Consider the following 62,179-nt stretch of genomic DNA (forward strand, 5'->3'; position numbering starts at 1 on the left):
CACACACACACACACACACACATATATAAGCCCATATCATCACCTAAAACACAGCGCAAATATTTTTTTGCACTAAAGGTGATTCAACGATGCTCCAAAGCAGGCACTAAATCATTTTTTGTTTTTGAATTTTTTTTTGACATGGGACGCTCAGCCGCGAATCTGACCTTGTTCAACCCTTCACCCGTTTGATGATACAGGTTTTCATTATATATGATAAAAATAAAGTGCCAGAGTACCTACCCCCACCTAATAGAAGCTTTAGATTTTCAAATTTCTTAAACTTCTTTTATCTAGATATGATCTATAAGTATTATTTAGTAGAAAACAAGTTTTGGATTGTATAATTATAGCATACATGTATGTTTTTTAAGATTTTTAAAAATCAACAACTCACAATATATCAAAATTTCATGACTTAAAAAATCCTATTTTTATGTCCAAAAAACATGATCCAAAGCATAATTCCTATCAAATAAACTATGCTGAGTACATCCCTAAGGTTTAACTGAAAAGATACCACCTACATCCATGATTTCTAGTATGTGGGAGCAGGCACTCTCAAAGCAATATATATATACATATATATATATATACATATATATATATATATATATAGAGAGAGAGAGAGAGAGAGACTACTAATGAAGGTACAAAACTAGTGAGCTAGAAATCACAAGTACAAATTGTTTCATAAGGATCAAGCCTCGGATAATGCTTTTTTGAAGTAAAATGTGATTTTTTTAGTTATAAAATTTTGGCACACCATTGATTTTTAAACCCCTTTAAAAAACTTAATAAATTGCCATAATCACATGATTCAAAACAAGTTTCCAAATAAAATAACCATGTAGATTACATCCGTAACATTTGATCAACAAAAATTAAAAATGTTTGAAAAGAAAAGCAATTTCTACTCATTAGTTATGTACCTTCATTAGTAGCCAATATTAACCCATATATATATATATATAATCTTCAAACTCTCGGGTGGATGTTTTTGCATCGCAGAATCAGCAATGCAAAAAAACAAATCGCACATTTTGGACCTTTTGGCAATGCATCAATGATCACTGCTTAAAAGGTCAAAAACCAGATGTGCGATATGCGGCCGTGCTTCCATTTTGTTTGGTTGTTTCAGCCATTTGAAAATACTCAAGATTATATATATATATATATATATATATATATATATATATATATATATATATATATATATATATATATATAGTCTGGCATAACCTCGAATAGGGCTATCATCAAACCCCCATCGAACAACGGCTGGCCACCCGAATAAAAATACAAGAAATATTGATTACCTCACAATTAAAAAGACCATCGCGTTTCTTAAAATCCATAAAATACACGCATTTCATGGATACATTGTTTAGACACCAGTTACCTTGGCCCAGCCATTCAAATATATAGTAAGAAATATCATGAAAGAATCAGTCGTAGTAGTGATATTTCATTACAGTTTATCATCTCTCTCTCTCAATGTCAAATTGACCTTCAGAACAAGGTTTCCTATTGACATAACAAATTTCATCTCTAGAACAGTCGTCGTAGAATTACTTGGGAATCCTATTGAAGAGCAGTGGCCCAAAAAAGAACCACGCCAGTCTCTTATCATTTCGTGTCATCCAATTCAGGCACTTTTGACAAGGGATGTGTGATCAGACCTTTATTTTCGATCGTTATTTCAATCATCAAAAGTCGGCTGTCCCCAAACAATTATTATCATTACAGAATCCATGGATATGGTACGTACCGCAAAGGCACAGAATGAGTTGTTTCCAAAACTGATCAAATTGATGAATGGCTTCTGAAAATTTTCATCTGTTGCCAAGTCTTTCATTTCTCCTTGACGTCACCTCTGTAGCCCACCTCTTTCCGATATCAGTTTGGAATTTCCCTGAAATGAAAAATATTATTAGCAATCAAGAAAGTGTATAACTATATCCAAATTAACACAGAGAAATAGGAAGTAACAAACCATTCCAATCAGCAAAAAGAACAAAATTACCTGCAGTGGAAAGGAAAAACTCATCCAAGACCTTGCCATGCTCTGCATCAAAATATAACGAAGCAAAACAAAGCATGAGTGGATGAAATCACATTGAAAGTAATAACAGTCGGCATGCATTCAACATCAACCATAACACTATTTTCACAAGAATAAAATTATGTAGTTAATAGTGAAGCCATTTTTAGAGAAAAGAAATTGTGACACTTGACTTCTATCAAGAGATTGTTCTTTCGGTCTTTTCTTACAGCATGTATGACTGGACCTCAAGATCAAGTGCATCAAGTTGGTTGTGCTATAATGAACCTAAAAATAAGCCCTATGAGCTTGTTTGAGTAGTTTCGACACGCAGCTACTACATGCAGTTTTAGATATTCATCCTAACCCTCAAGACTAGGGCTGGCAAAAGAGCCGAGCGAGCCAAGCTTTGGGCTGTTCAGGCTCGGCTCATTAAGGGTACATCCCAACTCGAGCTCAGCTTGTGAGGAAACCAGCTCATTAAGGGTACACCCCAGCTTGAGTTCGGCTCCCGAGCCGAGTTCGAGCTTGTTATGAGGCGATCACGAAATGACTCGTTTTCTTTGAAAATTATTTAAAGTGTTTTTAAAGCTTGATAATATACAAAATATATATAATATATATGAAATACATATAATATATATAATAAATGTACAGAACACATATAATATGTGTATTATATATAACATATAATACATGTATAAATATATATGTAAAACGAGCCAAACCAAGCCGAGTTTGCCATGTTCGTGCTCGTAAATAAGGAGGCGCATAGCTCGGCTAGCCGAGCTCAATTTCTGAGCTGAGCCGGACGGCGAGCTACTCATCTGGTTTCCCAGCCGTACTCAAGATGCAAGTATCTTTTTCTCCACTAATGCAGCATCTTCTTGCTCTTGCCCAGTCCATCAGACTGATAGCAAGTGAACTGGCACACAGCATGACCCTAATATGATCGATGTTCTTTCATTAATATCAGCCTTTAGTTGTGCATGTTGTCAGTATGAAACTAACAGATTTAGGAGAAGAGGATAAACTATTGTCATTAGCATAGTCAAAGAAAGGTCAAGAAATAGTTTATATGCAATTGCTCAAGTATTAGAAAATAACCCGAGCTAACACCACAAGGATGAAATAAATGCATACAAAAACCCAACACCAAGTAACGTGGCATTTTGAATATATCATACTTCTAGAGGTTTTTAAAACAAAAAGAGGGGAAAATATAATGATACTTTCTGAAAAAAATGAATTGTATATTGTGAAAAGGATTGTATAATCTTCCTATACATTTTGCAGTTTTTTTCTTCAATTTGTTTAATGTGAATGAACAAAAATGTGGCCCTCTTCCTAATAGATTAATGGTTAACGCCAAGATAGGAAATCCAAATTATAAAAAATTTCATAGAAGTCACAATTGCTGAATTTGCGCCCTGCAAACCTGTTCCAGTATGCCAATAAATCGCAAATATGGTCCAAGTAATAAACGTGCAGGTTCCTTGAGATCCAAATTCCCAACACCTAACACGTGCATCTTATTTACTTTTGGTTCCAATTCAACAAAATACTCATTCACCCATACATTTGCAGTTGTTTATAGCTGATTCTCCTTTTCATTCGGTTTGATGTCTTTTACCACATTAAAATGTGACATTTTACAACTGTGAACAGTGAACACCAAAACTATGAAGTACATGAAATAAGTAGTAACCCTTTCCATCGACTTCTTTGTTTGCTTTCTACTGCATAAAGTTTGAGAAATAAAACTTTCCCTGAAACAGCAGCATTCAATCAATAACTACAGCAGTACTCACAATATGGAATTGGCCAGAAGGTTAAACTCACAACATAAAGATGCAAAAATTGTTTTATCAAATATTACCTTGAGATATAGAAAAATTGACTAACAAAACTTGTTCATGCAAGAATTTGAAACCCATATATGAGCAGCAAAGTAATGCATTAGTACTTTAGAAAAATGGAAAAACAGACGAAACAAGTATACCACAATATTACAAGAAAGAAACGACAATGAAAAAAACCCTACAATAATGGACAATAGATGTACACTAGTATGGATGGAAAGAAAATAATTGTTTTTTGTATGTTTCCAAGAAAAGAAAAAACAGGTACCTAGAATGGATAAGAGAACAGGGCATAATGGATAAGAGCAGAACAGGGCATACATAATACAGAATAGATGCACCGAATCAGCGAACATTCTTCCAGAAGAGTTCAGGCTTAGAAAGTTTTAACCATCTATTACCCAATGTTTTATATTTCCATATGTTTCAATTTTTCACAGCAATAAACTTTATTTTTTCAAAAAAACTATGCATTACTTTGACTGTCAAAGCTAGAGACATAATGTCCTCAGATAGTTACAATTATAGAGAAATTAGTATAGCATTACTTTGTTTCAGCATTACACCGAAAACTCAAATAAACAGGTAACTAACTGAAGTCAACTAACAAGTCAGTTCTTAAGAACTAAGAATTGTCATAAGAATTCAGAGAAATACCAGCCTCATATTCCAATGCTTGCAGAATCATTTCCACCTGCAAGTAAATAGAATGACTGCCTTGTCAGGTTCAACATTTACAAAACAAAAAAGTCACATACGCATGTGCACACACACTCACACATAGTTTTACTTTGGTATTCTAAAGGGAACTGTACTCTGTAGTAGCCCCATTGATTCTCTAATATTTCCATTGAATGTTTTGAGGATAACTACAGATGCTTTTTAGAGGAAAACATGAATTAGGTTTTGATCCGTATGTAAATTTTTCAAGGAATCTATAAGTCAATGGCCACGATTCACCAAAGTTTCACAGCAAAAAAAAAAAAAATATATATATATATATATATATATATATATATACACCAAAAGAATCAGACACCATAGAATGTTTGTTGCCAAAAAAAGCATGGCAAACACGCTTAAAGATCTGATTTACCAAATAATGCCGGTGAGTCTGCGACCAGTGCTTTCTACTAGAGAAGTCATGCATTTGATACTGTGCACCCATCTGATGCTAAGAGTCATATCAAAGCTCGTGCAGCAAAGAATGGACATGAGACTATTACCTTGAGATTCATGTTTTAATGCAATCAGAAATATTTGTGGATAGAACATAACTGGCAGAAAATAACCAAGCAATAAATTTTTAGGCCCAGTTTGGGTGACGGGCATAACCTGGTTTTTGGCATACCTGGTTTTGCCAAAAAACAGCTTTCTAAAGACTGTTTGGGTGACAAAAACCTGGTTTTCAGGTTTTCGGTCACCAAAAATCTAAAAATAAATAAAAAATAATAATAAAGGAAAAAATGAAACTGGCCCGTTCAATAAAGGTGACACCAAACGGGTCAATTTCTGACTGATGGCCCAGCCAGAACATGGACAGCTAGCCCAAAAACTAAAAAAGATAGCTAAAAAAAGAACTGTGGCTCGCCATTCCTTGGCTGGTGGCTGGCCGGAAAACAACCGGCCATGCCAAAACATTAAAAAAATGTGAAAAAAATATAAACATGGCTGGCCAGCCAGCCATGAAAATGAGGGAAAAAACCAGTTTCTGGCCATTTTTCAGCCAATCACCAGCAGGAAAATGGCTGAACACAACGAGAGTGGGGGAGGGGTTAAGAGAAAAAGGGAAGAAAGTGGTGGAGAACAGGCCCACCCCCAATAAACCAAGTTGGAAAAACAGGAGGGGGGAGGGGTGGGGCTGTTTCGCAAAACTGGGTTAAAGAACCAGTTTTTCCCACAAACCAGGATTACCAAAACCTAGATTGGCAGCATCCAAACAGCCACCAAACCAAGTTTTGTGTCATCCAAACAGTACCTCAGCATCTACAAACTAGCTAAAAGAAACATTTGATTGCCTCCTGTGGTCGAACTTCTGTTATTAGTAATGTAGTGCATATCATAAAATTTGTTCTGCAATTCTGGAAGACTGCTCAAAACACACAAGCATCATACAGTGCATATTTTAGAAACCATTTAAGGTGACACATAATATAAGATGCATTGCTTGCAGGCGAAGAGCATGTGTCAGCCAACGATAATGTTAACAAGGTCTAAGGTGTATGGGTTAGCAACTAATCCCTGTTTGGAAATGCATCAAGGAGAAATTAAAAGGAAACTAAAGAGCCATTTTCATTTCATAGACTATGACACAAACATTTAAAGATTGGGAAAAAAATGGAGAAGACATAATTGCCATCTTTGGCATGAGAACATGTGTATGCATGTGATTATCTAATAGAGAACTTTTTGATGCAGTGCACTTAACTTGCTTGCCTGCTTTACCAGCAATATGTGAGATTGTGCATTATGTTTACAAAATCGGTGTCAAAGTTCACAATTTATTATGAAATGATATTTATAACATAGAACCAGTTTAGCTAATTTATAACTCTATGAAGTAATATGCACAAACTTGTATGTTGGCATAGTTGCAACAAATAAGTAACAAAATACCCTCACGAAAACTTGGAGAAACATATTTCTCAACCACCTCCTTTTGCAGTAAATAAAATATAGCAGTTATAACATGAATAATGTGGGTATCTAGACGGTATTTCACAAAGAAACTAAAAGTATAGCATCCATCATGGTACTAAATAATTTAATTTTTTCAAAAGTTTCCTTGTGAATAGCTCATCTCACAAAGTCATGATGACTAGAAACTAGAACTATAGCACCCATCATGGTACTAAATAGTGTACATTTTTTTCAAAAGTTTCCTTGTGAATAAGCTCATCTCACAAAGTCAAGATGACTAGAAAGCAAAAATGCTGTGAAAATAGGTGACACTTCTCAAATCTAAGTATAATTAAGTGACAACTTAATTGGTGTGCTAAAATGATTTATCACATTCATATAATGTGAGTATAGTTAAGTCAGAACTTAATGAGGGTGCTTAAAACTGATTGATCACATGCATATAATGTGAGTTATGACAAAAAATAAGCTGCAAATACACATTAGCGCACATTGATAACATTCTATTTTGTATCTACAAAAAATGAAGCACTTTAACCAGGAGTTGAAAAAACTCTAAATAAATACAGCAGACTTCAGGTTTCAACAGGACTCACTTTGTCAAAATCTTTTACAAGTTTAGCTTCTATAGAAGAATTGCTCTCATATTCCGTCCAAAGTTCTTTTACCTCATCAGCTGCAGAAAACAGGAGCAAGCATACAACAGTTCAAGAAATGGTAAGAAACTAACTGATGGAAAGCATAGTCTCGTATATAACAAAGTCAGAGAACATAATATACCCCTAGATTGCTCCCCCAGAACTTCACACATGTAAGTTAATGCTTCAAGTTCACGCCTGCTCTTCTCTGCCTTGGGAACACCATCTGATGGTGTGATATCACCAACAATAGCTATTAAGACACAATAACAACAATAACCCATTAACTAGTTTGAATTATCAAAGGATTCTACATGACATCTTTGCCACATATAACATGTGATCCTATTAAAAAAAACTTAACAATTTTCAAGCACTGATTATTCTTGTAGGTGTATGTATTTTTTTTCACATGAAACTATTATCTAAATGGATCGGATGATCAACCACAAATTTAAAATGACTTGTACTAAGAGTGAACAAATGATACAACCATCATGTTTCTTCCCGATCTCCAAAAAAGAAAACAAAAAGACCTATGGTCAAGTGAAAAAGGTGCATCGTAAGTACATCTTTTTAATATAACATCAAAAGATTCAAAACGTTGAATTGCCTAGTACTATTGCACAATGTCATTCCTGGCCTCCTCAAAAACTTTATCTTACATATTACATAAGTTTCAGCATTTCTTTAATATCTAAAAGACCAATACTCTTCAGAAACATAGACCCACATGAAAATTCTTGTTGTCTATCCAATCATTACGTGTCACCTCATGTGTTCTTACAATATAACAGTATAATTCAACCTCTTTATTCAGAACCCATGTGCAAATGTTCTGTTATCTTGGATTCTCTAATCTGGAAAGGGAAATAGAAGGGTGATTGTGTTTATCTTGGGGATTTCTTGATTTCTGTGTTTTTAAAAGAAGAGTTTGATAGCTCTCCATGGCTTATTCAGCTGTATATGGTCCAAGAACGAGCTGTAAGAAGAAATTATTCTGTAGAGAAATTGAATTTATAAGCAATAGATGGGCCTCCATCCCATGATGCATCAAAGAAGACTTTCATGCAATTCTGGAAACTAAGAGAAATGCAACTAATCAAAAAATGGTATTTGAAGTATGGGTATGAAAATTTGGTCTGAACGCCAAGAGGACCAACAAAGCAGAGAGAAAGCAAAAGAAGATGCAACCTAAGCCCCAGAGATTCCTTCAATGGTGAGGCCCTAACTGGGTAAGTTAAAAAGATGACTATATATAATAACATGTAATGCACCGAGTAATGGCATCCCAAAAACCAAAATTACATTGTTGCCACCCATAGGTGGTGCCAAATACAAACAATACAAAATACACATGGTTGGAGCTGAAATGGAAGCAGCACTCTAAGATTAATTGGTTGAAAAAGGGTAACAAATGCACTCATTCTTCTATCATGTAGCTTCTGTCCACCAACATGTTAACAGAATCTCATACTTGTTCATAGATGGGAGGCTAGTAGAAGGGCATGAGATCATAACTGTAGCCACTCATTGCTACAAAAAAAAAGATTTAGTGCAGAATTGGATCATGCGAGCTTTTTAATCAGCAGTGGCTACCATTCAGATGCCTTTCTCAATTGAAAATATAAGGAATAAGATGTGAAATGCGGCCTAACATAAAGCTCATAGTCCAGACAGCTTCAGTCTATGAAATTCTACAAATTAGCACAGTAGGAAAATAAGAATATCATTTAGATAATGAATGAATTTCATCAAAATGAAATGGTGCTATAGATTGAACCTATTTCTAATCCCTAAACAAGATGGCACAGACATACTGAGATTTTGACCAATTTCACCTTTGAATAGCATCTTTAGGATGACTTCCAGGATCTTGGCTAACCATTAGAAGTTCTTTATGATAGACTCTTTCCACAAAATCAGAAAGAAATCACTTTATGGAGGAGAATATGAGAATGTGGAATAATTGTCATGAAAGCCATCCACCCATGAAAAAAGGGCAATGCTCCTAAGGTTTAAGGAGATCTTTCATTCAGTGAACTGGGATGTCCTGCTTTAATCTATGGATAAGATGGGTCTGGAGACAAATGGTCCAATGGATAAAATGCATTCTTTCCTCAGTGTGATTATTGATCTCCATTAATAGTAAATCAGACGAGTATCTTCCAATGTCCAAGGGGATGACTGAAAAAAACCACCCTTCCCTTTACATTTTAATTTGATTGGTGAGGTATTTATCAAGCTGATTAACTTGATTCTGGATTGTGCACTCTTGAAAGCTGTCACATGGGTACTCCATTTTGACTGCCGTGTCATATCCCTTAATATACTAGTTACATTGAAAACTTCATAAAAATGGCCATATCCCCATATGTTCAGCCGTATCCATGTGACATAGATTGAAAGGAGTTTCCCTTCCAAGTATCGAGATACTAATACATATTACTGTAAAAGTATCTCCACCAAGATACTAGGATCAAGACCTTAATATTCTTGATAATAAACCCACCACGAATGCACAATAAGAACACTTGTGCACAAAGGCACAACTCACAAATATGAAATAACTCACAAATGTACAAAGGCATAAAAACAATGGAATCGATTTATTGAGAACTTGGGCTTTGACTCAAAGCCATGAAAAATACAAAGGGGTGAACCCCCTATTTATAAGAACACATGAGGGGCCTTGGAGGGGCTCCACTCATAGACGTTGGAGCCCCTCCAACGGTCACAAATGTGACCGTTGGAGAGGGCCCAACGTCTATGTTAGTGGGCCCCCCAAGGTACTTTTCATAAAGTAAAACAAAAAACAAAAAATAAAAGAAAAAGAAAAACGAAAATAAATTACAATCACATTCATAAATTGAATGTGTGTAAAATGAAGGAAAAGACTATTCTACCCCTACGGCTAAACAAAAACAGAAATATATATTTTATATATATAATAAGTAGATACATATACATATATATTAATATATGTATATGTATTACTTTATATATATAAAATATATATATATATTACATTGAATGATTAGGTATATAATTTAACACCCCCCCTCAAACCTAGGGCAGGATGACCGAGAGTTTGCTAAGAAGAAAGTTGAAACGCGGAGCACACAAGGCTTTAGTGAAGAAGTCCGCCAATTGATATTCGGACGTGATATATGGAAGGTCAATGATTCCTTTAAGGTACGCTTCCCGAACGTAGTGACAATCCATCTCTATGTGCTTGGTCCGCTCATGAAAAGTGTGATTCTTAGCAATATAAATCGCACTTTTGTTGTCACAGCAAAGCTTAATAGGCCCTTCAATAGTGATTCCCATGTCTTCCAACAACTGATGAATCCAAACAATTTCCATGGTAGTAGTTGCCATGGCACGATATTCCGCTTCAGTTGATGATAGAGACACCTTTTGCTGCTTCTTACATCTCCATGAGATTAATGAGTCACCTAAGAATACACAAAAACCAGTGGTGGAGTGACGGTTATTTGGGTCACCTCCCCAATCAGAGTCAATATAAGCAATTAATCTTAACTCAGAAGAAGAAGACAGAAAAACTCCCTTATTAATAGTGTACTTTAGATATCGTACGACACGTAAGATAGCACCCATGTGAACAGAAGTTGGTGCATGCTGAAACTGACTTGATGTATGCACCGCATGAGAGATATCTGGTCTGGTGATACTTAAATACATCAACGATCCTACAAGTTGCCTGTAGGGAGTAGGATCAGAGAGAGGAACACCATCATCAATCTTCATTTTAGCTCCTACTATAGCAGGAGTTTCACAAATTTTATCATCTGTAATACCTGACCTGTCAATAATCTCAGATGCAAGCTTAGTTTGAGACAAAAAATATCCTCTATGAGAATAAGCTACCTCAATACCCAAAAAGTAAGTTAAGAAGCCTAAGTCAGCCATTTCAAACTTATCCTTTAAAATGGATTTTATGCTTTTAATCCCTTTAGAATCGCTCCCAGTTATAAGCATATCGTCCACATAAAGAAGTAGAATAACAATCCCTGCATTAGATTTTCTAACAAACAAAGCAGTATCAGTAAAGCAGGATGAGAAATTATTTTCTAACATAACGGAGTTAAACCTATCATACCAAGCCTTGGGAGCTTGTTTCAAACCATAGAGTGCTTTCCGAAGACGAAGCACTTTTCCTTTAGGATACTCCATTCCAGGAGGAGCATCCATATATACTTCTTCGTTTAGATCTCCGTTTAAAAAAGCATTCTTAACATCCATCTGATAGATGTTCCATTTATTGATTGAAGCAACGGTTATAAGGCATCGGACGGTGACCATCCGAGCAACGGGGGCAAAAGTCTCCTCATAATCAATCCCATATTTTTTACCATATCCTTTTGCAACTAAGCGGGCCTTATATCTCTCAAGAGACCCATCACTCTTAGTTTTGACTTTAAAGACCCATCTACACCCAATTGCTTTCTTGTCTTTAGGAAGGTCTTGAAACTCCCAGTTTTTTGCTTTCTTTAGAGCTTCAAGTTCATTATTCATAGCGACTATCCATTCCGGGCATTTTCGTGCTTCCTCGAAATCCCTAGGTTCTATGTATGAGTGAATGGCGCTTAGACAAGCTCTATATTTTGGTGAAAAGGACTCATATGAGATGAACCTAGAAGGAGGTCTTCTTGGTCTTTCGGTCCTACGAAGGTTTCCTTCACTTGAAGGGGTAGACTCACTATCATATCTTTCGAGAGCACTTCTAAAAGTATTCTTATCTCTATGAGAGTAGGTTATAGGATCTCTATGTTCTTCATTGATATGTTGATCAGAATGAGTTTCATTATTATTCAAGTCATTTTGATTTGTTTCATCATCACTAGTATCATCATCTTCAGTTAATAAATCAAACAGAAAGGAATAGTCTATATTCTCGTCATTGGTTTCAAGTTTTTCGAAACCACTAACATTTTCCAAAAAACTTACATTTCTGGAAACATAAAGTTTATCACTTTTAACATCATAACAGCGAAAACCTTTATGAGTTTCAGAATAACCAAGAAAGGCACAAGGAATGGCCTTAGGAGAGAGTTTGTCATTTTTATCAGTAAGGACAAAACATTTACATCCAAAAACCCTTAACCTGCTATAATCAGGTTCTTTTTCGTATAATTTTTCAAATGGGAAAATTTTGTTCAAGTTTTTAGATGGGAGTCTGTTTATGAGATAGACAGAAGTAAGGGCGGCCTTTGCCCAAAGTTTCTTTGGAATATTTTGCGAAATGAGCAAAGTTCGTGTTGTTTCAATAATATGTCTATGTTTTCGTTCCGCCAACCCATTTTGTTGGGGAGTTTTAGGACAAGACTTTTGATGGAGAATTCCATAGTTTTCAAGATAATTTTTGAATTCATTGGAAAGATATTCGCCACCCGAATCGATTCTAAGAATTTTTAACTTTCCATTGAATTGATTTAAAACCATCATATGAAATGCTTTAAAAGTTGAGAAAACTTCATGTTTATGTTTAAGAAAATATATCCAACTAAACCTAGTGAAATCGTCCACATAGATAACATAGTATGAGAAACCTCCCTTAGAGATCACCGGAGCCGGACCCCATACATCGGAGTGAACAATTTCAAAAGGTCTTGTTGTAAACATAGATCTTTGAGGAAAAGGGAGACTTTTCATTTTTCCAAGAATACATTCATTACAAACAAAATTTTCATTACAAAGATGCTTAATAAAGGGAAAATAAGAGATTTTAACAATGTTGGGATGACCCAATCTCTTATGCCATACATGAATATCTTTGTTTTGAACAACATTACAAAATTGATCCTTGGGAATTTTAAGAAAATCGATATAGTAGAGGTCGCCTCTCCTAGAGCCTTCCCCAATCAACCTCCCGAACTGGCGATCCTGTATCCAACATTTGTTAGAAGAAAACCTTATATCGCAACCATGGTCCGCGAGTTGAGAGACGGAAAGTAAATTTAAGTTTAATTTGGGTATGAGACGAATTTTTGGGATAAAGAAGTATTGTTTTTCAAAGTTGTCCATTCCTTTAATTTCAAGAGGTGTTTCATCCGCCGTTGAGACAAAAGATGGAAGAAAATTTTTAGAATAATCAGTGAGAAAACAAGGACTTGGAGTCATATGAAATGAGGCACCGGAATCAAGAAGCCAATGACTTACCGAGAGAGGATGAGGATGACATAGCGGCTCCAGAAATGCCTCCTTTGAGAATAGGTTGAAGAGCATCCACAATTTGTTGAAGCGAAAGAGACTCATTTGATGACGAAGGTCGTTCTTCTGATTGGGATGCTAAAGCCGCGACAAGAAATTTCTTCCATTTAGGACAAAGGGGTTTGATATGCCCCGGTTCTTTACAAAAATGACAAGTTAATTTGCTATAGTCTCTCTTCCCATATCGATCATTTCCTCCTTGCCCTTGATTCTTGAAATGTGGAGGTTTATAGGTTTTCAAGTTATTTCCGGATCTTGACACGGCATTAACCCCTTCATAATCACTTTAAGAAGGGGTAGCAAGAATACTCAGATTATTTTTACTAATCCCCATACGTGTTTCCTCACCACTTAACTTGGTGATGACATCTTCAATAGAAGGGGATGTGAAAGCGGATAAGAGAGAGGACCGAATTTGCTCAAATTCGGGTCTAAGACCATTTAAGAAATTAAAAAATCGATCTTCCTCTAGTTGCTTGTGTCTTAATTTAATAGCTTCTCCGCTCCATTTTGGTTCGAGCATAGCAAGCTCGTCCCAAATAGATGATAATTCGAAAAAATATTCCCGAATAGACAAATCATTTTGTTGAAGAGTCAAAGCTTTCTTTTGGAGATAATATTTGTGTGATAGGTCCCTTGAAGTATACATTTTTTCAAGGTATAACCACGCATCGGAAGCCCTTTTAAACTTAATGATGTTAGCATTGATCTTGGTTTCCACGGATGAAAAAATCCAAGATAAGATTTTGAAGTTCTTCATTTCCCACTCATCATGCTTTTTTGAATATTCTTCAAGGGCCTTTTGTCTATTTTCACCCTCAAGGATCTTAATATCCCCTTTCTCTATGATAGAAAGTTTGGGTTCGGGTTCCGATATGGAACCTTGAACGTATCCCCAAAGGCCTTTCCCTTTGATATGTGCTTCCATATTGCCGGCCCAAACATGATAGTTCGAACCACTAAGTTTAAACCCAAGAGAGAAGTGGGAATCTTTTTCACCCATTAGAGAGGTAAGATGATAGAAAATAATGTGTACCTTAAGAGTTTTTCCAACTTTTCTTGACAAAAGTTGCTTCTAAAATATCGCCCGAAGAAGATGATATACTTCAAAACTTCACAAGCTTGAGGGCACGATTACCGAGGTACTTCACAAGTGGCGAGATGCTCTATCCTCCTTCAACGAGGCTCTGATACCATGTAAAAGTATCTCCACCAAGATACTAGGATCAAGACCTTAATATTCTTGATAATAAACCCACCACGAATGCACAATAAGAACACTTGTGCACAAAGGCACAACTCACAAATAACTCACAAATGCGCAAAGGCATAAAAACAATGGAATCGATTTATTGAGAACTTGGGCTTTGACTCAAAGCCATGAAAAATACAAAGGGGTGAACCCCCTATTTATAAGAACACATGAGGGGCCTTGGAGGGGCTCCACTCATAGACGTTGGAGCCCCTCCAACGGTCACAAATGTGACCGTTGGAGAGGGCCCAACGTCTATGTTAGTGGCCCCCCAAGGTACTTTTCATAAAGTAAAACAAAAAACAAAAAATAAAAGAAAAAGAAAAACGAAAATAAATTACAATCACATTCATAAATTGAATGTGCGTAAAATGAAGGAAAAGACTATTCTACCCCTACGGCTAAACAAAAACAGAAATATATATTTTATATATATAATAAGTAGATACATATACATATATATTAATATATGTATATGTATTACTTTATATATATAAAATATATATATTACATTGAATGATTAGGTATATAATTTAACAATTACAGCTAAGCCAATCTAAATGGGAAGCAGATCAAGTCATGCTGAACATGAGTGTTTTTGCTCATGCCGACATTGTGGCCGTCTGTTTGCATTTTGGATGAATGCCACGTGGTTTTGTTGACTTTTTAGCTTTTTAAAATGCAAATTGGATGGCCACGATGTCGGCATGAGCAAAAACACTCATGTCCCGCATGACCTGATCTGCTTGTTAAATTATGTAATCAAATCATGTAATGTTATATATATATTTTATATATATAAGGTAATACATATACATATATTAATATATATATGTATATGTATCTACTTATTATATATATAAAATATATATTTCTATTATTTAGCCATAGGGGTAGTTTAGTCTTTTTCTCATTTTTGCGCGTATTCATTTCTTGAATATGTATTGTATTTTTTTCTTTTTCTTTTTCTTTTTCTTTTTCTTTTTCTTTTTCTTTTTCTTTTTCTCTTTTTTCTTTTTTGTACCCTTTGTACTTTGTACCTTGGGGGGGGGCACCACTAGTCGTTGGGCCCCTCCAACGGTCACATTTGTGACCGTTGGAGGGGCTCTAACGACTATGTGGGAGCCCCTCCAAGGGTCTCTCCAAGCCCTATATAAAGGGTTCTCCTCCATTGTATTTTTTAAGGCTTTGGGATTATAGCCCAAGCTTGTGTTAGTGGAACTAATGACTTTTGGGTTCGTATTTGTGCATTTGTGAGTTTGTGTTGTGCATTGCGTGCACAAGTGTTTCAGTGTTCTTGTTGGGCGTTTGTATACGCATTTATTTCCAAGAATATTGTAATATTGTTCGTAGTATCTTGTTGGAGATACTTTCATATGGTACCAGAGCCTTGTTTGAAGAAGGAGGATCATGCATTTATTCTCTTTTGAAGTGCCTCGAAAAACGTACCTTCAATCTATTGGAGTTTGGAGTGGATCATCTTTTTCGGGCAATATTTTAGAAGCCTCTTTTGTCAAGAAAGAGTTGAAAAGCCTTTAAGGTACGTATTGTTTTCCATAATCTCTCCTCTCTAATGGGTGAAAAAGACTCCCATTTCTCTCTTGGGTTTAAACTCAATGAGTCCAACTATTATGTTTGAGTCGGTAACATGGAAGCTCACATCAAAGGAAAAGGGCTTTGGAGCTATGTCCAAGGCTCGATTCCCGAACCGGAACCCAAGATAACTTCAATAGAAGGAGGAGAGATAAAAATTCTTGAAGGAGATGAAAGAACCAAGGCCCTTGAAGAATATACGAAAAAGCATGAAGAATGAAAAATGAGGAATTTTAAAATCCTCTCTTGGATTTTTTCATCTGTAGAAACGAGAATCAATGCAAATATCATAAAGTTCAATAAGGCAAGCATGGGGATATCTTGAGAAGATGTATATCTCTAAGGATTTATCCCATAAATACTATCTCCAAAAGAGGACGCTAACGCTTCAACAAAGAGAAATGTCTATTAAAGAGTATTTTGCCAAGCTCTCTTGTATTTGAGATGAGCTTACTATGCTCGAACCCAAATGGAGTGGTGAAGCCATAGAGCTTCGTCACAAACAATTGGAAGAAGATAGATTTTTTAATTTTTTGAATGGGCTTAAGCCCGAATTCGAACAAATTTGATCTTCTCTTTTATCTGCTTTTTCTTCTCCTCCTCTTGAAGATGTATTAACTAAGTTAAGTGGGGAAGAAACTCGGATGTGTATAAGCAAGAATACCCCAAGTGTATTAGCCACACCTTCAAATAATGAAGATAATGAAGGTGTAAATACCATTTCAAGACCGGGAAATAACTTAAAGACCTACAAGCTTCCTCGTTTCAAAAACCAAAATCTAAGTGGACAAGGAGGAAGGAGGGACTATAGCAAGCTTACTTGCTACTTTTGTAAGGAACCGGAACACATCAAACCCATGTGTCCAAAGTTAAAAAAGCTTCTTGCCATGGCCACTACATCTCAAGAAGGGCCATCATCTTCAAATGAAGCCCTCTCTCTTCAACAAATCGTAGATGCTCTTCAACCCCTTCTAAAAGGGGCTACTTCCGGTGCAGCCATGTCAACCTCCTCTCCCCTCGGTAAGACTTCTTGGCTTTTGGATTCGTGTGCTTCCTTTCATATGACTCCAAGTTTTAATTCTTTTTCCGAGTATACAAAAAATCTCCTTCCATCCTTTGTTTCAACCGCGGATGGAACGTCTCTTGAAGTAAAAGGAATTGGTAACTTTGAAAAACAAGGGTTCTTTATTTCAAAAATTAGATTTATACTCAAATTAAACTTAAATTTACTTTCCGTTTCTCAACTCTCGGATCATGGGTGTGATATAAAATTCTCATCTAACAAATATTAGATACAGGATCGTCAGTCCGAGAGATTGATTGGGGAAGGCTCTAGGAAAGGTGATCTTTACTATGTCGATTCCCTTCAAGTTCCAAAGAATCATTTTTGTAATGTTGACCAAAAAGATATTAATGTATGGCACAAAAGACTTGGACATCCAAATATTGTAAAAGTTTTCCATTTGCCTTTTGTCAGCAAAAGTGATTTCACTTATAATGATTGTATACTTGGGAAAATGAAAAAATTACCTTTCTTTCAAAGATCTATGGTTACAACTAGACCGTTTGAAATTGTCCATTCTGATGTATGGGGTCCGGCACCAGTTTTATCAAAAGGTAAATTTGCTTATTATGTTATTTTTGTTGACGATTATACGAGATATTGTTGGATTTATTTTCTTAAACACAAATATGAAGTTTTTTCAATTTTTAAAACATATCATATAATGATTAAGAATCAGTTTAATGGGAATCTCAAAAATTTTAGAACTGACTCAGGTGGAGAATACCTTTCAAATGATTTCAAAAACTACCTTGAAAAATATGGTATTCTCCACCAAAGATCTTGTCCAAAAACCCCTCAACAAAATGGGTTAACCGAAAGAAAGCATAGACATATAATAGAGACAACCTGAACTTTGTTGGTCTCTCAAAACATCCCAAAAGGTTTTTGGGTTGAAGCTGCTCTTGCATCTATTTATCTGATAAATCGGCTACCCTCTAAAAACTTGAACAATATCTCGCCTTTTGAAAAACTCTATACTAAAGAACCTGACTATAGTCGATTAAGAATATTTGGTTGTAAATGCTTTGTTCTTACTGATAAGAACGATAAGCTCTCACCTAAAGCGATTCCCTGTGCTTTTCTTGGATATTCTGAAACCCATAAGGGGATTCGTTGTTATGATATCAAGAATGATAAGTTGTATGTCTCCAGAAATGTGAGTTTTCTGAAAAATGTTAATGGTTTTGAAAAAGGAGAATCTTGTGAAGATAACATGAATTATTCTTTCCTATTTGAAATGTTAGCTCATGATGATGACAATGAAGATAGTGATGATGGTTTTACTCCTAATGACATCAACGAAAATGAAGATGGTTCCCCTTCTCTTCCCTTGGTACCTCAACATAGTAATGAAGAAGACTTAAGAGAACCTATAACATATATCCATAGAGATAGAAGTAATTTCAGGAGTGTTATTGAAAAATACAGTGAACCTAGTAGTTTTAGTTCAACAAATGATGATCTACGAAGAACTGAGAGAAGTAGAAGAGTACCCTCTAGGTTTGTCTCATTTGATTCTTTTTCACCCAGATATAGGGTTTGTCTTAGCGCTATTCACTCTACTTTGAACCAAAGAATTTTGAGGAAGCTAAAAAATGTATAGAATGACAAGAAGCTATGCAAAATGAACTCACTGCTCTTAGGAAAGCAGAGACATGAGAATTCCAAACTCTACCTATTGGAAAGAAAACCATAGGTTGTCGTTGGGTATTTAAGATTAAGACTAAGAGCGATGGATCTCTGGAGAGATACAAAGCTCGATTAGTTGCTAAAAGGTATAGTCAAGAGTATGGGATTGACTATGAAGAAACTTTTGCGCCCGTTGCTCGAATGGTAACTGTCTGATGTCGCAGCTCTGCTGCTTCTATCAACAAATGAAACATCTATCAAATGGATGTTAAGAATGTTTTTCTAAATGGTGCTTTAAATGAAGAGGTTTACATGGATGTTCCACCTGGAATGGAGACTCCCAAAGGGAAGGTACTTTGCCTTAGGAAAGCCCTTTATGGCTTAAAACAAGGGCCTAAGGCTTAGTATGATAGGTTTAACTCTGTAATGATAGAAAATGGTTTTTCATCTTGCTTTACTGATATTACTTTATTTGTTAAGAAATCTAATGCAGGTATTGTTATTTTACTTCTATATGTGGATGATATGCTTATAACCGGAAGTGATTCTAAAGGGGTTAAAAGCATAAAATCAATTTTAAAGGATAAGTTTGAAATGTCTGACTTGGGTTTTCTAACTTATTTTTTGGGTATTGAAATAGCTTACTCTCATAGAGGGTATTTTTTTTTCTCAAACTAAGCTTGCGTTTGAGATTATTGACAGGTCAGGTATTACTGATGATAAGGTTTATGAAACTTCTACTATAGTAGGAGCTAAAATGAAGATTGATGATGGTGTTCTTCTCTCTGATCCTACTCCCTGCAGACAACTTGTAGGATCGTTGATGTATCTGAGTATTACAAGACCAGATATCTCACATGCAGTTCATACGGCAAGCCAGTTTCAGCATGCACCAACCTTCGTTCACATGAGTGCTATCTTACGAGTCGTAAGATACATAAAGGGCACTCTAAATAAGGGAGTTTTCTTGTCCTCTTCTCTGATTTAAAATTAATTACATATACTAACTCTGATTGGGGAGGTGACCCAAATAACCATCACTCCACCACTAGTTTTTGTGTGTTCTTAGGAGATTCGCTAGTTTCATGGAAATGTAAGAAGCAACAAAATGTGTCTCTATCATCAACTGAAGTAGAATATCGTGCTATGGCGACTACTACTATGGAAATTGTATGGATCCATCAGTTGCTGGAAGATATGGGGATCACAATAGAAGGCCCAACAAGCTATGTTGTGACAACAAAAGTGCGATTTATATTGCTAAGAATCACACTTTCCATGAGCGGACCAAACACATAGAAATGGATTGTCATTATGTTCATGAGGCGTATCTCAAAGGAGTCATTGACCTTCCATATGTCACATCAGAATATCAGTTGGCGGATTTCTTCACTAAAGCTTTGTGTGCTCCGCGCTTCAACTTCCTTCTTAGCAAACTTTCGGTCATCCTGCCCTAAGTTTGAGGGGGTGTTAAATTATGTAATCAAATCATGTAATGTTATATATATATATATATATATTTTATATATATAAGGTAATACATATACATATATTAATATATATATATATCTACTTATTATATATATAAAATATATATTTCTATTATTTAGTCGTAGGGGTAGTTTAGTCTTTTTCTCATTTTTGCGCATATTCATTTCTTGAATATGTATTGTATTTTTTTCCTTTTTATTTTTCTCTTTTTTCTCTTTTTTCTTTTTTCTACCCTTTGTACTTTGGGGGGGGCACCACTAGTCGTTGGGCCCCTCCAACAGTCACATTTGTGACCGTTGGAGGGGCTCTAACGACTATGTGGGAGCCCCTCCAAGGGTCTCTCCAAGCCCTATATAAAGGGCTCTCCTCCATTGTATTTTTTAAGGCTTTGGGATTATAGCCCAAGCTTGTGTTAGTGGAACTTTGACTTTTGGGTTCGTATTTGTGCATTTGTGAGTTTGTGTTGTGCATTGCGTGCACAAGTGTTTCAAGTGTTCTTGTTGGGCGTTTGTGTATGCATTTATTTCCAAGAATATTGTAATATTGTTCGCAGTATCTTGTTGGAGATACTTTCACACTGCTTCCATCTAAATGCAGTGAACATGGTTCCCCTCTAAAACCTTTGCACTTGCCTCGGTTAAAAATCAACAGATACAAATGTGTAATAGTGGCCTTTAATGCTAATGATAATGCCGACAAACTGTAAGTATTTTCAGCTATAATATCAGCAAGCTTCTAATAGAATTTCTGGGGATATCCCACAAATTTTAGAGCTACATGATGTCCACAATTGAAGATGGAGAACATAACTGGAGGTGCTTTATGGTTTGAAGGACAAACATGTGGTGCCCAGGACTCATTTTGCCTGCCTACTAAATTAGAGGTATTAGATATTAGGAGGATCTCAACTATGAATAAGGATTATCACTAAGTGGTAGTGGCTGCTTTTCAAAGAGAATGGCTGGTATCATCAATCAAAACAAGCATCATATCAATGGTAGAGCTTGGATAATGGCAGCTACGATTGATAATTTATTTTCATTGATGAATAAATTTTGTGCTTCTTAGTGTTGTGTATAATTTAATGTCATATGTTAAATTATGTGTTTTTTAGTGTCTCTTAATGTTGAGTTTGACACAATATGGCAACCTGAGAAGACTGTGTCTGAGGAGGGATCTACACCCACATCGTCTACTAATGTTGGAGCACAACAAGAAATGTCAAAGAAGAAAAACTAGGTAATGGGTCATCCTATATACTATGATTATGTAATCAACTTGACACGTGGATAGAGAGGGAGCCATTGAAGATCATCAATCAAAAGTAGAAGATTGGGAGATTAACCATGCTAAGATTCTTGCATGGTTTATACCAAATTTAGAAAAGCAAATGAAGTTTGATTGTTCATGAAAGGCATGTACACTCAAAAAGATCTTGCAAGACAATATTACTTGCAATAAAATACTAGAACAACCAAGCAAGGAGACATGAATGGACGTGACTTTTTTAGTATCTTATCCCCTCTATGGGATGAATTGTAACTTTTTGAGCCTAAGTGGGTAGCCACCGAAGATGTGGAACTTAGGCCGGAACAAATAGAAAGAGAGCAATTTTTTCAATTTTTATATGGATTATGTCTACAGTTTGAACAAGATCTTCTCTCCTTCATAAAACATCTTTACTTTCTTTAGAAAATGTGGTTGCCGAACTATGCCAAGAAAAAACTCGTCTTGGCATGACTAAAAAAAGAGATGAAGTGTTGATTGTGTCTAGGCCCGACAACAATGTAAGAGCATATAAACCTTCCCAATTTAAGAGGCAAAATGGGTCATGAAACAACTATGAAGAATAAAAATGAGTTGTTTGTCATTTTGTAATGAGTCGGGTCATATTAGACCAGTTTGTCTAAAGTGTTGAGATTAAGAGGTTTTAAGTTTAAGTTTTCTTAAACTAGAGGTTATTTGATATTTAGTGTTTAATGAGGGACTTGTGTGTAATTTCTTTCTTTGGCCTCTCTCTATTTAACATAGAGATTAGCCCTAATCTAACTTAACGAGTTTTCTCATTTTTACTGATGTCTCTCTCTCTCTCTCCTTCTCTCTCTCTTCTGTGGTAGTTTTAAGAACTTCTACATGGTATCAGAGCGGTAGATCTCGGGAGCGTGATCGATCTACACCAACAAAAGGCGAAAAAAAAAGGGTTGGAAACAGGTGTGCACATTTATTTTTTTTATAGATCTGATAACAGATCTGGTGTCTAACTAAGGTCACGACACAGATCTGTCATCAGATCTAAAGGACACGATGATTGTGTGTCATCAAGATCGGGATATGACAGTTTTTTAATAGTGCACAGAAGAAACGAAAAAAAAATTGGCTGTTGTGATTTATATGTCTAGGAGCAGCTGTCGTGATTTCTTGTTTTTTTTTGCTGTCGTGATTTATGTGTCTGGGAGCAGCTGTCGTGATTTTTATTTTCTGTGTGCTCATATTATCTTTGATCGTGAATCTGGGTGTCGAGTTCAACATGGTACTGTTCTTCTCAGATCTCATTTGGTCGTTCGATGTCAGAATATGAATATCAGCAGTCGTGATTCCCTGTTGTGTCGTGATTTTTTTTCAGCCGTAACATGTATGCTGTGAAAACAGCATGTTGCCGTGTGGAAAAATATTTTGTTTGTGGGAATCTTTTATCTACTGTCGTGGGATTTATGTGTTGAGTACAACTGCCTGGTCGTAGTATTGGCTGATGCGTGATTGTGAAACACGCTATTTTCTGTGTCACTTGTAGGTTGTCAAGAATTTATTTCTGATGTGGCAAACTGTGTAGTCGTGGACTTGCCTGATGTGTGATTATAAAATACGTTGTTCAAGTGAGTGAATCTGATTTTTTTTTCAGTTGAAATAGCATTAAATATTCAGTATGGGTGAAACTTCGAAATGTGATTCCAAAATTGAACATATTGGGGAGTATAAGGCTTTTGCAAATCCCTTCTCGTATGGTTCTTCTGTAAGGTTGAATGAAACTAACTATGCCAGGCGGTCCAGAACTTTTATGATGTCGGTATCTGGACATCGTAGAAAACATATTTTGTTGGAAGATGAACCCAATGAAAAGGTGGGAAAATACGTTACTTGGGACGAAGATAATGACATAGTTATGTCATGGATCATGAATAGTGTCGAACCCCATATTGCAGATGGTTTAATTTACTATAATACAGCCAAACAGATGTGGGACAATCTTCGAGATACGTACTCACAAGAGACTAATGTGAGTCGTATCCTGCAAGTCGAACAGGAGATATATAATTTGCAGCAGGGAAATCAGACCTTGGCCCAGTACTATGCATCCGTCAAAGCTGCGTTTGAAAGACTCAATGCTCACAGGCCTCTTTGTTGTTTGAAGCAAAAGGATCATCAAGAACAGACTATGGTTGCTCGGTTTCTTACAGATTTATCTTCAGAATTCTCTGTTGCAAAAGTCCAAATGTTGACTGGATCAGATGTACCTACTCTTGTTGATGCATACAATCGTCTGAGTCGACTTGCGATCTCTCTTCCACAATCTCATCCTGTGACCCAGTCATTTGCTCTAGTTGTCTCCTCTGGTTATAGGCGTGAAAATATTCAGAATATCAGAGGACGAGGTCGTGGGCGAGGTATGGGAGGCAGAGGAAAACTTCAATGTACATTCTGTGGAAAATATGGACATTTAGAAGATCGTTGTTGGGATAAGCATGGTCAGCCAACCTCTTCTTCATCAAAGTCATATGCTCCAAAAGCAAATGTTACTACACTAGATGCAACAAATGTACGTGATAATATCTCTACAAGTGACAGTATCACCCTCAGTCGAGCAGAATATGATGAGCTGATAGCTCTTCGCCCTTCGAGTTCCACCCCTCCTGTAGTCGGTGTTGCCTACTCAACAGGGAATCATCTTCATCTGAATGATAGTAAGTGGATTATTGACTCTGGTGCATCCAGACATTTGTGTGGAAATTCGCTTGTCTTTTCAGATCTAAAGGATATTATTGTTCATCGAGGAGTCTCATTAGTCGATGGGACTTCCTCACCAGTTGCTGGTCAGGGAAATATTTCTATATCCTCCACCTTACAGTTGAAAAATGTTCTTCATGTTAAAATGTACTTCATATATATATATATATATATATTACATCAATACCCGATAGGGGTATTTTTGTAATTTCACATAGTTTTAGAAAACAACTATTTTCGAGTTTTGCTCAAATGTATTTTTCTTTTTTATTTTTTATAATTCTTTTTTGTATTTTTTAGAGACCAAAAGGGGCTCCAACCATAGAGTCGTTGGAGCCCCCAACGGTCACAAATGTGACCGTTGGGGGCTCCCAACGACTCCATGGGAGCCCCCTTTTGGGCTCTCCCTTTGAGGCCTTTTGGCCTTCCTTTCTCTCCTCTCCCTCTTGTATAAATAGGGGTGAACCCCTTGTATATTTTCATTCTTGAGAGCTCTCTCTCTTTTCAATAAGAGGCTTTTTATATTGTTGCCTTCTTAAAGGCTTGTGCTTGTATTTGTCCCTTAGTGGACTTGTGATATTGTCTCTTTTATTCATTGTTGTAAGTGCTTATAAGCACTTTTTACATTTTTGCAATATCTCATTACATGGTATCAGAGCCACTCGATTCTTGAAGGAAAGGTGTGGTTCGTGTATTTCATATTTTGTGTATCTCTTCTCACTTCTTAGAAACATCACGGAGGCGAAGATTGACCTATCCTTCAAGCTCAATGGAAAGAATTACATGATGTGGGCATCGACAATGAAAAATAATCTCAAAGGAAAGAAACTTTGGGGTTTTGTCATGGGTACCGTTCTGGAACCTAAGCTTATGCTCACGAAGAACGAAGGAGGTCAAGAAAAGGCTCTTGAAGGAGATGCTCGCCTCAAGGCCATTGAAAACCATAAAAAAGAAGTGGAAGATTGGGAAAGCAATCACGCGAAAATCCTTGCGTGGTTTATGAACAATGTTGAGCTTAAGGTATGTGCTAATATAGCTAAATTTCGTAGAGCCAATGAGGCTTGGTCCTTTATGAAGGGTATGTATACCCAAAAGGATCTTGCAAGAGCATATGTCTTGCAAGAAAAGATTAGAACCACCAAACAAGGTGATTCTAGCATTCAAGACTATTATAGTGCCCTAAACCCTCTATGGGATGAATTGGCTCTTTTAGAGCCAAAATGGGTTTCTATGGAAGATATTGATTTAAGACAAAAACAAATGAAACAAGAACGATTGTTTCAATTTCTTTTTGGGCTACGTCCCGAATTTGAGCAAGTGAGATCCTCACTTCTCCGTAGATCTATTTTTCTTCCTATTGAGTATGCTATTGCGAAATCACTAAAGAGGAGACAAGGCTTGGCATGAGTAAACATGTTGATGAAGTACTTGCCGTATCAAAACCGGGTAACAATGTAAGAACCTATAAACCTCCTCATTTTGGGAAACAAGGAAACTATAATGGAGGAAGAAAAATAATTGTTTGTCATCATTGCTATGAGCCGGGTCACATTAAACCCGCTTGCCCAAAGCTTAATGGAACTTTCAAGCCTAAGGTGGCCTCTCTTGAAGAATCTACCACCAAAGAAGATGAAGGCAAGAACAATGACCTCAAGGAAACTCTTGGGCAAATATCTATGGCTCTCCAACAAATTCTAAAAGTTTTTTCCTCCACATCGGGTGCGGCTATTGCTTCTACATCTTCACCCGGTACGTATTCTTGGATCCTTGACTTCGGATCCTCTTTTCATATGACCCCTCATGAAGATGCACTTATTGATATTTGCACCAATTCAAAGGATTCCTGTGTTTCTACAGCCGATGGAACCTTTTTAAAAAATTCAAGTATTGGTTCTTTTAAAGATTCTCAAATTTTTTGTGTTCCAAAAGTAAGAGTTGTTCCCAAACTAAATTTAAACCTTTTTTCGGTCTCCTAAATTTTCGACCATGGATGTGAAATATCTCTCATCTAATAGTTGCTTTGTGCAGGATCTCCGGTCCGGGAAGCGGATTGGGCAAGGCCATAGAAAGGGAGACCTCTATTATATGGACCATCTCGATCTCCCTACAAATTATTTTTGTTCTTATGTCCAAGAAAAAAGCATGGAAATTTGGCATAAAAGACTTGGTCATCCAAGTTATTCCAAAATGTATCTTTTCCCTTTTGGAAACAAATTTTGTAAGAAAAAAGAAATTAATTGCAAAGATTGCATTTTTGGTAAAATGAAGTCTATTCCATTTCCAACTAGAAATTTTCTTTCATCAAGACCTTTTGAATTGGTGTATTCGGATGTTTGGGGGCCTTCTCCGGTTATGTCTAAAGGGGGCTATTCATATTATGTTACTTTTATTGATGACTTTACTAGGTATGTTTGGATTTATTTTCTTAGTCATAAATTGGAAGTATTTACCTTCTTTAAAGATTTTCATAGAAAAATTCAAAATCAATTCCAAAGTAACATATCTGATTCCGGTGGTGAATATTTATCTCACGAATTTCAAAACTATTTAACCCAAAATGGCATTTGTCATCAAAGGTCATGTCCTAGGACTCCTCAACAAAATGGCCTAGCGGAAAAGAAACATAGGCACATTATAGAAACCGCTAGAACATTACTCGTTTCTAGAAATACTCCAAAGAAGTTTTGGGCCAAAGCCGTTCTAACCGCAACCTATCTAATCAATAGAATGCCCTCTTCTAAACTAAAAAATGCTTCTCCCTATGAAAAACTCTTTAAACTTTCACCCGATTTCAATCGTCTTCGTATTTTTTGTTACAAATGCTTTGTCCTATCACATAAAAGAGATAAGTTGTCTCCAAAAGCAATTGAATGTGTTTTTCTAGGGTATGGTGAAAATAAAAAAGGGTATAGATGTTATGATTTTAAGAATGATAAACTATGTGTTTCAAAAGATGTAACATTTCTAGAAGAAGAGAATGGTTTTGATAAAATCGAAGAAACAAATGAAATTGATTACATATTTTTATATGATCTTATTGATGACATACAAGAAGATTTTCTTGAAAACATAGAAGATACATGTGAGGCGTCCCATCTTGATATAATACCTTCAAATGATAATGATACAAATATGAATGTTTACTCAAGAAGAAATCAAGAAAACCCTATTAGTGCCCTCGAAAAATACTCTCAAATTTCTGAAGAACCACAAGTTAGACATTCTTCTAGAATATCAATACCACCAAATAGGTTTGTATCCTATGATTCCTTAACACCCAATTATCAGGCATGTTTAATAACCCTACACTCTTATTTTGAACCCACTCACTATAATCAAGCTAAATCCATTTCACATTGGGTTGAAGCAATGCAAGTTGAACTAAATGCATTACAAAAGGCTAATACTTGGGAATAGTTAATCTACCTCCACACAAAAAACCTATTGGGTGTCGCTGGGTCTTCAAGGTTAAAACTAAAAGCAATGGCTCTTTGGAACGATATAAAGCTAGATTAGTCGCTAAGGGATACTCCCAAGAATATGGCATTGATTATGAAGAAACATTCGCTCCCGTAGCTCGTATGACCAGTGTCAGGACCTTAATAGCTGTCGCATCAACCAAAAAATGGCCTATTTATCAACTTGATGTAAAAAATGCTTTTTTAAATGGAAGTTTAAGTGAAGAAGTTTACATGGATCCACCACCCGGAATTAATTAAGCAAGGCCAAACACTTCGTCTTTTAAAAGCATTATATGGCCTTAAACAAACTCCTAAGGCTTGGTATGATCGTTTCAGTGATATCATGATAAAGTTGGGATTTCATTCTTGTTATACTGACACTGCTCTTTTTGTTAAAAATGCAGGTACTAGTATCGTAATATTGTTACTTTATGTTGATGATATGATTATCACGGGGAATGATCAAAATAGTATTATTAATGTTAAAAATATGTTGAAAAATAATTTTGATATGTCTGATTTAGGTTTTCTTAGATATTTTCTTGGAATTGAAGTTGCTTACTCTTCTCGAGGATATATTTTGTCACAGATGAAGCTTGCTGCAGATATCTGTTCTAAGTCTGGGATTTCTGATGACAAAAAAGTAGAGACTCCCGAGGTTATTAATGTCAAATTACGTTTGGAGGATGGGGTTCTTCTGAAAGACCCCACACCCTACAGACAACTCATTGGGTCTCTCACCTATTTAACAATCACCAGACCGGATATCGCCCATGCGGTTCATTCTGTTAGCCAATTTCAGCATGCTCCTACAAGTGTGCATATGAGCGTTGTTCTCCGGATCATCCGTTACATTCGGAACACCATCAATAAAGGGCTATTTTTATCTTTTTCCTCTTCCTTGAATCTTCTTGCTTATATTGATGCAGATTGGGGAGGTAATCCTAATGATCGAGTCTCAACTACCGGTTTTTGTGTCTTTTTAGGGGACTCTTTGATTGCCTGGCGATGCAAGAAGCAGCAGAAAGTTTCACTATCATCTACTGAAACTGAGTATCGGGCTATGGCAACCACGACAATGGAGCTTGTATGGCTTCGTAGTTTGCTTAAAGACATGGGGGTTGATATTACTGAAGCTTCAAAATTATGTTGCGACAACAAAAGTGCCATCTATATTGCAAGCAATCATACCTTCCATGAGCGTACAAAACACATCGAAATGGATTGCCACTATGTTCGTGACGAATATTTACGAGGAACAATTGCTCTACCGTATGTCAGTTCAGAATATCAGTTGGCGGACTTCTTTACTAAAGCTCTTCTGGCTCCCCGCTTCATGTTTCTTCTTGGCAAACTTTCCGTCATTTCCCCGTAAAGTTTGAGGGGGGTGTTAAAATGTACTTCATATATATATATATATATATATATATATATATATATATATTACATCAATACCCAATAGGGGTATTTTTGTAATTTCACATAGTTTTAGAAAACAACTATTTTCGAGTTTTGCTCAAATGTATTTTTATTTTTTATAATTCTTTTTTGTATTTTTTAGAGACCAAAAGGGGCTCCAACCATAGAGTCGTTGGAGCCCCCAACGGTCACAAATGTAACCGTTGGGGGCTCCCAACGACTCCATGGGAGCCCCCTTTTGGGCTCTCATTTTGAGGCCTTTTGGCCTTCCTTTCTCTCCTCTCCCTCTTGTATAAATAGGGGTGAACCCCTTGTATATTTTCATTCTTGAGAGCTCTCTCTCTTTTCAATAAGAGGCTTTTTATATTGTTGCCTTCTTAAAGGCTTGTGCTTGTATTTGTCCCTTAGTGGACTTGTGATATTGTCTCTTTTATTCATTGTTGTAAGTGCTTATAAGCACTTTTTACATTTTCGCAATATCTTATTACACTTCATGCTCCCAACTTTCCTCAAAGTTTACTCTCTGTTAGTTGCCTTACAAAAGAACTAAATTGTAGAGTAATATTTGCTGACGGGGAAGAAGATTGGTGGAGGCTATGAAGAAAATGGAGTCTACTACCTACATTATCCAGTGGGTAATGTTTATGCTGCAGTGGAACACTCATCCAGTCCTGTTCAGTGGCATCGTCGTCTTGGTCATCCTTCATTGTCAAAGCTTCGTTATGTCTTTCCTCAAATTTCTTCTACTACATCATGTCAGTTGGGCAAGCATCATCGAAGTTCGTTCCCTTCGAGTCAGAGTCAGTCTAGTCATAAAGTTTTTGAGCTTCTTCATGCAGATGTATGGGGTCTTAGTAAGATTCCTACTAGAACTCAGTGTCGATATTATCTTGTTATTGTTGATGATTTCTCTAAGTTGTCATGGGTGTTTTTAATAAAATAACGATCTGAACTTTCAAGTATTATTAAATCCTTAATTCTTGAAATAAAAACTCAGTTTGAATTTGTTGTCAAGATTGTTCGCACTGATAATGCTCTTGAGTTTAAATCAAAAGTTTTGTTACAATTTTACCAAGATCATGGCATTCAACCCCAAACTACCTGTGCCTATTCATCTCAACAAAATGGGGGTGGCTGAGCGAAAACACTGGCACCTGCTTGATGTTGCCTGGACCCTTATAATTCAATCCAATGTTCCTGCGTTATATTGAGGTGATGTGATTACCACTGGTTGTTATCTGATCAACCGCATGCCTTCATCTTATGTGGGTGATCAAATTTCATTACATATCCTAAAACCTAATGCCCCACTCTTCTCTTTCTCACCAAAAATATTTGGATGTGTGTGTTTTGTACACAAACTTGGCCCTGACCTTGATAAATTAGTTGCTCAAGCTACAAAATGCATATTTATAGGTTATCCAAAAAATCAAAAGGGATATCGATGTTATGATCCTATTTCTCGCCGAGAGTATGTCAGTGCGAATGTATCTTTCTTGGAATCCACTTCATATTACTCTAGTACCGGTTCCCCGCTGCAGGTTGATCCAGCCGAGTCTTTTCTATTACCTATACATTCTTTTCCTTTGGAATTTGTGCCCTCATTACTGAATCAAACTTCATCATCTTCACGATTTAATAATCCTCCATTGGTATATGTGCGTAGAGCTCCACCTCCGCAAGTGCCTTCATCCTCTTCTTCTCCTGAGGTAAGTACTACTGGCAATAGTGATCTTCATGATGATGATAACAGGCCTATCGCTCTACGCAAGGGGACACGACAATGTACCTTATATCCCATATCTCATTTTGTCTCTGATGTCAGAATTGGAAATCAGATGAAAACTTTCATTTCAGCCTTATCTGTTGAAACTATTCCTCTGAACTATCAACAGGTAGAGCTAGATAACCGTTGGAAGCTGGCTATGCAAGAAGAAATGGATGCTTTAGTGTCTCAGCATACATGGGATCTAGTTGATTCCCAAGTGGATGCTGACATTGTTGGATGCAAATGGGTATATACAATAAAGTACAAATCGGATGGTTCTATTGAAAGGTACAAGGTCAGATTAGTAGCAAAAGGGTATACTCAGACTTATGGTATTGATTTCTTTGAAACCTTTTTCTCCTGTTGCACAGATGGGCACCATTCGTCTTGTTCTCTCAGTAGTTGTTCATCATGGTTGGAGCTTGTGTCAATTAGATGTGAAAAATGCATTTCTATATGGGGATCTATCTGAGACAGTTTACATGCAACAACCTCCAGGATTCGAGGTTGAGGGGGAGTGTCAAAAGGTGTGTAGATTAAGAAAGGCGATTTATGGCTTGAAACAAAGTCCGCGTGCATGGTTTCAAAAGTTGTTTGAAGTGATGTCACGCTTTGGCTTTAATATGTCAGCGGCAAATCATACACTATTTATTAAGAAAACTAACTCAGGCATAGTTGTTATGGTGGTATATGTGGATGACATCATTCTTACAGGAGATGATGTAAAAGATATTGAAGCCACAAAGGCTTATCTTCAAAAACACTTTGTTACAAAAGACCTTGGTTCACTTAGATATTTTCTGGGTATAGAAGTTGCCAAGAGTCGTGAAGGGATGGTTTTGTCTCAACGGAAGTATGTTCTTGACTTATTAAAGGAAACGGGAATGTTGGGAGCTAAACCAGCAAATATTCCCATGGACCATAAAGTTGAGTTGTTTGAAGAAGGGTCAAAACCGGTTGATAGCAAAAGTTATCGCTCACTAGTAGGGAAGCTACTTTATGTAATTGTGACCAGGCCGGATATTGCTTTAGCAGTAAACAAAGTTAGCCAATTTATGGACAAATCAATTGAGGTACACTGGAATGCAGCTATAATGATTCTCAGGTATTTAAAATCTTCTCCTGGAAAAGGGTTATTGTTCAAGAAAGGTGGAACTCTAGAGATAATGGCCTATTCTGATGCTGACTATGCAGGATTTGTAGTGGATAGAAAATCTACCACAGGATTCTGTGTTTCTAGGAGACAACTTGATTTCATGGAAAAGTAAGAAGCAAAATGTGGTTTCTAGGTCGAGTGCAGAATCAGAATATAGAGCTATGGCCCAAACAACTGTTGAATTGATGTGGGTTCGTACTGTTCTTCATGATCTTCAGGTGAAGGTTTCTTCTCCTATGACCATGATGTGTGATAACAAGGCTGCCACATATATAGCGAACAATCATGTCTTTCATGAGAGAATAAAGCACATTGAGGTTGATTGCCACTATGTAAGAGATATGGTTCAAGCTGGTCATATCACTACCAAATATCTAAAGTCGGAGGACCAAGTTGCAGATATGTTTAGAAAGCCTCTTGCTAGACCAAATTTCTTAAAATGTTGTGACAAGCTGAGCATGATAGATATCTATGCTCCAGCTTGAGGGGGAGTGTTGAGATTAAGAGGTTTTAAGTTTAAGTTTTCTTAAACTAGAGGTTATTTGATATTTAGTGTTTAATGAGGGACTTGTGTGTAATTTCTTTCTTTGGCCTCTCTCTATTTAACATAGAGATTAGCCCTAATCTAACTTAACGAGTTTTCTCATTTTTACTGTCGTCTCTCTCTCTCTCTCTCTCTCTCTCTCTCTATATATATATATATATATATATATATCTACTTTTGTGGTAGTTTTCAGAACTTCTACATAAAGCTTAGAAACAATGTGACTTCCATAGAAGAATTCACACCAAAGGAAGAGGAAGAAGGCAAAAGTGGAGGTGAACTAAAAAACACCTTGTCAACTAACCATGGCACTGCAACAAATACTTAAATTTTCATCTTCTACATCGGGTGTCGTCAATGCTTCCTCTTCTAATCCTGGTGAGTGCTCATGGATTCTTGATTCGGGAGCTTCTTTTCATATGACCCTACATGAGAATGCCTAGTCTGATACATGCACTAACCCAAATTTATCTTGTGTTTCTACCGCCGATAAAATATCTTTAAAAATTAAAAGTACTGAAAATTTAGATTCTAAAAACTCTAAAAAAATAAAAAATTAGAGTTGTTTCTAGGTTAAATTTAAATCTTTTCTCTATCTCTCAAATTTCCGATAATGGATGTGAAATCTCATTTTCATCTAAAGGTTATTTTGTGCAGGATTTCTAGTCCTGAAAATGGATTGTGCAAAGTCATAGGAGGAAAAATCTCTATTTCATAGATTTTTTATCTCTTCCTTTAAAATCTTTTTGTAATTATATCTAAGATAATGATATCGAAACTTGACATAAAACACTTGGACATCCATATTATTCTATGATGCATCTTTTTTCATTTAAGGAAAAAAATTGTAATGAAAAAGATGTATGCAAAGATTGTATAGTTAGCAGAATGAAATCTATTTTATTTTTCAAATAGAACTTTCATTTCTAAAAGACCCTTTAAATTAGTGCATTTAGATGTTTGGGGTCCTTCTCCAGTCATATTGAAAGGAGGTTATTCATATTATGTTACATTTATTGATAACTTTACTAGATATGTAGGTCTACTTTCTCAATTTAAAATCGAATGTATTTTCTTTCTTTAAAGAATTTTACATGATAGTCAAAAATCAATTTCAAAGCAACATTTCTATACTTAGGTCCGATTCGGGTGGAGAATATTTATCCAATGAATTTCAAAATTATTTAAAATAAAATAAAATTTGCCATCAAAGATCTTGTCCTACAACTCTTCAATAAATGGGCTAGCAAATAAAAAACATAAGCATATTATGGAAACTGTCAGAACCCTTCTCATTTCTAAAGAAATTCCAAAATCATTTTGGGCCGAAGTCGTTCTAACTTCAACTAATTTAATAAATTGTATGCCATCATCATCTTTACAAAATATTTCTCTGTGTGAAAATTTGTTTAAGATGACACCTGAATTCAAAAGATTACGAATTTTTTGTTTTAAATGTTTTGTACTCCTACACAAAAGAGATAAATTATCACCAAAGCCATTGAATGTGTTTTCATTAGATATGAAGAAAATCAAAAGGGATATACATGTTATGATTTCAAAAATAACAAAATTTATGTCTCTAAAGATGTGACTCTCTTAAAAAATGAAAATGGTTTTGATAAAGGCAATAGAAAAGAGGAAATAGACTATAGTTTTCTATTTGATCTCTCCAAGAAATGTTGATTCTAATTGTGATGAATCTTTGAATAATGAAGTTAGTGATGATCATCATAACTGTTAATGATGATCATCATAACGATGAAAGTGTAGAACCTTGTGATAATTCTACTAAAGATAGTGATATAGAAGATAATAAGACCTACTAAAGATATAAATGTTTATACCTAGCATAAGCAAAGAAATCCTCAAATCTCCCGAAGAAGAGACCTTAGATAGTAACTTAGAAATTGATCATAATTATCCTATAGAAAATCTAGCCATGCTTCCATTCCACCGAATAGGTTTTTGTCATATGACTCCTTATCCCCAAAATATAGAGTTTGCTTAATAACACTACATTTTTATCATGAACAATCTAATTATAACAAAGCTAAAAAAAATTCCCATTGGATTGAGGCTATGAAAGTAGAATTAGATGCCTTTAAGAAAGCCAATACATGAGAAATAGTTATTTTGCCTTTAGGAAAGAAAATCATATGTTGTAGATGAGTATTTAAGGTTAAAACCATTGTCACCGATATTGCCAATATTTTGAAAATATTGTGATATTATTGGCTATTTCAAGGTAGCCGATAATATCAAGAATATATCACGATACTTTCAAAATATCGCCAGAAACAAAATATCGTGATATATTTTGAAAAAAAAAAAACTTTCTTTATTTTAAGTTTGCATTTCCTATTTTTTATTTTAAAACCTTTAAAACATGTTTCTTTATATTTTTGAAAGAAAAATAATGAAAAACTTATTATTTTCTTAGCTTTTTGTTGTTATTTATATTTTTTCAATTTTTTAAAATCTCGAGATTTATCAACTTTTGAACATCTCTCCAAGAAATACCCTCGCCAAGAAATTACCTTTAACGATACAGGTGACTATGGTTAAAACCAAGAGTGATGGAACTCGAGAGAAATATAAGGCGAGATTAGTAGCCAAAGATTATCCCCAAGAATATGAAGTTGACTATGAAGAAACTTTTGCACATGTAACTAGGATGATTAGTGTTAGGACCCTCATAGCAGTTGTCTCTACTAAAAATAGCCTATATATCAATTTGATGTAAAAATATATTTCTTAATAAAGAATTAAATAAAGAAGTTTATATGGATCCTCCGCCATGATTTAATATTGAAAAAGGAAAAACTCTTAAACTTAGAAAGGCCTTGTATGGTTTTAAACAGACTCCCAAGGTCTGGTATGATAAATTCAGTAATGTTATGACTCATTTGGGTTTTCATTCATGTTATACTGATATTGCTCTTTTTGTCGAAAGTATAGGTACCAATATTTTTATTCTTTTATTATAAGTAGATAACATGATTATAACTAGGAGTGACAAACAAGGAGTTAGTTATGTTAAAAATGTTTTAAAAGAAAATTTTGATATGTTTGATTTGGATTTCTTAAGATATTTTTTAAGTATTGAAGTTTCTTACTCTCCCAAAGGATACATTCTTTTTCAAAGGAAGCTTGTTGCAAATATTTGTGTTAAATCTGGTATTTCATATGATAAAAAAGTGGACTCTTGAAGTGATGAATGTTAAATTAAGACTTGAAGATGGGACACTTCTTGAAAATCCTACACCTTATAAACAATTGATTGGGACACTCAGTCGACCTGATATAGCTCATGCAGTTCATTCTGCTAGTCAATTCAAGATTGTCAAATATCTTAAGAATATCATAACTAAAGGGTTTTTTTTATCATCATCGTCATCTTTAGATTTACTTGCTTATATTGATGCAGATTTGGGAGGAAATCTCAATGATAGAATCTCAACTACTGGTTTTTGTGTATTTGTAGTAGATTTGTTGATTACATGGAGATGCAAGAAGCAGTTGAAGGTCTCGTTGTCTCATTGTCATCTACTGAAGCTAAGTATAGAGCTATGGCACGACAACTATGGAGCTTGTATGGTTAAAAAATATTCTCAGAGATATTAGGGTTGTCATCTCCAAACCTTCAAAGATGTGTTGCGATAATAAAAGTGCAATTTACATTGCCAACAACCATATATTCCATGAGCGCACCAAACCAAAGTTATTGGAAGCTTCTTAGATAAGTGGGAATCTCGCTTCCCGAAAACTTGCTTCGAAAGCACGATACTCCTCGCTTTCGAAACTTGATGAGAATCTCGATTCTTCCACGCTTCTCCTATGTTTTCATACGCTTCATCTATTATTCTTGTATGTTCTCTCACTCTACTTTCCATGTTTTTTATGTGTTTTCTCTCACGCTTCTCACTCACTTCCATGTGCTTTCTCTAAATTGGCAGTCATCATTTTTAAATTTTATTAAAAATTTAATTCTTACACTAAAAATCATGAAATTTAACAATAATTACTTTTATTTTAGTTTTTATTTGCATTCCATTTCGATTCTCATTCAATTCTTATATTGCTTTTTTTAATTCATCACTTCCCACTTCCTATACATTTTAAAATGCATCGCTTCTCGCTTTCGCTTCTCATATCGTTTCCCACCGCTTCCTAGTTTGGTAACCTTGCACCAAACATATTGATATAGACTCTCAATATGTTTGTGATGAATTCTTAAGAGGAACTATTAAGTTGTCATATGTCACATCAGGATTTCAGCTTGCATATTTTTTTACCAAGGCTCTTGTTGCTCCTCGTTTTTTGTTTCTTCTCAACAAACTTTCGATACTCACACCGTAAGTTTGAGGGGGTATTAAAATAGCATACATATAGTATTTGTTTTGATAGTTAGGAACAGGTTTTTTACTTTCTTATTTTTAATCTTTTTGTCTTTATTAATAGAGCATCAGCTCTATGGTCATTTGACCATAGAGTCGTTGGGGGCTCCTCAACGGTCATAAATATAACCATTGGGAGCTTCCAACGATGACTCTATTAGGAGCTCCCCAATGGCTTCTATCTTATATGTGTGTGTATATATAAGGGTGTTTGTTCCCCTTCATTCTTTAATGCTTTTGCTTAAGCATTTGATCAATAAAGTTATATATATTTTTTATTCTGTTATAGCCGTTGTTGGCTTTTGTATTGTCCCATAGTGGACTTGTGTATGTGCACCTTGTGTTTATGATAGAGGCTCTTGTTTTTGTATTTCCGCATACTTCGTTATAGTTGCTTGTGTATGGAGGTTGAAGAATCAACATTTCAATGTTCTGGTTATGCACTTTCTTCGAGATATTGCTTAATTTGGTGAGGTAAGTGATTTATATCAAGGTTGTATATATCGTATTGTAACCCATATTGGTCGGGCCCATAGTTACACAGTATCGTAAACGTATCGTAAATTTTAATAAAAAAAATCAAAAACTCAAGAAAAATCAGAAAAAAATAACAAAAATTCTAAAAAAAAATCATAACACATGAAACAATGATGAATTTCACAAAATACAACCATAAAATCACATATGAAGCATTTATGTCTTGGTATGAATGGCATGCATAAGACATTGAACCTTAAATAATCAAGATAATATGCTATAAATAGCAATCTCACAAGAAAATGCAAACTTTGAAATAATATGCATATTAAATAACGAATCTAAGCTAATAAGTTACAAGATTCATAATAATGCGTGTTTACATAAACAAAAAAAAAACATTGTTTTTTTAATGCTTAAAAATTTTATATAACTAATTTTTTTAAAATTTCAAACAAAAATGAATTAGATAACGCCAATCAATGAGTATCATCAACATCTTTGAAAAAAAAAATCTCTAAATCACTCTTAAGCTATGTCACACAGACTCGACCAGGGGTCGACGCACCCGCGTTGACACGCCCCGACACAGGTGCAGACACGGGTGTGGCTTCGGACACGGGGCAGACTCGGTCAACAGGTGTCGAACTCGATCAACGCACCTAGGTCGAGTCCGTCCACTTTATAGAATCGGTCAAATTTGACCAAGTCTATATTCGTCCAATTTGAAAAGTAATTTAGACTCGGGTCGGGTCTGAATCTGGACCCGACCCGGATCCAAAATAGTCTTAAGGGTCGGGGCCCAACCCTTAAGAGGCGCAGGGGGAGGGGAATACCCCCCGAATTCGATTTAGACTTTTAGGGTTCTCTCATCCAAGCTCCGACAGGCCACCGGCGACCCTCTACCACCGCCCCTCGAGCCTCCCTTTTCCCTCTCGTTTCCCGGCCACCCAACGCCTGCAGCCCCCCTCCCGCTCGTCGTATTCCGGCAGCCAATGCCAACACCCCCCGTGAGCCTTCCAACGCCGACGACTCCTTTTCCGGCCACCTCTCAGGTAATATCTCTTTCTCCATCTCGTTGTCTTCTTCTTCTTCCTGTTTGCGCAGAGGAGGGGCCGAGCCCCTCCCTACCATCCTGTTTTTGCATGGGAGGGGCTGAGCCCCTCCCTGCTGCCTTGTTTCCATAGGAGAGGGGCCGAGCCCCTCCCTACCTCCTCGTTCCTTCTGTACGCAAGGGAGGGGCCGAGACCTCTCCTCTACGTCGCTTCCCCCTCCCCTCTTTGCCCTCTCCTTCATTGCCGGCAGGCAGAGCCCCTCATGGGAGATGGCTTCGTTTGAAAGAGAAGGCAGGATTTTGACTTATCTTGAAAACACCCCGATTTTATTGGGGTATTTTCAGTAGTAGGTGCAGAGAAAAATGTCATGTTTTGAAAATATCATTTGTTCGTTAAATATTGCAGTTTTTTGTGCCAGTGTAATTGGGTCCGGTATATCGGACCCGACCTTCTGATCCTTTGTAAAACACATCTTCAGAATCAGGATGTTAATGAAATAAAAAATAGTTAAAATTGATGTGCATGCTTATATATTTTATATTTAAAAAAATAGTTAATTATATATATATATATAAATTTATATATATATATAGCTGAGTCCCCATGTCCAAAATTTTTGAAATTGCACCGCACCCGTGTTGCACCCGCACCCATGTGACATAGCTCTTAAGCTCTTTAGGGATGAATATGAACTAGCCACAAGGGGCCTCATATGTTTTCAAAAAAAAATTTAATAAGTGCATTTAAACTGCATTTATAATGTATCTTAAGATACGCCCCGTATCATAGTGTATTGTAAGATACAGTGGTGTATCGTAAGATACAAGGGTGTATTGTAAGATACACACCCGTATCGAGATACGGATGTGTATCATATCAAAACACCCCACAGTAACAATACGTATCGTATTGTACCGTATCGTACAATACGATACGATACGGACAACCTTGGTTTATATTGTCCTTCGGGCAAGGAGTAGAGATCATAGATGGGCCAACATTTAGAGATGGTGGAGATCGTCCTCGTGGTGGCTTCCCTAGCAGGAGAAAAAAAAGAACAATGAGGATAAGGAGGACCTGCTATTCATCATAGAATGTCATAAGGAACTCAATTTAGTGCCTATGACAATTGAGAGGAATTGAATCTCAGTCAGATAGACTCAAAGAGAATAGGTCATTTATTGGCACCTGGGAATGTAGAACTTGCTTTAAGTTGGCCCAGGGTTCCTTTCACTCTCTCAAGGATTGCATAAAACCTTTCATTGGTGTAATTATTGAAATAAAGAACATAAAATTGTACAAAATAAAGGTTTACAACCTACATGATTATTGTATGGAGGGTTATCTTGCCTGCAACGTATATAAAAAGAAACAAAAAGGAAGTTTGCATATGCAAATTAGAAGGAAATATTCTCTAATGCAATGTAATGTTGCATAAGCAGTGTTCCATAGCATCAGAATTTTTTATTGAACTTGCACAAATGTAATTCCAAGTTGGAACAAAGATCATAAATTCAAAATACCTTCAGCAATATCATGCACAATTGCGATCTTTATGCACCTGCTTGAAGAAAATGATGAGGTAGAATAAATCCACTTAGTAGTGAGATAAATGTCTACAGAAACACACCAAATAAAACAATACTGGCAACACACAAAAACCTAAGAAGTTTATATATATATATATAAACTTAGCATACAATAAAAAATATTACATTTCAACGAGCTGAGTCTACCAGCTACCTTTCCCTATTAACACCAGGAATATCAGTAGCAATCAAGGCCATAATTGCCATGAGGTACATGTGATCAGCAATGGATTCCGGACTTCTTATTCCATGGTTAATCCATCCCTTCCTTTTAGTTGTCTGAAAAAAAATAAAAATCAGAAGACAATAGAATGTCTGCTGCCCAATTTCATATACTTCAACCAAAAGCAATGGACACTAATATTAAGAGAAAATACAAACTAAACTTTGAGTGGGAATAATTTGCAGAGAAGAGCAGAAGATGAGAATATGTAACATACATTTGAATAAATTATTTCACAGTAAAAATGTTCTTTATTTTTTAATAGCCTGTTATGACACTACTCTTTTAGGCTGTGTGTCTCAGGAATTCTCTGAGGATCAAGATATAATTTTATTCGCATTAATTTCTCTTCTTATCATGTTTTAATCCTCTTAATATAACAGTCTTAGATTTGCTCCATACAGTTTCATTTTTGCATCATCTGGTCGTAGGGCAAGGATTTGTGTCTAGGAACTCAGTCAGCTAGGAGAAAGACTCCACCAGATTGAAATCCTGCAGCTTGCTGAAATAAGACAAATAGACAATAGTGGAATGAATCTGCATGACTCCTACAAGGTAAATTCTGCACAACAATATTTTTTCAAAGAGGAGACCAACCAAATCGTGGTCAAACTAAAATATAGGAGACCATGGCACTGGAGATATTTTAAACCCTCAACTACTGAAAGTTAGAGATATGAGATTTAATTGGTAGTCTTGAGGCAGATAGTGTGCTTAAGAGGATCGACAGAAGTACCTTATTGCTTGGGGTTTCTTAGACAGTTGTAGATTTAAGTAGTAAGCAGCAGTAAAACTTCAGTAATCAAATTCCTTAGACTCCAGGACGGACAATGCAGCCCACTTTTCACAAAGAACGTAAGGACGAGGACTACTATGGATCAATTTCCAAACTTCACCTGATGATTATGTTTTTTCCAACAGCATCCATAAAGATCTTGCATTTCTTAATAAATTTTCAAGAATGTTTTAGGGTGGTCCTCCCTTTCTCTCTAGGGCCAATTTTGCTCTCTTGCAGGATTTGTATCAAAGTGGCTGATAATTTGATAAGATAATATTCCTGCCCTTTACTGCTCCATTTTGTTAAGTTCCTAAATCTTTTTCCTAGCAAAGGGCCTACAATCTGCTCAAGCTAGGCTCCTATTTGGATCAAAACTTCAAAAATTGACATGGTAATTTTCAATCTTTATAAAAGGAAAGAGTCAAAAGTCTAGCAAGGTGTTTGAGTACCTAGCACTTTGTGGTACGGCCAGTTGTCAAATTAAGCATAGCATCTTTAGCACAGCAGAATAAGACTATTCCAATTGTCGTACTGCCAAATTGGTCTTCCTAAAAAGAAACAAGTTACACTTATCTAGTTCCATTTATGGAGGAAAAAAAACTCAGGGTATGTTTGGTTCGATCACATGAGATTCACTTCCTCATACACTTTAGAAAGTCAATCTCATTTGTTTTTTTTGCAAAAGCATCCAAACGTAAAAGGTACCCTCATGAGAAAGTGAAACTCATTTGCCTTTGCAAACGAGTCATTTTAGAAAGTGAATCTCATGTGTGAGAACTCGAATATCATGAGACCTCATGAGATTCGAGTTCTCATGAGATTTAGAAAGTGAAACTCATTTGCACAGCACCCAACAAGCAACCAAACGTACCCTTAGTTCCAAAATAATTCCACATCCAAATTGTTCAGCAGCTCTGTATCAGTATCAAAGGCATTCTCATCAAAGATGGTACCTGATGATTCATATTTTAATTCCAGTTTTGTCAAAAAACCAGCAAATTTAGTTCATATGTTATCCCTCTACCTCCAACAAGATATCTTTTAATAAAATCTAATTTACATCTTAGAATGCATAAAATCAACATTTTTTAAGGCAAAAGAAAGAGATCTACTCACCAATGTTCATATTCAGAAACCTTCCAATTCAACAGTTTCCACCAGTCGAACTCATATCTATCAAAATTTAATTAAGAAAGTTCTAATAAAGGACTAAACCAAATGCCATAAGACATCCTTCAATATCGATCCTTTATCATATTAAGATCAACCCAGTTTCCACATATATCAAGAGTGAACTAGGGTACATGGATGGGAAAACAGTTATGGACTGATTTAATAAGGACCAGCCTACCTGCCCTCGATAAAAAAAAAAACTTTCCACGAAGAGTGTCTAGATGGAATTTTGTCCAACATCAGAGACCACATATCAGTGGTTGCTATGGAATAAGGGTTGATGTAACACCCCGATCCGGGACCTCTCGAGTCCGGGTTTGTAGGTATTACTTCCCAAAGGGAAGAGTCTAAAGTGAGCACAGTGGAACCATGGCATAAATTTTTTTTCAAATAAAACATTATAATAACATAATAAAAACCTTCACAGGCTACATCATTCGTACATATCAAGAGTTCAATAAAATAAAGCATAAAAGGAAAGCCCCATCTTCATCAAGCCGCCTATGAACACTTGTTGAAATTGTGGCTATGTCGATCGGTCTCTAGTCGATCTCCTGAAACCTATAGTTGTAATTATTAAGGCGGTGAGTCTACAACTCAGTAAGAAATATTTATAAGCAACTTAAACTTTGACTTACAACTATAGTGGTTTTTAAGCCCCTAATCTTAGTTTAGTTTTTCATGACACAACACAAATGTTTGTCTCTTTTAACCCCCATTAATTTTCTCAAAACTCATAAGTTAACACTTACTCAACGTTAACTATCGCTCTAGATTGGCTATACCGAAAATAGCCAAATATGGGCATAGCAACCCGTGTAGAATACCCAAATCCGACTGAGATCACTAGACACTGCAGTGAAAGATGACCCACTGGTAGCTAGTCGGAGAGTCAGACTGAAGAGCTATACTTGCCCCTAAAGTTCGTGGCTCATGCTACATCTTAGTCTGCCTAGAGTCCCAAATTATTGTGTCAAACATAATCCCTGGGATACATTATGCAACTCTTGCTTTTCCCACATGAACTCCCTCAAGTTCATTTTCTCTGTATCTCAAATAAGTTTCTCAGGGTATTCCTAGGGTTTTGATATTCACAAAAATTTAAGCATGCAGAAGATGTAGTGTCTCTGCATCAATAAATCGTGGGTGGCCTACGCTTATGGCGGCTCTCACTCTGATAACCATCAGGTAGCCATTTTCATCTATCATCTCTTCAAGAATTTATGGGGTTAAATCTAGCATGCTAAGATAACTCAATTTGCAATAAACATAACTAAAGGGACTCAAAGAAATCATTCAAATACTCAATTATGTTCACATGCATGTATTTTTATATTCTCAAGAAGCATAGAATATGGATTTTTGTCTAAAATTACACAATTTTCTCATATGCATAGAAAACTCAAGGATACATGAAACCATTCACGGCATTGTAGCTAACTCAATTGCATTTATTTCGCCTCTCAAACATGCATAAAAATCATTTCAAGCAACTACATTATATGTAAAGTAACAACTACATTCTCAAGCATATATAATTTCATGCAAACTATCTCATACACGTAAACAAACACATTGTTTATTATTAACTAAAAAATTCTCATAATATCCCTTACCTAAATACAAGTGTTGAACTCTAACCTGTAGTCGAGTATGTTGTAGTAGTAATAGGATTTGTTCAATACATAAAGACTCAATTACTAAACAGACATCGCTTATATTTTATAAAATTACCAAACTACCCATCTCGATGGTGGTCTATCAAACCTCATTTTTGTGTTGTGTGTTTGGTCATGAAAAAGGATAGACAAATTTCCTTATGCATCTTGATTCCCACGAACTAAACCTCACCCAATTATGAGTCTGAGGTGAGGAGTTATGACCAAATTACGAAGCGCATGCTATAAAGGCATTTTGGTCTTTTTACTAAGTTGTGAGTCTGACCTGACCCAGTCCAAGTCAGAATTGAGCTCGGTTTGTGTTCAGTCTAGACCTGGCTGACTAGGACCAAGTTTGGTTGTTCCAACAGCTCACTCATCTTTATATATACTTATACACATGTATTAGAATAGGGTTGAACCCGAACCAAGTGGGTCCAACCCATTTCTCTCATTCTCTTTCTCACTTCTTTCTGGGTTCACTGAACCTAACATAGACCTAGCTTGGTCTAAGTTCAATCCAAACTGAACCTGAAAGGGTTTTGTTTCTGTTTCTCTCTCTAGTTAAGCAAACTGGATCCAGATCCAGTTTGGTACAAACTAGACCAGACCCAGTTCAGATTGTTTTGGGTCTAAACTGGATCTGAGACCTTTATTAGAACATCAAAAACTGAACCCAAACCCAGTTTGGTCTAAGTTCGGTTTATGATAGGAAATCGCGACAATCACTTTTTTTTTCTAACTCGGTCTGGGTCGTACCCAAACCGGGTCAGTTTGATCTCTACCCAACCCAACTCGGTCTGTGTTCGCACCTAGACCGACTTGGTCTAGTTCAAACCAAGGTTTTAAAACCCGTGACTCGGAACTCGACTCATTCTTTGTTGACTCGTGACTCGGCGGGTCAACTCGGTGACTCGGACCGGGTTTTGTTAACTTTTGATTTTAAAAGAAAAACAATATATAAATTGTCAGTCCATGGGAAAGATGTATTATTCAGTGCAAGAGTGATTCATCACGCCAACACCTTCATAGCCCTTGGGAACTACATGATCCCAATGGCACTGGTATCCTATGTGATTATGGATTGCAGTCACTTGGATCATGCAATATACAGAGAATGGCAATATACAGAGAATGGCAGGTCGAGTTAAGAGATTCATTATTTTGGACAAACAAAAAACACATAATGGATTTGGACAGATTTTTTGCACCATGCATCACCTTGAAAGAATTCAAACAGCTATTAGTAGCTCGAAAGAAGATAGAATAAAATTTTCAATGCCTAAGATTAGAGGTTAGGAAAAGTGAAATTGCTGCAGGCCTTAGATTCATGATGCTCAGCTCTTAAATAAAAAAGATTCCAATTAGACAAAGGGCAGAAACAGAGACAGATGATGTTGGTAAAATGGCCCAGAAGCTGCACCAAATGCTACAGACTGGGGAAAAGTATCATTGTATAAGATAAACTATCATTTACAAGAACATAAAGTGGAAAACTAGAAGTTGCCTTGGACCTCTAGTGGTCCACGAAAGGGTGGTGATGGGGCAATGTTAGTTATAGAGGCAGAGTTTTTATGAAGTTGTATCATCATGTATGTAAAGTAATATGTGATATTCAGATAAGGAATCCTTAGGTCCTAACTCTCCAATCTCCATGTGTCTTGAAAGAAATCCCTGCTTTTAGATGCATAGAATTCTTTGTTAATTGGGTTTATAGACTAGAATGCTTTGTTGTTTGATTTATATACTATAACAATTATTTATTCAAAAAGATCTTTCCTGACAGTCCATGGGAAAGATGTATTATTATGTACAAAAGTGAATATGTGTGTGTGAAATACCCAAAAAATCAAATTTCAAACATCCCAGAACTCGCCCGAGTCAGGCCGAGTCTGGCCGAGTCAGCAGCCGAGTTTTCGCAGCCCGAGTTAAGCTTGCCGGATTGACTCGCTGGAGGGCCGAACCGAGCCGAGTCAGCCGAATCACTGAGTTGACTTGGCGAGTTTTAAAACACTGGTTCAAACCCAAACTGAGTCAGTTTGTGGCTTTTATAACATTTGAGACAGAGGAATTATCATGTCTTGCCGCTCACTCCCTCACCCACTATTGGGGACGCCGACAGGGACAGAGGGTGTCACCCTCTATCTCACCCCTCTTTCCTACGGTGTGTGACACAGACGGTTGAGACAGAGGGCGCCAACCTTTGTCCCGCCTCCTCCCCTTCCTCGTTTGTGAGGTGTCGGCATCTACTTTGGGTGCTGGCTAAGATAGAGTCTCTCTCTCTCTCTCTCTCTCTCTCTCTCTCTCTCTCTCTCTCTCTCTCTCTCTCTGGCGATGTTGGCCACCACCATCGTTGCCGTCTTGCCCCCCACTCTCCCATGTTCGACAGTAGCCGGCAACCACCATTGTTGCCGATGTTGTTCTCTCTTTTTCATAAAACAAACAAGAAAGAGGGAGTGGTTACCTGTCGGTCGGTTTTCCCTAGATCGGATATCGCTCTGATCTGCCTCACGATGTCCTTCAAGCTCTCTCTCTCTCTTTCCCCCTCTCACTTCTCCCTCTTGTGAAATAGAGGAAATGAGAGAGAGGTCATGGGTTTATATAGAACCCATGACTTCCCTCGTTTAAGGTGAGGTCTCCCCGACTCTCCCTACTTCTACATACCTAGGGAGAGGGAGAGACTCCCATTACTCACCTTAAATGTGGGACCTCTTCACTCTCCGACTTCCTACTTAAGTGGGGGAGAGGGAGAGTCTCCCACTAATAGTACAGTTGACGATAATGATGACGTGACAACGACAATGATCAGGATAACTTGGTCAACAATATGACAATCATTAGTATTATAGTAGATTTACATAATTTAGTCAATGCCAGGTACCACTTCATTCAGCAAATTCTAAACCCCCACAAACCAAGATTTAGCATGTAGCATTAAACCTAGTTACTATTATGCCAATAAATAAGAAAAGCAAAATAACTAGAAGAAAAAATCACAATATCTGTCGTTGGGCATTCCTGGTCCTCGTTTGCATTTAAGTGGGTTGGTATGGTATAAAAAGTAACGGGAAAGAGTATATTACAAAATCTCCAATTCGTGCATTTCTAATGATCGGCGTATTCCACGTGCTGGATCCTGTGCTATTCTATTTCTTCCAAAAGTGCTGCTCCAGGTTTTTCTTCCACAGATGGATCATATACTACTATCAGTCGCAAATATGGATGTCAATAGTGGTATCGTCGGATCGTAGATCTTGTCTTGGGCAACCAAAAATATCTAAGCGAGATAATTCATCGGAAAAAAAAAGAGCGAACCAGCAAAGGGTGAAACATCTCCCACTATTGTCACTATTCGCACGGAATCGACGCATGATCAATTAGGAAAAGAGGTGTACATTGCGCAAATGAAGAAAAGAACCATTTTTTTCACGCATAACAAGTTATGTTCATCAAATTAAAGAGAAAGAAAGAAATGGGATCTTATTTATCAACGGAGCAACCTTAAGACGGTGGCACAATGTAAGGAAATCTATTGCAGACGACGCCGACGACCTTTCAGCTCCATTATCGCATGAAGCTGTCCGGAATCCTCGATGAGATGCCGGCGAAGAGGACGAGTCCGCGGCGCTAGCAGAAGCAGAGATCCGCGAGGAGGTGGTGGTGGTGGTGAGATTCAGCAACAAGGGTGTGGGTGACGAGCTTCCTTTGTGCATGAAGAGCTTCAGGGAATTGGGTGAAACCAAAGACGAAGATTGGGCCGGGAATAAAGAAGAAGGAGAAGAAGAAGGGAAAGGGTGGAAGAGGGAAGAAGAGGAGAGAGCAGAATTCAAACCCATTGCTCCTTGGTGGGTCTCGCCCTCTTCTTTGGTTGTTGGGTTCTCTTTAGAACAACGAAACGAGGTTGGTGCGAGTCTCTCTCCCTCTCCCCCCTTTCTGACGTCGCTAAAAATTGTTAAAAATGTGCGGGGCTTTGCGCAGAAACTGCAGCAACTGTCAACAACATGAGGCGCAGATGAATCAGAGCACCGCAAAATCGTACACCATTCATTCGGAGAAACTTTTGCTGTTGTCTGACATCAGTTTGAGACGTCACGACTTCGAAATCCACGGGTGCTCGTCCTTTGCTAAGACGCTGAAGCTTAAGGGCGCCCTTTGTTACACCCTAACGCCCCCCACAATAAGACAAGAGATCTAGCGCAGTGGGATGGGACCTAGGCCTCTAAGCAGATGGTCTAGTTTCAAATCTCATGGGCATCACTCTTTGCGCAAGTTGAAGCGTGACAACTCCTTGGAGGCAAGGGCAAACTCACAAAGTTCTACGCTGCCAATACAGCGACCATAAGTATGCTAGGTATAGTTAGCACAGTTAGGTGTCTGATCTTAGGTGTGGTTTCTAAGTATGAATACTCTCAATTTGATTTAAGTAGGTAAAATTATAAAATTTGAAAGGATATGAAAGTTCACAAAAAAAAAAATAGACAATGTGGAAGTCCGTATAAAATATAGGCAAACAATAATAAATATTCATGAGAATGAAAAAGTCTACATAAAATATAGGCGAACAATAATCAATATTTACGATGATATGAAAGTCTTCAAAAAGCATTTGTGAACAGTTAACCAATACGTTTATGAATTTCTCCTAAATATGTGTTATTCCTCCTACAAGGAGGTATATTTGTTGTGAAAGTCTCATTCCTTGCAACTCTTTATGAGAGAAAAATCACATATTTAGGATAAATTTGCAAATGTATTGGTCAACTGGCTTTTTGTGAATTTTTACTTTGTCATAAGTATTGGTCATTGCTCGCCTATATTTTATGTAGACATCCTCATTCTTGCAAATATTTGTTATTGTTCACCTATATTTTATGTGGACTTCTACATCATCGCAAATATTGGTCATTTTAACCTATTATTTTGTGAACTTCTGCATCCATGTAAATATAAAGTTTTACCTGCTCGAATCAAATTGATAGCATTTATACAAATTGTTTGCTTACAATTATAATTTATGATTAAAATATACAAATATAAAAATCACTTGTTACATTCAAATTCACAATATTTACACAATTCACATGTTTACAATTACAATATACATATAAAATCTACAATTATAATTTCATAAAAAGCTTCAACATTTACACAATTCACTTGTTACATTCAAATTAAGAGTACTTACAATTCATATGTTTACAATTAAAATTTACAGTACTTACAATTCAAATGCTTTATGGTTTTACAATGAATCATTGTTATGATTTACAATTCAAATCTAAAATTACATACATAATTCAATTGAAAACAATTCAATGATTTAATGATTTACAATTACATTGATTTATAGTGAACTTAGTCAGATATTTATGAGGTTACGAGGTTCACACTTTTTTTTTGCGAATTTAGTAGTATATATGTGAACTTAGTCAGATATTTTCAAAGTTTTGAGGTTAGTCAAATTTTGGGTTGATTTTGGGTTTAACAGGATGTTCACAAATATTATTATGTGAACTTTATGATGTCCGCAAAAAAAATGTATGGATCTCCTTTTAAGTGGGATTTTTTTTTACACAAAAATTTGGGGTTAGGCAGAGCTCTACCAGTTATACAATGATACCATTGGGATTCAAACTCTCACTTAAAAGGAGATCTGTACATTTCTTTTTTTGGACATCACAAAGTTCGCATAATAATATTTGTGAACATCCTGTTAAACCCAAAATTTGAGCAACCTCAAAACTTTGAAAATATCTAACTAAGTTCACATATATACTACTAAATTCGCAAAAAAAAAAGTGTAAACCTCGTAACCTCGCAAATATCTAACTAAGTTCACTATAAAACAATGTAATTGTAAATCATTAAATCATTGAATTGTTTTCAATTGAATTATGTATGCAATTTTAGATTTGAATTGTAAATCATAACAATGATTCATTGTAAAACCACAAAGCATTTGAATTATAAGTACTGTAAATTTTAATTATAAACATGTAAATTGTAAGTACTCTAAATTTGAATGTAACAAGTGAATTGTGTAAATGTTGAAGCTTTTTATGAAATTGTAATTGTAGATTTATGTGTATATTGTAATTGTAAACATGTGAATTGTGTAAATGTTGTAAATTTGAATGTAACAAGTGATTTTTATATTTGTATATTTTAATCATAAATTATAATTATAAGCAGATGAATTGTGTAAATGCTATCAATTTGATTTGAGCAGGTAAAACTTTATATTTACAAGGATGCAAAAGTTCAAAAAAATAATAGGTTAAAATGGCCAATATTTGTGATGATGTAGAAGTTTGTATAAAATATAGGTGAACAATAACAAATATTTGCAAGAATGAGGAAGTCTACATAAAATATAGGCGAACAATGACCAATACTTATGACAAAGTGAAAGTCCACAAAAAGCCAGTTGCCCAATACATTTGCAAATTCATCCTAAGTATGTGATTTTTCTCTCATAAAGAGTTGCAAGGAATGAGTCTTTCACAACAAATATACAACTCTTTTTAGAAGGAATACCACATATTTAGGAGGAATTCACAAATGTATTGGTCAATTGTTCACATATGCATAGACTTTCATATCATCGTAAATATTGATTATTGTTCACCTATATTTTATGTAGACTTTTTCATCCTCATAAATATTTGTTATTGGTTGCCTATATTTTATGTAGACTTCCACATCATCACAAATATTGGTAATTTTTTGCCTATCTTTTTTTGCAGACTTTCGTATCCTCTCAAATTTATAGTTTTACCTACTTAAATCAAATTGATAGTATTTACACAATTTGCATATTTACAGTTACACAATTCACTTGTTTATAATATTTACACAATTCACTTGTTTATAATTACACAATTCAAATTGACATCATTTACACAACTCACATATGGAATGAAGTTAAACATAAAAAATTTGCAGAACCTCGTTAATTGTTTAAAAAACATCGTTCACTTATAAAACATAATTTATAGATCAAAGAATATTTAAAAAATATCCAAAATCTAAACTCATAATTTACATCCTTAAAGTTTGATAATTTATACAAATTTATATTGACTATTCAAACTAAACTCCTCATAATTGTCTACAGCTCAGCTATCGAGGCCTTGCCAGCTGACACCTCATTGACTGATGTCTCATCAACCTCCATCTTTTCATTAGCCTTCGTACAATTTGTGTTCTGATATAGTTTATTTTTATTCTTTGTTTCCCCATTAGCCTTCTTTATGCCACCTTGCAAAGCCTCCTTCTTCACGTGTTCATAGAATTTAACCATACATCTCTTATACTCTAGGGTTATTAGTAAACAACTAACTATAATGTACATCTCAAAGAACTAAACAAAATGTGATATACAAACAAGTAGTTGCATGAAGTTCAATTCTCAATTTCTGCCCAAGTACTGCGTACAGTAGAATTAATATACCACAATCATACATATAACAATCATATACTGAGTCGAGAGCATGTACATGTATGAATTGAGTTAACAAATATATGCAAAGTAATTACTCATTTTGTTGTTGAGGAATACCCTCTATGGTCTCAGTTGTCCAATCATTGTAATAGTCGTAGCCAAACTATGCCATAAAAATGAACCTAAAAAAATAAATTAATAAATATATGCAAAAAAAAAATGAGTCAACAAATATATATAAAAAGTGAGTACATTATTAAATAAGTAATGTTATCATACTATTTGTATGACATTTTCATCTATACAATCTGTGGACCCCATAAAATTGTAACACTTTTAAGATTGTTGTGCATGTGAATTTAAGTTTTATAAGTGCAAAATTGTTCAACAAATACCTTATTAGCTTCAAAGAATTTATACAACTCTTACTTTCCAAACACCCAATTGCCCCATCTCGCTGCCCTTTAGTTGCGATCATTTGTTGTGAACAGAAAATGTTTGCTAGTTAGTTTCTATTAATCGGTAGAAAAATAACATAAACCTCACTTTTCATACTCACAAAGTAATACAGGGTAAGGTAAAGGGTCATTGGCAGTTTCGTTCATCTTTCCATGTCTTCGTTGTGGCCTGCTTGAAGTCTTTCTATGAATCTTACAAGATGATACATAATCAAAATATGTGATACATTCATATTAGATTCAAATGAGTATATACAAATGTAACAAAAGAAAAACTATACAAATGAGCAAACCTAATGCTTACGTCTCTTGCCAACAAAGTTTCTTTGCTAAATTCATACTCTTTTGACTCTTTTGTGTTCTATTGCACAACTCCTTCCTCATTAATTTGTTCTCATTGTCAATTGAAATTGTATATAAACACAAACATGTATAGTAAAACAATATACATATATGACTCAGGACATTAATTATACCTCAAAAACCATAATTGGTTTCTTCCTTGGTGGTGGGGATGGAAGTTTGGTTCCCTTTTTGCCACGTTTCCCTTTACTATGTAGAAAATATACCTAACATATACATAAAAGACATAAGATATTGAAGCAATTCATTAAAAAATACTAGATAAATATCAAAAAGTAATTCATTAAATAATTCTTAACAATTCTTATATTTTGCAAAGCACAGGTACTCTAACATATTGTTATTTGTGCTTTCACCTATTGTGGCCAACCTCACCATATAAACTAGGGGTGGCAATTTCTGACACGACCCGCCAACCCGACCCGCCAACCCGCCTCTTAGGCGGGTTCGGGTTGGGCTTAAGCCAACCCGTTTAATAAACGAGTCGACCCGCGTAACCCGTTTATTAAACAGGTCGGGTTCGGGTTGGGAGTATGCCAACCCGCCAACCCGGCTGACCCGTTTAATAAACGGGTTAGGCTGGTGGGTCAACCCGCCAACCCGTCTGCCAACCCGCCAACCCGCCAACCCGACCCGCCAACCCGTCTGCCAACCCGCCAACCCGACCCGCCAACCTGACCCGCGAACCTGAAAACCCGTTTACCCGACCCAACCCATTTAATAAACGGGTTGGCGGGTCGTGTCGGGTTACCCGTTTATTAAACGAGTCGGGTTCGTGTTTGCCACAGCCGACCCGTTAAATAAACGGGTCGGGTTCGGGTTGAGGTATGCTGACACGCCAACCCGCCAACCCGACCCGCCAACCCGACCCGCCAACCCGACCCGATTGCCACCTCTAATATAAACTGCACTTGTATGACACAACATTCATGTGTTGTATTTTCTGTATCTTCACCTTAGGTTGTCCTACTTTACAAACCACTTTTAGTGGATAGACATGTATAAGAGTTGATACAACAATGTATGGGATATTATCTGTGTAACACCTTAAAATTTCTTAGATTTTTTTTAAATTTTTTTTGTAATGGATGACTTTTCAGAGTCAAATCGATTGCACAACAAAAAACTATTCGAAAGATCTAAATTATCAACCTTAGGGGGGTTACAGAGAAATACACGACAACAAAGAATGTATCTCAATATTATTAGATCTAGGTATGATTCCACATACATAGATTTGAAATAGAGAAGGTAGAATTTCAAAGACAATTTATTCCAAATAGATAGAATATGGTTTTGTGATGGGTCTGCACCATTTTGCCATTGCCCATAACAACAGTTTATTTTATCACTTGAAATGATAAGGGGTCAAACTATATCCAGTCTAGTAGTTACAATAATGTCACGTATTTGTAAAAAACTAACACATATATGATGAACAATCTTGCATTCAATCATATAATATACATCAATAAATGTCATAAAATATGCAATTGTATGATATGTTGATTTGTATAAACAGGGCATGTTTTTTATTCTAATTAACAGTGTAAATATAAGGTATTTGTTTTGATATTATTCTCTATGTGGGTACTCACAAAACAAAAATATATAAACAGACTAAGACCATTCAGGGGTTTATTATGACATGTATTTTAATACCCTGAATAACTAGTTGAATCCGCTCCAAAGGAAACAATGTATTGACTGAGAGAGAACTTCCCAAAGGTCAAGATAAATAAAAGTGCATTTTAAACTAACTGCAAAAGTTATGCGATCTACCACTTAGGACAATTATTGATAGACATGTCCTTTAACTCCGATGACGCCAAGTCATTGTCACTCGAGAAGCATAGTAATTAACAATAGTGTTTATCAAAGCTTGTACCACCTACCATCTCTCCAAGTAAGAACCAAGTATGAATAGGTTATTGGGTCCTCTTTTATTAAAGGGATTTTCCATATTACATATGTCACATATCATTAGGCATCATCTATCCCATCTGTGTAGGTTCCCATTGTTTTGTGTATTAACATAACCTATTCAATATGCTTTGGTGCCTTCAAACTAATTAAGCGTCTTGCATGTGAAGGCAATTCTGAAAATTAAATGTGCATATGTTTTTTCATAACTTGATGTATTTTTGCACCTCAGGGTTGTCATAAAACCTCAACTCATTTATGAATTCATAAGTGTATAGGCATGCCTCATAGGTGTTACAATACCATAATAATAACAATTCACATGAAATTTAAATCATCAAGGTTCCAGTTTGGTTCCTTGAGGCATAGGCTCCAATACAAGCCACAATTCATGCAATTCATACATCATTTCATGTGGTATAGTAGTAAAGCATATTACATACATCAGTACGACAATGTAGCCACATGTAACATTATATTTCAACAATCATCCACTACGAGCATTCAGGTTTTTTTCCAAAATCAATATATTCATATTTGAAAAAACCAACATGGCCATATCGGTAATTTCATACAGACCATTTTGGAATTATATCAATTAACCACCTGAATCGCAAGTCAGGATAATCTAGAATTTTCAAATGTATATGTATTAACAACCCGCTTTTGAACTACACAAAGCTCACATATTAATGTCTAGAAATATGTAATTTTCGTATATGCAGTATTCAAAACTTGAAATATGCATAACTGATATTTTACAACACCATAAATCTACGTGTACATATTTTATAGCTTGTATTCGATGTCTCAAACCCTTTTCATTCATGTATACATGTGCATGAAATGAACAAATACAAAACATGTGTATTTTGAAACATGAAATCTCATGCATACATAAATTATACAAGAAATCAAAATATGAAATGTGTATTTTTAAAAGAAGGGATCTCATGCGAACATAAATCAAAATACGAGACGTGTATTTTCAAAACAGAGAATCTACTGCATATTAAAATCAAAATACGAGACATGCATATTTTCTTACAATAGGAAATCTCATGCATACGTAAATCAAAATATTAGACATGCATGTTTTTAAAACAAAAAATCTCATGCATACGAAAATCAAAATATGAGACATGTATTTTCTTACAACAAAGAATCTCATGCACACGTAAATCAAAATACGAGACATGCATATTTTTAAAACATTAAGTATACATATATTTAAACCTATATATATATATATATATATTAGGACTGTGTAAATATGAAAATAATCATATTTTCCCTACCTCAAAATTTGTGTAGTTTTTTACAAAACCTAAATAAATCTCAAAAACACCTGTAGGGATTTTCCTTTTGAAATGCACGATGTGGATCACGCTCGCCGATGGTTCGAACATGTGTGAGGACTAGCGTTTGCCTCGGGTTTCATGTCACATGCACAATAAATGCGTGTGAATATGGTATTGCACCATTATACAAGTCTGTTGATTGAGGTGGCAGAACAAACCACAACAAAGGTTGCACCACCGGTTGTATAACAATATGCAAGAGGTGGCTACCGGCGTGAAGCAACAACGATGGAAGAAGGAATGAAAAGAGTGGTGTTTGGTTGAGCTGAGTTATAGTTTCGCAAGGGTGGCGGCAGTGCAACCGTGAAGGCTGAGCTCTGTCAGGCTTTGACCAAGGTAGCAAGGGTCAAGTGAGCTACGGATGGTGCGAGGGTTGTGCCTGTAAGGCCTCAAAATTTTCAACTTTGAAATTATAGAATTTTAACCACAAATTTTTTTTTTTTGAAATAGCACAACAGATATAATTTGGGTTTTAAAAAGTCAGACAATCCCGATGGGTCATATAAATGAGTTATGTACTTGAAATACAAATCCATCTTACAAACCCAAAGAAATTATTTTCATTCCATGAGTCTCATATAGTTTAAAATATTACACATCCCCAAATATTAATAAAACGTCTCCTTTAAAAATGAGACACCCAAAAGCATGTTCCAAGATCAACAACTTAGTTAAGAAATGATGGTTCATGGCCTCGTCGCACACCGCGCTCTCATACTGCATCATCATTCGTCACCTGCGCCCCATGAAACAGGGTCAAAAGTTTTGCGAGCCGGTAAGCAAATTTACACACCATGCATTATGATAATTAATCAAACATCTATAATAACATGCTCCAGGACAGTCATACACTTGCAGATAAGTCATCATGTAACTTCAATATCATATCATGGAATCTCAAGTAAGCAATATGAATAACATGATCATAATTTGGAATCTGAAGTATGCAATAACATGATCATAACTAACTATATTAGTGAGTTAGCAGTGTTAGTATTTTTAGTTTAAATAGGCTTACCTCCTCTAGGTACGCAGAAGCAATTGTCATCATAACAATTAGATTATACTACGATGTTCATTATGAAAATTGTATATTTGTCATAGCATCTTAAGGACCAGATAAACCAACCCAAGCTTGTGGTCCATAACCGAGAGATTTTTGGCACAAGGGCAAACCAGATTGCAATCCTCTACTACTGCAGTAACTGAGGTACACCACTTCTAGGCAACCTCGACCTCCCTAACTCTGAGTGATCGAAGGTCCAAGGATGTCTTTTCTTCTTAATTCAAGTCGGTATGACATGTAGCTCAAACCTACATATGACATCGTCACTTGGGTTGTACCATTCCACCTTCTCTAAGGTGGACCATGGTGTGAATGGGTTACATGGATGGTTTCATCTTTATTAGGGTAGTTAGTATTCCATGCCCGTGCTTCATGAGTCAATTTAGGCTCAATAGCCTTCATACTCCACTCAGGTTAGTATACATGTCATGACATGGTTTTGCCCAACCCAATTCACATGCTCTGACACCTTTAGCCCATGTGAGCACCTCGTTGGTGAAGGGCACAACAAGGATCTTAAATGTGTGAATGTTTGCATATAAAGTGAGACTTCCTCTCAAGATGTGGGATCACAACCCACCCAGGCTCTCAATAGAGCACTAATGCATTTCACAATTAGTTCATAACCACATATAAGTCCATTGATATTCATACATGCCTCAATATACCATGTCATAGCATAATATTCAAATGCAAATAAATATATTTCTACAACATGCTATGTATATCATTTTAAGAATGCATCATAGCCAATTTGAAAGACAATAATCTATATGAAAACATGAACATCATGATCACATGCTTCTATGCATCATATGCTACTTATGCAAGTTCAAGTATATCCTCATGTCATATGCATCTTTCATTTTTCGCATAGCCTTAGTGTTTCATAGGCAATTCTCATTTAGCATAATACAAAACAAGAGTTATCCTATGACACTCGGCCCGTGCATAGACAGTATAATACAATGTGTTTATGTCAAGCTTAAGCATAAGCATTCCATCTTCTATGTCAAAATGTACTTATCACAATCATGAGCATAGATAAACATGATTTTCATGAGTATTGTCATATGGCAAATTCCATGAGCATAGGCAAGTGCAATGTCACCTTGCCTTTATCATAAGAATATGTAAAAAGATATGCAATATATCTATCATATGCATAGACCTGTACATTCTTTTCATATTGCATTTTTCTCAAGTATGAGTATAGACGATGTAAGCTTTCCATGTGTAAAATCATCTTGCACTTGTTGGAATCATATACATACACATATTGATTTTTGTACAATGTATCATCGCTTTGATCATACTCATACGTATAGGCAAAAACAAATTCATTCTTTGAGAGAATCATATTGCATCGATCTTAAGGCAAATAAACGCTTAATTTTGAAAGTATATGAGCATCTAATCCAATATAATGTTGTTTTTATGTATGAAAAAACTTAGGCTTACGCATAGACTTTTCAAGTATGCGTATGAGAAAAGTTTTGCAATACTGCTTGCTTCAGATTTTGCATACTATACTTAGGTCATAACATGTTTATAAACCATTGTCAAACCTACTTGCCAACTCTTTATTTTTTATTTCTTTCTTTTCCCCTCCTTTGTTTTTCTCTTTTTTTCCTCCTTTTTTTTGTTTTGATTTCATAGTCAAAGGAATCACCAATTGTTAGTCTGTCCAACCAGAATTGGACTGGTCCTGGAATAGACAACACAACTTGATTCAAACCTTGGTTGGATCAAACCATTCGGTCCAGCCGATTTGAACCGGCTCGACGCAGATCGCTTGAAACAGTCTGCTCAATTTTGGGTGGGTCTGTGCCAACCCAAATGGATCCAGGTCTGAACCAGTTGTTGGTTCAAGCCTGTCCAGTCTTGGCATGGTTCAAACATGATTCCATAAATGGGGTCTGGACTAGGTTTGTCCAACCATCCATTGTTGCATGCACACATTATATATATATATATATATATATATATATATATATATAGAGAGAGAGAGAGAGAGTTTCAAAAATATGTATGGCAAAGTATTTGAAATATATTTGCTTTTTTAATTTCAAGAGTGAAATCTCAAGCAATGAGAGAAGCATTATAATAAATATGTATATTGATTTCTAACCTATTGAAACAATTCATTATCTATTGGATAACTTTCTTTCATCAAAAAGCTTAGAGAAATTTGAGAAAGTCATGGATAATTATCTAACACACTTTTCTTCATGAATTATTTTAGACTTTTTATCAACATAAGAAATCATTTTCCAATTTGTGAATTCTATCACATTCACACGAATTTTCAAGATCACCTTATAATTGAGAAACATCATGTAGTATGATTTAGTTAGAAAGAAATAAAATTTGTGGGATGCTTATAACTTTCAAGAATGATAACTTCATAAAATGTAAATCACTATTCATGATTGATAGTGGTTTTGAAATAATGAAACACCATTAGAGTTGGTGCACATCCATTTCAACCATGGATCTTGCCAAAAATTGTGTGTGGTTCAAGAAGTGTATACATAAAAAAATAATCATGGTTCAGACCATGAGAATTTCTTCATCATACCCACTTGTATTATGAAACACATGTTTATATGGTTGAGGAGAGAGAGAATAAGAGAGCGAAGAGTTCGAATAAATATCAAAATGCATAAAGCATAAATCCACTTGCCTTATCTTATTGTTGCAACTAGCTTGAACTACTTCACTTTTGGATCTTCAACTCACAAATGTTGTAGGATAGAGTTCCTCAATGGGCACCCTACATTATACTAAAGCGGAGAAGATGAGCAAAAACACCAAAATTGTGGGAGAGTGAGAGAAAAAGAGAGAGAGCTCTTAGATGCCGCTCCTTTTACTTTTGGAGTGATATTTATAGACAAGAGGTAATGATTACATTGAGATGTGTGGCTTAGATCATTTGCAAAAGAATGAAGGGTTGAGATTAATCCAAACCAATTCTAAAAAAAAAATCTCATATATGACCCTTGACTTTCATAAACATGTGAAGAATTTCACCAAAATCAAAACCTACACAAATGCTAAAGAATCTAGCTTTGAATTTTCTTATGATTTGTTGGGATTCCTCTTGGGATCTTGGTGAAATTCTATTGGCTACAAATCTCAAGACAATGATTAGACCAAAACCACACCCCCTTTGTTAGACTTTAGTTTGTTACATTTCAAATAACTTTAACTACCTAGTTATCTTTTTTTTAGATTTTAATATTTGTTAGTTTCACTATTTATTGATATTCCTTTTAGGAACCTCAATTTATGAAAATTCTATATTAGTCCTTACTTTATTTTTAAAAATTCTATTTCATGACTTTTTCTACTTTGGATCTTTTAGTTTGATCTGGTCCAAATCCAAATTAGGTCCAAACTTCTACATTAGCACTTTAATATATTTTTTCTTAATTTTAAATCATAACTTAGGGAATAATTTAAAAGTAATAGCTACTTTGGGTTATTTAAGCATAGTTTTAAATTAATTATGATTATTTAATAATTAAATATTGGTTTAATCCTTCTAGTTAATTAATACTAAAATTCTACATTCTAAAAATACAAACAATCATTAATTAGTGTTGAGTTAAATACTAAATCAATATTTTCACAACTTAGATTTTCTATATTAAAATTTCTCTTTATTTTGATTAAAATTTCATAAAATTTGTGGGTCTTACAGTGCCCGTCATCGGCTTTTGCTTGGCTGGCCCAAGCACTGCTCGCTTGCGCCAAGCCTAGCTCAGAGGAACAGAGGGAGGTCACCGGAGTGGTTGGACAGACCCGAGGGTCGACTCCTTCTTCTGGGTGTCGACTCCATACTCTCTATGGACATGATCAACCCATGTTTTTAAAACAAGAGTCGACTCTTATTTTTGAAGAGTCAACCCCTGTTCAGAGGAGTTGACTATCTATTTTGAAGGAGTTGACTCTCTCTCAGAGAGTCGACTATGTTCTCTATTTGAGCTAACTCTTTTCAGAAGAGTCGACTATCTACAGTGGGATAGTCAACTTTCTATGGAGAGTTGACCCTTGTGACCTATGAGTTGACTTATTAAACTAGGAGAGTTGACTCATGTGTGTTTTATGTTCTGTTTGGCCTACGAGTCAACCATGTTCTCTGTTTGAGCTGACTCTTTTCAGAAGAGTTGACTCCTGCACTATAGAGTCAACTTTTGTAACCAGAAGAGTCGACTCATGTGTGTTTTATGTTCTGTTTGGCCTATGAGTCGACCCTTGTGCTTAGGAGAGTCAACTCATATGCACCTGAATGCGATATTGTGTTCTGTTGAGCTCAGATAAAGGATGTTAAGCCTAGGATTCTAGGGAATCACCTTGAGAACAGGCTCCTAGACTTGCGTTTGCTATGTTTTTAGGTTTATTCACTGATATATGTTGGATGGTCCAAGGAGTGACCTAATTTGTGTTGAAATGAATAAGCATGTTAGCATGCATACATGAGAATGATGCAAATGTGTAAGCTTATGCTCTTTTCCTTTCAGCATAGCTGATAAGATTTGTTGTTACGTATATAACAACATAACATTGTGTGATTTAAGCATGCATGATCTTGTTTGGCTCGTATTTGCAAAGGTTGCAATACAAAGTTGTGGTGCTGATGTTGGCACTACATAGTTGTATGCATGACATGATGCCTACTGGTGTACAAGAGTTACTTTTTGTATGCAATAAGGATATTTGCACAAAAAGAATGCATATTGTATAAAATAAATTTGTGTAACTTGTTTGGCAAAATCCCTAAGGTACTGGTGCGGGTACTTGGATAAATTGCATTAATGCATATGAATTAAAAATAAAGTGAAACAAATTACACAGAGATGTGTGGTTACACTCTGAAAGATGGGGTAACATGTCACCTTAAGTGACTTTTACTCGTCTAGTGAGCAAGTTTGCACCAACCCCATGTACTGACAATTGACATGTTATAGGTGAGGTCCTGTCTTTTGGTCACTAAGGGTGGACCAGTCTCCAACCACTACAACTTAGAGAACAAGACTCATTGTGTGGAGGTTCATAGTACGTACTCGAGCAATAGTGCACTACGATTTTGTTTGGAGAAATGAATGTCGTGATGAAGGGTTCTAGACCTTAGTGCTGGTGTAATCGTATACTCTTAAGGGTAATAAAATATGTAAAATAAAAGTGTTTAAAAATACACCCTCATGTTGACTGGTTATCCTATAGCGGCCTGAGGTGGTGGTGCCTTCGTAAAAACACTTATTAATATCAAAACAAAGTAATTGCATTTGCATCATGCAGAGAAAAAGAAAAACCTAAATGGATAAAGTAATTAAAACATGTGCATACAACTAGGATTGTGCATGTCATGGTTTGTTGTGACCTGCTGTTGGTGTTTCCTCTAGAGTT

At 35.9% G+C, this 62,179-nt stretch overlaps 1 protein-coding gene across 1 annotated transcript; it reads right to left on the bottom strand.

The window, feature by feature from the left end:
* Window positions 1–1,383: 1,383 nt before the first annotated feature.
* On the bottom strand, window positions 1,384–48,304 carry LOC149820117 (uncharacterized). The gene is made up of 8 exons (XM_089983339.1): window positions 47,653–48,304; window positions 40,475–40,599; window positions 40,255–40,292; window positions 7,327–7,437; window positions 7,143–7,222; window positions 4,564–4,600; window positions 2,027–2,068; window positions 1,384–1,915 (listed from the first exon to the last, which is right to left on the bottom strand). The coding sequence occupies exons 1-8, from the start codon at window positions 47,986–47,988 to the stop codon at window positions 1,836–1,838; spliced, it is 849 nt and encodes a 282-aa protein (XP_089839465.1). The 5' UTR covers window positions 47,989–48,304; the 3' UTR covers window positions 1,384–1,835.
* Between the last annotated feature and the right edge of the window lie 13,875 nt (window positions 48,305–62,179).

The sequence above is a fragment of the Nuphar pumila genome, chromosome 12 (assembly GCF_984573655.1).
Source record: "Nuphar pumila chromosome 12, dmNupPumi1.hap1.1, whole genome shotgun sequence".
Taxonomy (NCBI): Eukaryota; Viridiplantae; Streptophyta; class Magnoliopsida; order Nymphaeales; family Nymphaeaceae; genus Nuphar; species Nuphar pumila.

Coding starts and splice junctions, on each gene's coding strand:
- LOC149820117 (XM_089983339.1), bottom strand. CDS start 47,988: ATGGGTTTGAATTCTGCTCTCTCCTCTTCTTCCCTCTTCCACCCTTTC. Junction 4,601..7,142: donor TTGTAAAAGATTTTGACAAA/GTGAGTCCTGTT, acceptor ATTTACTTGCAG/GTGGAAATGATTCTGCAAGC. Junction 1,916..2,026: donor GTTTTTCCTTTCCACTGCAG/GTAATTTTGTTC, acceptor TTTTCATTTCAG/GGAAATTCCAAACTGATATC.